This window comes from Bidens hawaiensis, unplaced genomic scaffold, assembly GCF_021521415.1.
Source record: "Bidens hawaiensis isolate Kalapana, Puna unplaced genomic scaffold, B.hawaiensis_p1.1 tig00005195_1, whole genome shotgun sequence".
Taxonomy (NCBI): Eukaryota; Viridiplantae; Streptophyta; class Magnoliopsida; order Asterales; family Asteraceae; genus Bidens; species Bidens hawaiensis.
Window position 1 is genome coordinate 1,380,195 of NW_027491335.1, and position 64,908 is coordinate 1,445,102.

General features: G+C 36.0%; 3 protein-coding genes and 4 pseudogenes across 3 annotated transcripts; 2 read left to right on the forward strand and 5 right to left on the reverse strand.

Moving 5' to 3' along the window:
- Positions 1-318: 318 nt before the first annotated feature.
- LOC143629430 (pathogenesis-related protein PR-1 type-like) lies at positions 319-1,653 on the reverse strand (annotated as a pseudogene).
- Positions 1,654-8,229: 6,576 nt separating this feature from the next.
- Positions 8,230-8,835, reverse strand: LOC143629381 (pathogenesis-related protein PR-1 type pseudogene; annotated as a pseudogene).
- A 2,407-nt stretch (positions 8,836-11,242) lies between these two features.
- LOC143629382 (pathogenesis-related protein PR-1 type-like) lies at positions 11,243-11,659 on the reverse strand. The gene has a single exon (XM_077098673.1). It carries the CDS (start codon positions 11,657-11,659, stop codon positions 11,243-11,245), a length of 417 nt encoding a protein of 138 aa, XP_076954788.1.
- Positions 11,660-20,451: 8,792 nt separating this feature from the next.
- On the reverse strand, positions 20,452-21,605 carry LOC143629431 (basic form of pathogenesis-related protein 1-like). Its single transcript, XM_077098706.1, has one exon. The coding sequence runs from the start codon at positions 21,065-21,067 to the stop codon at positions 20,555-20,557; it is 513 nt and encodes a 170-aa protein (XP_076954821.1). The 5' UTR covers positions 21,068-21,605; the 3' UTR covers positions 20,452-20,554.
- A 7,212-nt stretch (positions 21,606-28,817) lies between these two features.
- On the reverse strand, positions 28,818-29,408 carry LOC143629383 (pathogenesis-related protein PR-1 type pseudogene; annotated as a pseudogene).
- A 2,338-nt stretch (positions 29,409-31,746) lies between these two features.
- On the forward strand, positions 31,747-32,346 carry LOC143629384 (pathogenesis-related protein PR-1 type pseudogene; annotated as a pseudogene).
- A 6,388-nt stretch (positions 32,347-38,734) lies between these two features.
- LOC143629487 (DUF21 domain-containing protein At4g33700-like) lies at positions 38,735-46,828 on the forward strand. Its single transcript, XM_077098756.1, has 11 exons — positions 38,735-39,098; positions 40,606-40,682; positions 40,777-40,860; positions 40,941-41,054; positions 41,145-41,231; positions 41,568-41,707; positions 41,797-41,884; positions 43,512-43,585; positions 43,785-43,915; positions 46,271-46,539; positions 46,617-46,828. The coding sequence occupies exons 1-11, from the start codon at positions 38,921-38,923 to the stop codon at positions 46,659-46,661; spliced, it is 1,287 nt and encodes a 428-aa protein (XP_076954871.1). The 5' UTR covers positions 38,735-38,920; the 3' UTR covers positions 46,662-46,828.
- The last annotated feature ends 18,080 nt before the right edge of the window (positions 46,829-64,908 follow it).

Here is a 64,908-nt window from a genome sequence, read left to right on the forward strand (position 1 = left end):
CATTTGTCCTAGAAATCGTAATGACATCTTCCCATTTTTCGAATACCGCTCTAGTTAAGGTTTCTCATATGATGGTATGTTTGGAATCCAGTATTTTGTTCCTTTTGGTGAGTGATAAATGTAGTAAAATACACCTAAGTTTATGTAGACAACTATCAATTCAATTATATGAGCAAATCAACCAAATCGAATCTTTTAACCAGAAAACCAAAACTCCAAAAACATAATAAGAATATAAAAGACGACCTTTATAGAAAATGATTTAAGGACATAAATTCCAAAAACAAAAGAATATAAAAGATGATTTCTGTTATTAATTTAATTTAAGGATGAAAAGTAAAATTTACTATATGCTTACAATACAAGTAAAATGAAGAAAATATTCTTCACAAATATGCACACACAATTTGATGTCACTAGCAAACATCATTACAATATATACATCTATCTGTATATATTTTTGATCAGCAACATTCATCTGTCCTAATAAGGTTTCGTATCAATATAGTTTCCCGGAGGCCAATAATTGCAAATCACAAAATATGCAATATTATTCGCGCACTTAAACCTTGCACACCCAATCTGGGTCGAATTTTTCCAAACCACTTGAGTATAATGCCCACAACATTTTGAAGGCGCGCATGTGTTTGATGCATAATCGTAATCAGCTTTCTCATTGACCCACATCGTTACTGCATCCTTACCCGAACCACCTATTGCAAGATTCTCGCCATATTGTTGGTCATTGCAATCCGAGTGTTCAAGGGCACAATCAGCTATTCTTTGATTGGCGTAAGACTGTGCAAATTTAGCGACGGTTTAATTCCACGTCATAGGATCCAGACCAACCTCTTTTCGTGCGACATTGTGGGCCTTTACATTCGAGCCGGGGGTCTCACCGGAAGCAGCCTCTCTATCCCTATGGGATAGAGGTAAGACTGTCTACATCTTACCCTCCTCAGACCTTACCATAGCATTGCTATTGGTGGGATATACTGAGTACGATGATGATGATGATGATGTATTGTGGGCCTTTACATAATCGTCTGGTTTACTATTGGCATCGCAGTTATTGGCTGCAGGCGCATTATCGGAACACCCTGTTCAGCATTTTCTGATATTACCGGCCTCATTTCGAACAACATCGTGGATGTTCACATAATCTTCTGGTGCGTTTTCTTGGGTATAAATGAAAGGTATAACCGATATGAATACAACGTAAACAAGTGGCCAGTAATGGTGGAATTCCATATTGCTAGATAATCGGTTCATGAATGTTTGAAAATTATCTATAAGAAGGATATTTATAGGGAGAAACAAGCCAAGTAGAGGTGAAAATCCAAGCAAATATATGCCATTTATTCCACTCAAAAATTAGGTAGAATGATTAACCACCACACATAAATCATATAAACGTACGTACGTAGCAAACAAGTGAAATTTTTATTAGTTGAAGTGCGGTTTTGTTTTCTAATTCAATTTTTCATTATACTCAAACGATATAGTGACAGGAAAATCGGCAAGATGCAATGCGGTTTTATTTTTGTTTGAGAGCATATTGGTCTATGTTGAAAAAGTTCAAAGAAACACTAATAAACACGGGTTTATAACCAAATAAAACACCTACTCTACCACAACCAAGATTTGCATTGTTACAAAAATGTGTTTTTGCTTAAGTAGCCTAATTAAGAAGGATTACGATTAAAGGACATTTAGGACCTAAAACCCAAACTTCCACTACTTGTTTTCTCAAAGTTTAACAAAAAAAATAAAATCAGTACATACAAACAATAAAGCACAATAAATATAGTACAAAATATTTAATACAAAAAATCTAGTACAAAAAGATCAGCACAAAATATTTTACTACATATTAGCTAGCATAAAAATTTAACCAAGCACATCTAGTACAAAAGTGTTAATACAACATAAAAAAACCCCACTTTTCTGTATTTTTTTTAGCTATTATCTTTGATATAGCAATATGTTACTCAAATTAAAGATAAAAAATGTTATGATTTGATTTTATGATGAAATTATTTTTTAACAATAATATTGTATGAGAAAATTATTAGACGTTTAAAAAACGGAGGAATTCTAAGCATCATTTTTTCGTTTGATCCCCCTGTATAAAAAGGGTGTTTAGAACTTACCGCCTGAGTAGTTAAGCGACTTGACAAATTTTGATGATATATTTAACATGCTTATATTAAGAGACAACATGCCTGATTCAGATGTTTCATTTTAGTGGTCCGATCATATTTTGGTGCTGACTGATTTAGACTACCCGTAGTGGAAGAGAAGAATGACAAGAAGAGGGGGAGAATGAGGAGGAACCCCCCCCCCCCCCCTCCTTTGAAAAGTGACCGAGAAATATTTCTCGGCCAAACATGTAGATCCCACCTGACTTTTATTAATTTATTAACTTTTTATTCACATAGCCGTTACCAACCACTAAAATTATGACACTAATTCCTCTCATCTCTCCCCCACCACCACACACCTAAAATTCAATACATCTTGACTGATCAACGCCACGTGACATAAGTGAATTAGAACCGGAGAACATTCCATCCAAAATTTTGGTTGGCCAAAAGAGAATTTTTGGAATTGGAAAACATTCTTGATGGATTTCAACTTTCCTTCCTATGAAATTCAAAACATTCCATTGGAAAGTTTAAACGTGACCAAAACACACTACCTTATCGTATTAAAAAATGGTGAAACTCGATTCTAAACTAAAACATAGTACATGAAACCCAACTAAACCAAACAGAAACAAATATGTGGGAAAAAGATCTTCGGCCATTAATTCTTAATTTTTTCGTACCTAAATTTATTATTTTTCATAAACAGTATACATTGGTAAAATTTACCTAATAATCTTCATATAATGTGTTTTAAGACTCCATGGAGTCCAATTCGACGGTCGGCTATCAATCATTTTCATTATTTGTTCCAGTTTGTGTGAAGGAATCTCGGTGACGAAATCTACAAATCGACCATTTCTTGATGTTTGTTTGAAATCCAAATTTGTCATATGTTGCATATAAAATCGATGATGATGCGAACATAAGATGTAATTCTTACATCAATACCAAACGTAGAACACAAATCAAACCAAAAATTGTCGAATAAGAAGAACTGTCATTCCATCTTTTTAACATTTCAACTGTGTTTATAATTTTACAAACCAACACACAATAAAAAAAAATTATTCCTTCCAATGAAACATTCCAATTTTTTTTAAAACAATCTACGATCGCCACAGGAAGGTTTCTTTTCAGCTTTATCTTTATTATCTTTCGGGGGAGCGAAATAATTGCAAGTCACAAAATATGCATACTTTTCAGTTGTGCACTTAACCCTTGCACACCCTATTTGGGTCGAGTCTGGAGCAATCACTTGAGTATAATGCCCACACACTTTTCCAGGTGCGCATGTTTGTGTCGCAGCATCCCAATCAGGCTTCTCACCAACCCACATATTTATTGCATCCTGAGCTACACCGCCCCAGCACAAATTCTCACCATATTCTGTTTCCGAGTGTATAAGTTTGCAATCTTTTCTTTGATTAGCGTAGCTTTGTGCATATTCAGCAAGAGTCGTATTCCACTCTACAGGACCCACACCAACCTCTTTTCGAGCAACGTTGTGGCCTTTCACATAATCTTCTGGTTTACTAGTGACATTGCCATCATCCGGTTCTATATCGTCTTTTTTGCTGGTGCATTATTTTTGCCACCCCCTCCTGTTGGTGCGCACTGGGTAAAGAAACCGGCCTCTTTTCGAGCAACATTCTGGATATCCACATGATCTTCTTGTGCATTTTGGGTGTAAATGAAAGGTAAAATCGATATGAATACAACATAAACAATAGGCCAGTAATGGTGGATTAATTCCATATTGCTAGAATATATATTATTGGTTCATGAATGTTTGAAAATGAACCATAAATATTTATAGGAAAAAACATGCTAAACATATAGAGGTGGAAACCCTGGCAAAAGTATGCAATTTTTTTGTCCACTCAAATCATTTAGGTATTAACCACCATACATCTATACTACACAATGTTTTAACAGATTCACATCTAAATTAAGTAATAACAACCATAACCGGTAAATTTCCATGAATAGCTAAATTATTAATAGGGTATGAGAAAATGGAATGCTAGTAAATCGTAGAAATATGTATTATAAATTTATTAATAATAATAAGAAACGTTATAATCAAAAACGGTTTCCACTCATAAATTTAATTGATATCAAATGTCAATGATCTCTAGAGTGAGGTAGCTAAAGACTTCAAATAATGGAGAGGTCTTAGGTTCAAATCTCATTTGAGACAACAAATAGAGGACTCAAGTTGGGTCAGAGGGTATTCTAATATATCGATGGGTTTCCTCCTGAGGGTGAATTTGGAGATAATCGGGTGAGTCAGTGATCCAAATTGAATGTTCAAAAAATATATATATATTGATACTAAATTGAGCGACTAACGGATGGTTAACTTCGTTAGTCATGTGGCACGCCTAGCGAATCGTCAGAAAAAAATTGCCTTATTTTGGGAGTGTTATTTGCCAATTAGGCATAGTTGACATCCAAAACAATTTTTTTTAAAGAAACAAATGATTATTGCCACGTAATGTTGTCATATAGATGTTTATTGACAACTAGGCGTGCCACGTAAGCATTTACTAACGGATGGTTAACTCTGTTAGACACATACACTTCTAGTTAGGACCATCATTGGCAAAGAGTGAAGTTGAGATTGCAATTTGCCAAACATAGTTGAAATTATTTGAAACCAGTATTCTAAAATATTTTTGTTTGGATTGGGTTATATTTGTTTGCTCACTTCAATAATTTGGTTTAAGGTAGTTTTTCGTATTCTAACTAGTTGATTTATAAAAAGAAAAAGAAAAAGAAAAAGAAAAAGAAAAAAAAAACATTTAACAAAACCCAATGTTGCGACAACGAAGCTCCGCAAATTTAATCGTAACTGTTTGCCAGACGGATCAAACAATCGAATCAAACGAACTTATCAAACAAACTAACACGATATATTGGGGGTAACAACCCGCGACTCTTTTCATATAATCAAACGAACTTCTCAAACGAATTTCACGAACTTCTCAAACGTACATGGAGATGAGACTCCTTGACTCTCTCTTAACTCTCTCGACTCTCACAAATAAAACTAATAATCTAGACCCTATTTATAGATTTATTAAACTTGCTCTCCAAGACATACCTTTGCTAAACCTACTATAATTCAAATAACTAAATTATAACTTAACAAAATAAATCCTTAACTTTACTAGTATTCAAGATTAATCCTTCATTCACCCTCTTAATCTTGAATTGTATTTCTTCTTGTATTTGTTCCTCCTTTTCAACTGACTATAGCATACTTGTTTTACCGATTCTTCAAATTTAGCATTCGTTCCTTCCGTACTTAACTTTGAAACCATGTTGCAATTTTCTTTCTCAACTTGCTTCTTCTCATCGACTCGTTCTTGACCAATACTTTCACGAACTCCAAAGAAATCATTCGGTATCGTTCCAAACCGAATTTCCTTCACTTTCATAATCGGTTTCACATCATAACTTTCTTTCTTTTAATCTTCAAAGTTGTTAGAATTACAACATACCTGAAGCTTGATGTTGTATGTCATATTTGAACCTTCATCAACAATCTCTCTTTCTAATCATATAGCCTCAATATCCCATTGGCTATTTCAATCTTACATCCTTCTTCATCCAACTTTCCCAAGCTAAGAAGATTGGTCTTCAACTTAGGGATATAGAAAACATCACAAAACGTTTTCTTTTCACCAGTCTTACTTACCACAGTCACATTACCTTTACCTTTGATTTCGATCTCGGATTCATCACCAAAATTCACTTGACCCGAAACTCTTTCATCTAAGGTTGTAAAAAACTCTTTCTTTCCTGGCATATGATGACTTGCACCATTGTCTAAGTACCATGTACTTTCATTCTTTTCATCCTTTTCAAACACACCAGGGATAACCCTTACTTCATTCAAACTTACTTTCTTTATTGAACAAACTGCCATGAGCAAAGAAGGATCAACATCATCTTCTTTCTTTGTCAAATTCACTTCATCATTCCATTTACTCGGTTCCTTACATTCATTCGAGTAGTGCCCAATCTTATCACAGTTGTAGCACGTTATATACTTCCTTCTATCTTCCCATTCTCCAGGGTTCTTTGTCACTTTTCTTTTCATTCTTTGCTCATCAAAACTTGCATATGGGTTATTCATTCCTTTTTTATCAGACCCTACTATGCCTTCCATTCTGACAATTCTTCTCAACCTTTCATTCGGTTCTAACTTTTCATCAACAAATGCTCGATTGTTGACTTTTACACACGATTCTAAATCTGCAGACTTGTTAGCTGCATCATTCCTTTCATTCAGTACAATATCCTCCCTCTCATCATCATCAGCAACAGATTTTTTGCTTCCTTTCTGCTCACTTATCTTATCAATTTCCTCATCTTCAAGGTTGTTTGAGTCACAAAAACATACCTTAAGATTCTCCATCTTCTCTTCTTCTTCTTCTGAAGAAATTATTTCTTTTTCTTCATTCAACATTTCTTTTCCTTCACTTCTCAAAACATCTTGCAAAGCTTCTTCATTCTCTGTAGCTTCCTGAGCTTCATTATTATGTTCTTGTTCTTCTTGAACAATAGCATCCAACCTTTACTTCTCAACGATCTTATCCAATCTTTCATTCTCAGCGGCTTCTTGAGCTGCTTTTTCATCTTCCTCCTTTCGTACATAATCAAATCCAAGATATCGAATCTTCAAAGCACGCCATGCTTCCTTAGCATTCATGAGTATGCCAACTTGTACCAAGATGTCTTCCGGTAGGGTTTGACATATGAACCCTAGCGCTGTATACATCTTCCTTTCATCTACAGCTACGCCGACTGTAGGTTCAATAACGTCCCAAAAGCCATACTCTTTCAAAAATCCCTCCATCTTGGTCGACCATACTTCGTAGTTCAATTTCGTCAATACTGGAAGTCCTCCACTCACCATCTTGTCTTTCCTATCTTTACTTTCTTCTTTGGTTTACTCTTTCAGTTGGAATTAATTCCCGATCCGAAATCAATCTCCAATAAATAACCAAACACCACAAACTCTTCGATCTCGATCAACAAAAACAATAACACCACCAAACTAATAACATTAACAATCTTGCAAGTTTAATGATACAAAGACAACGTGAAAAATATTTTATTCTTTTGTGATATTCACGAGCAGCTACAAATATAATTCTTTTCTTTACTTAGAATGGCACAAATATCTAGAGCACTTAACCTCCCAAAAATTAAACTTCACAAACGACTTGCTTCGACGGCTTGTATATAATAAAAATACTTCACCTTTTTTAATAAATATGGTGCACAGACTTCAAGATAATAAAATCTTTTTTATACTCGCAAACATCAAACGTCAACGGAATTAACTCGACGATCGAATGAGAAAAACATATATTCAAACTCTCTTATGTGAACGAGCCTAAGCTCTGATACCAATTGTTGGCCCAGACGGATCAAACAATCGAATCAAACGAACTTATCAAACAAACTAACACGATATATTGGGGGTAACAACCCGCGACTCTTTTCATATAATCAAACGAACTTCTCAAACGAACTTCACGAACTTCTCAAACGTACATGGAGATGAGACTCCTTGACTCTCTCTTAACTCTCTCGACTCTCACAAATAAAACTAATAATCTAGACCCTATTTATAGATTTATTAAACTTGCTCTCCAAGACATACCTTTCATAAACCTACCACAATTCAAATAACTAAATTATAACTTAACAAAATAAACCCTTAACTTTACTAGTATTCAAGATTAATCCTTCAGTAACTAATTAATTTCGTTACTGTACCGATAGTAAACTTCAAAAAAATAATAAATGCACGACAAAATAACATATTAACAAAAAAGCAACACGGGAAACAAACATAAATAAACTTCCAACACTCAGATATATGATACAACATATAAATGACCTAAGTGGTATCGACACTTATATGGTTTTCGATTAAAAACATTTAAAAGATTTAATTTGATATCACTAGCAAAAACATCATCATCATTATATATATAAATATCGATGATACATATTCGATTGGTACCATTTGCCAATTCTAATAAGGTTTCATTTAAACTTAATTATCATAGCTAGGTGGTTGCCAATAATCGCAAATCACATAATATGCAAGTTCAATATTCGCGCACTTAACCCTTCCACACCCAATTTGGATGCCCTCTTTAGCAACCACTTGACAATAATGTCCGCACTCTTTTCCAGGCGCACACGTCTGTGACACGGGATCCCAATCAGGCTCCTCAGAGACCCACATATTCACCGCATCCTGAGCCGTACCACCCATTGCAACATTCTCGGCATATCCTTGATCACCCATCGAGTGAACCATGGCACAATCAGGTCTTCTTTTCTCAGCAAAGTTTTGTGCATATTCAGCAATAGTAGCATTCCATGTTACAGGACCTAAACCATGCTCTTTTCGAACAGCATTGTGGGCATTCTCAAAATCTTCTGGTCTACTAGTGGCATTGCCGTCATCTACTGGTGCATCATCTGCTTGTGCAATATTGTCACCCCCTTGTTCGTAGTTCGTATAGAAACCAACCTCTTTTCGAGCAACATTGTGGACATTCACATGATCTTCTGGTGCATTTTGGGTATAAATGAATGGTAAAGTCGATATGAAGACGACGTAAACAAGTGGCTGGTAATGGTGGAAATTCATATTACTTGATTGATAATTATTGGTTAATGAATGTTTGAGAATGAACCATTAGAAAGATATTTATAGGGAAATTGTATAATATCAGTAAAATAAAATAAAATAAAATTCAGAAACGGTTACAAATCATGAATTTAATATTGATACCAAATTGCGCATAAGCATTTAAATTGTAATTGAATATGCGTCATTACATGTAATCATTGTCTTTACTAATTAAATTGTTAACAAATATATAGTTTAAAATTTGGAAGAAATACATATATGTAATTAATTAAACAACCATTTCCTTATTTATGTGATCTTGTTTCCATATTTTTACACTGATTGACCACCAATACATATTTCTTCACACATTCTGTTATGCTGACTGATTAGAATACAACCATTTTAAAATTTAAATATATATATCTTTGATTAGAGTGAAATCTTGAAAGATTAAAAAATGTAGCAGTTTGTTAAGAAACTTTCGATTTGGTTCGAGTGAAAAAAATTTCAACTTTTAACTAAAGTAAGTTCGGGTCAAAACAAAAATGTCAAAAAATTTTGATTTGAGGTTAAAGTGAATTCTTTTTGAAAAAATACCAACTTCATTCAAGTCAAAAACGTTTTGCGGTAATTACGGCTTTAAGCAAAATAAATTAGAAACAATGGGAGTCATTTTTAAAAGGATAAATGGTTTTAAATTTTGAAAAAAATACCAACTTCATTCAAGTCAAAACGTTTTGCGGAAAGTACGGCTTTTAAGCAAAATAAATTAGAAACAAAGGGAGTCATTTATGCATTATTGGTAAATAACAGTTGAAACTTAACACTTGATTGGTGGCTATGTATGTATTTGTTTACAACGGTCCGCGACTAACAGAAGTACGGAACCCTGACTCCATTAGTTGCAATTTGTCGGGAAAAATTGTTTTTGACCGAAAAACTCACATTTTTCATTGGATACAAATATAAACGTCCAAAATAGTATCAGCATTTGTATAGATTATGACAATAAAAACATATTTAAAAATATTGATGACGTGGCACATCCTAAGTTTGCCATGTGGCACACGACATTGATGTTTAATATTAAGAGTATGTTTGGTTAGGGTTATGAAATGAAGGGGAAAAGAATGGGAGATAAAATGGAATGGACAATGGAATGAAATGAACCATTAACATTTATTTGTCTTGTTTGGTAAACATATGAGAATGAAATAAATTAAAACTTTATGTTTGGTTCCAAAAAAATTTTAGGAATGAAATAGATATAATAAAAACACTCCGATCTCAAAATAAATTTTTACCAAAAAATAAAATAAAAATAGCGACGGTGTTGGTAGCTCCGACGACGAAAATGGTGGTGGCGACGACGATGGTGGTTGTGGTGGTGGGTCAATTGGTGGTAGCGTTGGTAGTGATGGCAATGGTAGGGTGGCGGCGTAATAGTGATGGTCAGGCAACAACACTGGTGGTGTCAATGATGGTTAGGTGGCGACGGAGGTGGTGGTCAAGCAGCAACACTGGTGGTGTCGGTGATGGTCAGGTGGCGACGGAGGTGGTGGTCAAGCAGCAACACTGGTGGTGTCGGTGATGGTCAGGTGGTGACGGCGACAGTGGCGGTGACTGTTAGTTGGTGGTGGTGACGATGGTGGTGATGTAGTTGGAAAAGTAGGGTGAAAAAGGAATGAAGTGAAAAACAGGAGGAGTGAGAATGAATGGTTTTGATGTAATGAGATTACATGTGTAATGAATGAATTCATTCCATTAAGCAACCAAACACCATTTTTTCATTCACACGCAATGAATTATTCCATTCACCATGTCATTTCTGTATACAAAACGCTACCTAAGTATTTAAGTATAATATATATAATATGACTTGAGCTAGTGGTGGAGTGGTAAGAGAGAGACTTGGTGGTGGAGTGGCAAGGGAGAGACTTGGTGTTCCATGTGACCCAAGTTCGATTAATGCCCGTAACATTTAGTTTGAAAGACATCAGGGTGATGACGGGAGATTAGGCGAATAGGTGGCTTTCACTAGTTGGATCCTTAAACTGAACGGATTTTATCTTACCGCAATGTCAAGCCTTCAGGCGAGTATTTACGAGCGTTGGCCTTAGGTTAGGGTTTATCCGGATCAAAAGACGAGTATATCATGATGTGGTGAATTTAGCTACTAGCTCATATGAAGGATTCGTTTTTGGTTAAAAAAATATGGCTTGAAAACCATTAAGCATGTTTTATTTATTTGTTAATTTATTAATTCTAATCATATTCATTTCGTATTTTAGAATTTCTACACAAACAATTTAATTTAACTAGTATAACATCATCATAACAATATATTCAGTTGGTACCAGTTGTACTAGAACCTAATAAGGTTTATCGCCATCATAGTTTCCCGGAGGATGATAATTGCAAGTCACAAAATATTATTCACGCACTTGACCCTCGCACACCCAATGTGGATGGATGTTTTCCAAACCACTTGAGTATAATGCAAGCACATCTTAAAAGGTGGGCATGAGTTTAACCCGTAATTGTAATCAGCCTTTTCATCAACCCACAACTTTATTGCATCCAAACCTGAGAACTCCTCATACCCTATTGCGATATTCTCGCCATATTGTTCACTATTCGAGTGTACAAGGGCCCAATCGACCTTTCTTTTATTGGCATAGCTTTCTGCAAATTGAGCGACGGTAGCATTCCAGGACATAGGCCCCAGACCAACCTCTTTTCTAACCGCATTGTGGGCATTCACAAAATCTTGTGGTGCATTTTTGGTATAAATGAAATGTAATATCAATATGAACACAGCAAACAAGTGGCCAGACATGTTGGAATCCCATATTATCGGTTCATAAAAAGTTTAAAATGCTTTAGGTCTATTGGAATCAAATGAACTGCAAGAATGATATTTATAGGCATAATGGGTGAGAAGTTTCCAAACTTAAGGTGTAAACCCTAGCAAAAATAATGAAAGTTTTATCTTCAGCTAAAAATTTAGGTAGATTAACTACCATTCCTAAAAATTTAGGTAGAACAACTAGCGAAAAGATGAAAGTTTTATTTTTGTCTATTGGTTTATGTTGTAACTGCAAGAGAAATAAGATGTACAAATGAGTTTCATCGGTCCGGCAAAAGAAGGTGACAACCGCCCAGATCTTAGTGGTTGACGAGTTTTGTCGGGTGACAGGACATTATTACTTGGACGGCACTTGTTGAACAACTGGATGACGTGGAAAGTAAGTTGACGTGTACCGGTAATCCACTATCTCAGATAACAAATTATCTAAAACAACTTAATTCTAGTCAACCACCTAAAACCATTTTTTTAAAATCACCATATCCACCAAAAAAAATTCCCAGGGATTTTTTTTTCTAGTAAAAAAAAAATTCTAGTCAACCATCTAGGTTTGTATTGAGCCTAGGTACAATTTTTCCCCCAAATTTTTATAATTGAAATTTATTATATAATGGTTTAGTGTATATAACTATTATAGGTTATAAAGTCACAGGTTAATATGCGCATTACACGGTACATGTGACATTGAATTTGACAATAAAGTTATATCTAATAGTTTTTAATGTTGTTAATTAATATAATAGGTTACAGAAGAGTGAAATTTGATATGAGCCGTCCGATAAGATTTAAGATTGAATATTGACCGTTTGATAAGGATGGATTAAAAAGCGGTTGCTTTTCCTCACATGTAACTACCACACTACACATTTTCTCCTCACATGTAACTACCCCACTACACATTTTTCCTCACATGTAACCACCTCACTACACCTATTTATATGGGTAACCACCCACTACTAGATATATTTATATAAACTTTGAAGCATTCTTTATGCATACATCAACAATTGCACACAAGATGGAAGAAAACCAAAGTGATAAATATGTCCAAGTAAGGTGCAATACATACGTAAATTGCTTTTGTCTTACCTTCATCATTTAATCATATTATATGTAGATGATTATGTTGTATTTTTAGTTGCAATGATAATGTACTCTTAATGTTTTCTTTTGTTGCTTTGTAGTCTTGCTTATTTTTAGACACGATGCGAGGGTGTTGAAGTTGTGTCATCTGGTCCGTACAAATCATAGCTTTCTCGTGAGTTCAACGACGATGTAGTTTGCATGAAGTTCTTCTATTCGACTTTTAATATATTTATGTCTTATTGAGTTTATGAACTTCCAACAAACAAATTATTTATGTTTTGTAGATCCGTGGTATAGAGAAGAAAAGAAAAGGAACCAGATCCTTGCTAGAATGGAAATGGAATGACATTGTCGAAATCAGCAGTTTAACGGGTGTAATTATTAGTGATATATAAATAGATTTGTGATAGTCGAGTTGCTAGAATTTGGTTTTGTTTCTCAATGCAAGTTTTAATCACATGTTTTTGTATTTGTAATGTAACCGAATTGAATAGTGGTTGTGTTAGTGGAGAGTTACTAGATATTTTAGCTTTTTATTATTTAGATACATTCGGCCCATTTACTAACTTAGTTTTTCGATTACTTATACACACACACACATTGATAAAACTTCCAATTTGCTAGGAATTTGGTTAACAATATATGAAACGTCAATTAAATCCATTGTACTATTAATTATGCTAACAAACACTGTTATATGTAGCAGTTAACTTTTCTGGATTTTAAAGTAATTCACTAATCACAAGTTATTATTTGCATTGATATTTATGTAAGCATGCATACCAAGTGACGGTTATAGATATATATACTCAACATTCAAAGTAATAAATCTTTCTATTATCCTAACACCCACTAACCCCATTTTACATATAACCCATGATCTCTCACAAAATGGGGGTTGTAGTTTATGAGAGGGAACATGTTTTTAAACAACATTTTTAAAAATGTATACCACTTTACAACTGCTATATTTTCATTTATATTATACGTATATATTATATGGTAAACTATTCAATTAAACATACTTTCACACACAAACAGAAAATCATGGAAGATAGCTTAATCTCAAGAGATTTTCTTCATATCAATGTAAATGTGTGAATGTTTCATTTTCTCTTATATTTTTTATACTACCATTCTTATTAAGAGATTTCAATATTTTTAATTATATGACATATTGTGCCGAAAATTATGCCAACTACTAATAAAACATAGGTTTTTTCATCTATTACATTATCCTAAATTTTTTACTACAAACTTTTATTTGTAATTCTAATGAATCATAGCTAAGATTATAATTTCGTACTTACAACTTAAATGGTGAACTTAAATACCAAACATGATGAAGTTGAGTATGAGAAAACACCACCTTCTCCTAATGACACCAAGGTATTTATAACTTAAGTCAATTTCAATCAAATTAATTGTTTATTAATTTAAAATACACTAATCTTATTACATTGTTAATATCATGTAATAGTAATAGTGACAGTGTTCAGATTATTGACTTCAGTCCACACTTTAGTCCGTACAAAACTCAACTTCAACGTGAATTCAACGAAGAGGTACGTTCGTATTTTTGTCTTAAATTTAATGTTCTTCATTAGACTAACTTAATTTTTAATAGGATCGCGAACTTGAAAAACAAAGCAAAAAAGGGAAGAGCACTTATTCATTGGAAATGAGATGAGGTAACTGACGTTTCGAGTTCCGAGGATGAAAACCGACACGAGGTAGTTGAAGTTTATATCGATGACGAGGAGAATAAAAAGGTGATACTGGAGACTCATATTCAAGTTCTCCGCCAAATTCCAAGATTCAAAGAATTAGGATCCTGAGCTGCAATTGGGTTGTTCGATTTTGACTGGTTTTTATAAGTCTATGTTATGCTTTTTAAGTTTGTTATTTCAAGTCTATGTTACGGTTTTTAAGTTTGTTATTTCAAGTTTTTATCTAAATGAGTGTTACAATTGTTTTGATATATATATACACACACACACACCTATATAGGGGATGGATCTTGCAAGAAGTAATATTTACAAGTAGTTAAATGACTATGTTAATTTCGTGTCATATATTAATGTAAAATACATTTATGAGTATTTAAATGAATCTCTTAATCTAAAACATAGCTTGACAAACCGTCACATGTGTTATTGGCTTAATGTTAGTATCACAATACGGCGCTGATATTCCCGTTCACAGGACGGGTAGACGGCTAGTTTTGAAGAGGTTAATGATTGGTAATAGTAATATGAAGTAGAAAAAAAAAGGTTCACATGTCTAATGCTTCCATCTCGCACCAAACAGGGATTTCAACATCATCTCATATAAAAAGATAAGAACGAAAATATAAAAATTGAGGGCACTTCATCTTTTTAAATCTTATTTTGTCACTAAAGATCATACATAAATGACAAGTTAAAAATATATTATTTACTGTAAATTCATTTTGTAATAGTAACGATGGCAACAAATTAACAATAATAGTAATAACAATTACTTTTTTAACGGCCAACGAACATATAATTGCCTAAATACTCTGTACGGGGTGGCTCAATGATAAAATGCAACTGCCAGCTAGCTCAACCCAACCGTATAGAGCCCTTAAGCATCTCCAAGTTATCTATGGTTCAGGGGAAAACCCGTCCGCCCGAAATGCTCACTGGTGGTAAAACCCGGGCGCCTTAGATATATCGAACTGGAGATCACAAAAATCCGATACTTCCTTCAGTATTGAGCCACCCATATCCTCTCTAAAGTGTTGCCATTGAGGTTTGAATATGGGTCTCCGTTAAGAAACTCAGGTTTCCTACCACTACACCACATAAAAAAGGATTGGTAATAACAATTATGATATTATAATATAATGATATAATAGTTATTATAGCAGCGCATCTTGTTGCCTTTTTGTATTCTATTTTGATGTAACACTAACTGAATCAATAGTAATAGAAATAAAAATTATAATATAATAATAACATTAATTACACAGATAGGAGAAGTAACAATTATAATAACAGTTAAGAAATAAAAAATCATATAATGGCAATATTATAATTATAATAAGGAATATTGGATTTAAATAATCTCATCTTTTTGCAGTTGGTCGATAACAATCTCATCTTGAAAAATATAGTTTTCACCGGTCCCGACTTTCACACTAATTGTATTCAATGGATATCCGTTAAAAAAACTTAACTCCGTTATATTTTTTCAGAATTTCAAACTGATTTTTTAGGACTTTTGATCGAAAGGAGAATATGAATGGATTGATATTACACTTGCATCGAAGCAGTGCTCTAGATGACTTGATTGTTATATGATGATAGGATTGACATAGGACTTTCTGTAACAGGAATGCTATATGATGATTGTGATGTGGTATAATTGTTTGTTTATGTATTAGATAATTAGCGTTGTCGTTAATATAACTGTTTCTCGGGTTTTGCTGAAGTCATAATTATGACAGATTTGTACTCGCTTGTTGATTTGAATGCGGCTTGATTATACATGATTAGTTTTCATCGATTCTTGTTGCTAGGTTATACTAATTAGAGCCTAGTTTATAAAAAACTAGGTTTTGTAATTTTTAAACATGTGCTTGATAGTTTTTCTGATTTTACAAGATTGTATGTCAAATCTGATTCGGGAATGTTGTTTATGGTTTAGATGCCCAACATCGTAACTTGTTAATGACAAAACCAAATGAGTTGGTTTTACTTATGAAACTTAATGTTATGAGTTAGGAAGATAATCCAATTTGCTTTGCTTTATTTGGATTAGTATTTTGGAATGACCAAGTTAATACTTTTTGTTACACATTGTAATGAACTACATGTACCTATATGTAATGATTGAATTTTTTTAATTATTGTGAGCACGGGAAATATATAACAAAAATGTTTTGGTAAACCTAACATGTGTATGCGACTGTGATAAACATTGTAGAATTTATTTCCATTTTATGCTTAGCTAATGAAATATGTTTGCACATGCTAAATTTGTCTCATAAACTGCATGATCAGAATTGAGTTATGGGATAATGCTTGTTTGTTTGATCGTTGTGTTATGTAGGATGCGTGTTAGAACAACCAGCAAAATCGTAGTGGTTGACGAGTTTTGTTGTATGACAGGACCAAGACCATCGGCAGCTGGACGGTTTGAATGGCTATTTTAGGGATTTTCTGAAAGAGATGGCTAAAATTGAAAGTAAATTGGTCATAGTAGCTATTTTGATCATTTTCCCTTAATATAACCCGATTAAAATAAACCTAATATTACTTGGTTTTAGCGTGTGTTTCTCAACTAATATAACTAGGCTTCTTAGATGAAACAAGACATTATTACTCTTACCTGAATATACCCAACTTACGCAACAGAATTCAAACTGTTTTATGAAGGATAAAGGTCTTTTTTTTTTCGCTAACACATGCCCTCTATAATTTTATTTTTGAGTATACACTATTGTCAACTACACATTAATTCACTCTTAATTTCGTGAGAAGAAGCCCCGTTTTACACACCTTAATATACACCGCTAGGACAAAGCACTTTGATAGGAAAAGGGTGCTACTTGATATTTTTCTTGATACACCTTAATATACACCGCTAGGACAAAGCACTTTGATAGGAAAAGAGTGCTACTTGATATTTTTCTTGATAGTTGATGGAAAATTTTCCTTCCTCACTATAACAACTCGGACCTTTTTATATTAACAATTTATATAAATTCCTGACCCGTTTGGATGTCCGGGTTATTTTATTAAAATATATATATATATATATATATATCACGTTTATCGGGAAGATTTATTAATATTATTATTGTTTATATAAATTTTATATATGATATGTTATAACTTTCCTACTTTGACAAAACTCACCCAAACCTGAACTTTTAACCTTATATGTTTCCATCTCCAAACTCCAAGGTCTAAAGTGAAACATTTATGATATAACCCATTTACAAAGCTGGTATCCAAACCCGTGTTCTAATCCAAACCTGGTTAACTCGTTTACCCGACCCAAATCTATACCTGGTTGTTTGAACCCGATTGCAATTTATGAGTCTTGGACCTCAATTCTCGCGTTTAATATAGCAAGTGAATCATCAAATGTATTATACTTGCCATTTACGGCCTGACCGACATTCTAATTGCGTCCAATCAATCAATTTGATTCACTTTACCATATTATTTTAGCTGACCCTGTCACGAGCCCTTTATACATGTAATAGTTTATATAAACGCAATTAAACTGGTACGATCGATCATTATCACGGCTACATCAAAACCCCTAAATTTAATTATATTAAAACAGCCTCGACATCACTGTTCGTGTTCTTCTTGGCCGTCAGCCTCAGCGACCACTTAAGCCATCATCGGAGCATCGTGTTAGGTAATTAATAGTGTTACTTTGGTCGTCTGACTTCGTTCATCGTTTCCCCTAAGGTTAATCGGCCAATCGATTAACGATTTGGCCGATTGATCTTATTAGGATTCATATTTGAATAATGGATCTGTGTTGTTATATTTTTAAAGTTTCAATATCAGTGTTTAATAAAATATGCATCTAGATCAGTTGGTATGTGTGTTTGTTGGTTGTCTGCAGGGCTTAATGGCCGGGGGCGCGGGTTTGAACCACCCCCCCCAGCCCGTTTGTTTTGTTTTGTTTTGTTTTGTTTTGTTTTTTATATAATTATCTTATTTAAACATATATAGTAATATAATTAATCAAATAAATCATATTAATGTTTAACAACTTATAATTTATTTGTGTTAACCGACATCCTAACTAAATTCAGTTCCAAATCTTGGTTTAAAATTATATATATATATATATATATATATATATATATATATATATATAGTATTCGAATTTATAAAGATTTTAATATTTAGAAAGTGTTTTACATTAAAATGCATAATATAATCTCGTTAATTTATATATTACGATAAGTTCAAGCATTTTTATTTAAAAGATCATATTTTATATAAATATTATTATTTATTATTTACAACATTAATTTAATAAGAAATCTTATTTAATAATAAATGTATATATTAAAGTAAGGTACTTTAAAGTAAAATAGTTAGTTTTTAAAACAATCTGTTTATAAACTATAAAATTATTATAGTTATTCATTTAAATATTTTTGGGTATTTTATATAATTAAAGTCATATTTATTATGATAAAACTTTGATAATAAGATTTATAAAACTTTCGTTAGTTACACTCGATATCAAATCCGGAACCTCCATCTAGTCTTAGTTTCGTTATTCCATCAATATTTATTTCCGCAATTATTGTAATTAGGATTCTTGTCGGTATATCTCGAAGAGCTTCCTTACCTTTATCTCTTGCTTAATCGCTAAGGTGAGTATTTCACTCCCCTCTTTTACTTATTTTAACCGTTTTGGAGACATATGCGTTTATAGATATTTTTATATTATACACGTATTACTCAACCGCAACTGTTTATCCTTGTGTGTTTATTATTTTGCCTAACTTGCTATTTGCTTACTTGCTTTATTTGTATGCTATTGCTTACTTCGGAAACCGATGTCCATTTTTATGGCAACGGTTTAGTCCTTGCTTGGTAACCAATGTCCATTTATATGGATTGATTGAGCCCTTTCTTTATGGTTTGCTTTCTTTATAGTTGTTTGATTGTTATGTGCTATGACTTATCTGTATATCTCACAGGAACAGTTGCACTTTTACTTATTATTATATAGCGTCTCAATTCTGGTGTTATACTCACTCAACATTGTGTTGACAAAACTATTCTATTTTTAACGCATATGCAGGTTATCGTGTGATGTGATTCTCAAGCTTGTATTTGAAGAAAACTTAGGTTGCATGCTAGAGAAGAAGACACAAGAATTAGAATATTAAATTTTTATTTGATTTAATTTTAATTTACATACTTGGTTAATTTGATGTAAATGATTATTTAATTAAATCTAATAGATATTGTTACATTTAATATTGCATGATAGTACATTTGAAAAGCTGTGACCAATAGTTCACTCCCCGGCATTTCCGCCGTAGGTTGGGGTGTGACACTCACAAGTTTATGCGCGGTTCAAATAACAAGTATTTTACATGAGATCAAGTGCAACGTAGATTTTTTACTAAGTTCAAAGAAAAACATATAGCTTGTTAAGATTATTACGACTTATATTAATTAAACTTATAATATGTTAAATACAATATTTTCCTTTTCATAAGGAATTGTGTCGCATGAAAAAACTAATTCTCTTCTATCCACGGAATTTTGTTGTTGCGAAGAGAGAACTTAGTTTCTTTGCAAAATAGACTTTTGTCCCAATGGTATGTATATTAGGATGTTATATGGTGTCCTATCCCGTGGTGGTGAAGGTTTGAAACGCTCGATCAACTGTTACGTAGATTTTAGAAGCATATTAGATAGATGTGTTGCCCATCGTAAAAAAATGTTAAAAGGTTTACAAATAAAGCGTTGAGAAGAATAATACAAAACACTAAACAGCATATAGCCGGCCAGATCGACAATATTCATTAGCCTATATTATACTTTTGAAAATATATAATGACAAAAATATAAATGACCACAAAAGAGGTACAAGACGATCATTCAACATTAAATCCATTTTGTCTTTTTAACATCAAAACAACAAGGGCTACAACATATTTAGCCGTTTGAAATGCATGGATTACTTATGTTACACAAATATTATTATTAATCATTGCCTTAAATAACATTGTTATAGGCCGCGCATTGATCTATACGCTTAATAAGGGCGTTGGCCTTCATAATTCCCTGGAGGATCGTAACTACATATAACAAACCACCAACTATTCCGACACTTAACTTTAGCACAACCTAGGTAAACAGAATCACGCCAAACCACTTGCGTGTAGTGACGGCACTCATCACCGACACAAGAATTTGATTGATACTCGTAGTATTGTTTCTCTCCGACCCACATGTTGACAGCGTCACTTGTAGTAAATTGGTCGCCATAACCTTCTGCTAGGTTTTCCCCAAAAGGGCCTTGAGAGTGCTCCATGTCACAATCACCGAGCCTATGGTATGCATACCCACGAGCATAGGCCGCTACCGTCGTGTTCCATGTGAGTGGTTGCACCCCGACTTGGGCTCGTGCTTTGTTGTGGGGAACAAGGAAGTCTGAGCCCAAATCTTGGTTGTGAGGAACAGGCCGAATAACAGCATACGAGAAGTGTGCGAAGCATGAGATTATTGTAAGAAGAGTGGCTAGTGACTCGGTCACTTTCAGCACCATTTGTATTGGTGGAATGAAGCATAACACAAGGGCAATACTTGTTTCTATTTATGTACAAGTTTTTACTCCGTATATTTAAACTTTTGGTGTTTCATACTTTCATTACCCTTTTTTTCATTAACATGATGGGAGCCACTTGTACACCAAAGTAAATCTCGGGTTAATTATAAAATATGGCATTCCCTTATAAGTCATAATTTGTGGGTATTTAAACATTTTAGGTAATGATCACATTGTTCCTTAACTTTTGGTCATGATTGTGATTACTGATTATCCTACCCCACAACAAGAAAACTATTGTAGGTTATAAAGTCACAGGTTAATATGCGCATTACAAGGTACATGTGACAATGAATTTGGCAATAAAGTTATATCCAATAGTTTTTAAGTTATTAATCTTGAAGAGATTAACGATTGGTAACATGGAGTAGAAAACAAAAAAAGAAAGTTCACATGTCTAATGCTTCCATCCCGTTCCAAACTCGGATTTCAACATCATCTCATACAAAAAGATAAGAACGAAAAAGTAAAAATTGAGTGCACTTCATTTTTTTAAATCTTAGTTTGCCACTAAAGATCACACATAAATGACAAGTTAAAAATATATTATTTACTTTAAATTCATTTTGTAATAGTAATAACGATAATTAATTAACAATAATAGTAATAACAATTATTATTTTTTTGGACCAGAGAATCACATAGGTATTTCATATGGGGTGATCCAATGGTAAAATGCTACCGTCTGCTGGCCCAACCCGGTCATACAGAACCCTTAAGCGCCTCCTAGTTATCTAAAGTTTCAGGGAAAGCACACCCTTCCGAAGGCCCACTGGTGGTAAAATCCAGAGGCCCTCAAGATCGAACTGGAGATCACAGACTTCCTTCATTGAACCACTCATGCCCTATCCAACGTGTTGTCAGCGAGGTTTGAGCCTGGGCCTCCATTGAAAAACCCAGGCTTCCTTCCACACACCACATTAGAAAGGACTATTAATAACAATTATGATATATAATAGTAGTGATTATTATTATAGCGGCGCAACTTGTTGCCTAATAACGGTTATTTTCTAAGATAAAATTATTATCGGCTAATTGCATAAAAATTAAATTATTAAAACCCAATCTTCCTAATAATAACTAACTAACAATCTGATAAATCGCCTATTGTGTCCAAATTTTATAATTCCAAGTAAGTTTTCATATTGTGTTAGTTCCACACTCCACATTCCAACATTAAAAATTAGTATATTAGTTGTTATTAGTAAAACCGAAGATGGTTAAGACTATTGTTTGTCATAGCTTTCTCATGGCAACGTAATGAGACAAACATGCCAATAAATAAATAAACATATCTAAAGTAAATTACGAAAACAAGCTTTTTGAAAATTTCAAAGGCATTGTTCGCCACCAAGTAATTCTCTTCGGCCTTCGCAACCCTTGTTTCATGGCGTTGATTAGTACGTACATGCAAGTCAAACCAAATACAATAATTTCTATCCCGTGAATGATGTTAAATCAACACCTTTTAATATTGGAGTATTTTTTTTGAAAGGCATGCTCCTAAATTACACTTATTAAATCCATCTAACACTTTATCGTGGAGATCGAGCCCTCGGAATGGATGAGGGCACCTACTGCGCGCTAGGCCAAATTAAGCCCTTTGGTTTTTTAACATTTATTTACCATCTTTACATTTAAAATATACCTTCTTTATATAAGTTAAGAAAATAATATGAAAAAGTTTTATGTACAATTCAAACTTTTCACAACTAGTTAAATAGTTTGATTTCAATATAATGGTGACATTACAAAATAAAGGATTTTCAACTATAAACAAATCTGTTGGTAACTCGTCATTGAAAGCTTTTTGAAAATATTGGCACGAATAATAATTTTTCCAATGAATATTTAGCAACGAATAATTTCCAAAAATTTGTAAAAAACAATAAAAATGTGTTTTACTATTTTAGGGTGCTTGGTATATGTAGATAAAAAATTCTTTAAATTTGTATATAAACTATCTCACAACATTTAAATTTATTTATTTTTGTTATGTGGGATCTATATCGATATTTCATCGATAATTACTTTGATATTTTGTTATGTGATTTTCGGTTGGTAAACGTGATTTTTGTCCCTCTTCAGATTATATGACCAACATATATCATGTGGAAATCTTAGTCAGTTTGACGAAATTAAAAAAACCTTTGGGATCGAAACTCGAACAAAGGAATCAAATTTGTTGTTCATACAGGGTTTGGGGCAAGTGAAATGAGATTTGGGGAAAATCTTTTGAAAACAAAAGGGGGTATGTTATTCACCAGACTTGAATAAAAATGTTTCTATCCTTATTAAGACTACAAGGCTTTGATGTAAAATTTAATGGTGATAAACGTTCAATTGAACCTATGTTCATGAAGATTTTCAAAACCGGGGTCCATACTCCAAATATGGGGAAACATTTAGATGATCTTGGTGACCCACGCATATTTGCATGAAGATTACAAGAATAATCATCTTAACAGTTACTTTGAATCCCTTGAATAAGCCAAGATCATAGCAGATATGATAAGATTAATTCTTTATTAAATGATCTTGAGCTTAATTCAATGGAAGATTGTGTTGGTTTATTCGATATGATTGAGATAACCACATAAATTTGGGTCTTTCGTGACATATTCAAAACAAAGTTCCTTCAAATGGTGGATTGGTTCTTAAACTTGTATCTAAGAGTCCCTAATCGACCAGTACCTCCACCACATGATACAGGCAAGAAAGTGGAACTCTTTGATTTGTACATTGCAGTAAAAAATGAAGGTGGGCATGCAACGGTCACGGAATACAATTTGTGAGTACTTATTGCCAAGGATGTCGGATTAGACTATGAAGACAATGATCTTGTTTAGATTCTATATGCAAAATACTTGGTTGTCTTGGAATGGACAAAAAAGTACAAAGAAACTCAACAACGGGAAGCATTGGGAATGCAACCTTTCAACAAGAAACCGTACGTGCATCAAATTGAAGAAACCAACAACACGCCCAGTCACATGAATGAAGATGACTACTCTTTATATTTAGGGGGTTGCTGGAATGCTGCTAAAAGATTAATGAAGATGTGGAAATTTGATTTCGATCAAGCCATTCATGCAGCGGAGGAAGCAGTCAAAAGCCAACCGAAGAACTCCTCAACATAATAAAGTTTAGGAGAGTATATTAGTTAATGTTTACATATATTATGTTGTAAATATGTACTTTAGTATTATGTGACATTATATCTAGTATTAGGATTATTTGTATTTTGGCTGGGTACCGTAGTAAAAAAGGGCGGCAACACGACATCATAAAACAGTTTTTTGTTGGCGCCAAACCGTTTTGACGATTAACAAGACGGTTACCTGCCAATTTCCTGTATTTAGTGATGAGTACCGACACCATTGTTCGCTACAAAGATTGATTATTATTATTATAATAATTTTAATCCTTATCTTTCTTCTTTGTTTTCACTACAATCCTGTTACCACTTGGTTCTAATTGCCAATAGGTGGGAAAAGAAAGTTATCTCAGCCGAAAATTTTTATAGTTATTTACATTATTATATTTATTTGTTTATGTTTTTTTTCATTTTATTACTATCCCGTGTATTATATGGGTTCTAACCTAGTCATCAAATATAACCAAAATCTTAACTATCATAATGATGATTAAGCCATCTTATCAAAAGTAAACCCAGCCAACAAGTTCTTTCATCATTAGTAGCATTTCCTGTGCAATATCATACAATGGCGGACCCATAATTCTTTTTCATGAATTTGGAAATTTTCAGAGTTCGATTGTTAAATAAAAGTAAATTTCACTTTCCTATTTTTTTGTAATAAAATGTCAAGTTTACATAGTTACTTTTCTCACTTCATTGTATATTTCTAAAGTTCGTATACAAAACTAAAAACATATTACTTGTTCGATGACATTTTCAACCTTACTCATCTTCTCAATTCTCTGTCTTTTACATGAAAACAACAAATGCAACACCAATCGATCATCTTCTCAATTATCTGTCTTTGACATGAAAACAACATTATGAAACACCAAATCAACCATCCGTCTAGAGGAATAAAAGAACAAAATAAGGAATGATAATAGTACAACTAACAACTGAAATATCTGAACAAGAAACTACAACCAACAACCGTCAAACTCCACCATGAAGTCCTGACCATCCCAACCGATGTAATATCAGTTTTTTCTTCACATCAGCAAGCTGCACTACCAACCTTCTCGCCATGAAAATTTCATGGGGTCAGTATCAAAATTTCTTAGGAGTTGAATTGTATCAAAAGTTCATGGGGGGTCATTGTCGAAACTAGAGTTTTTAAGCATAATAATTTGGAGAAATTAGGCGTACACAAAGGGAGTTAATTGATAATATTATTATTATGGCAGTGGAGTGTCGATGGGGCGAGTCTGAGTTTTTTATACACACTGTGACAGTGGTGAAGCTGGTTTTGTTTATTGGATTGATACTTGGGTTAACTTTAGGGCTTATGTTGTTGAGCCTTGTTGATCTTGAAGTTCTTGCGAAATCGGGGACTCTAAAGTCAAGTCCCGTATCGATAATCAACACACGAATATTAAACGAATAACTCTCGTTTATATTAATCAGAAAATATCACTCTAAAAACTGATTACAAACCCTCAAACCCTAACTCGGTTTGACTGTTGATGAACCCTAACTCGGTTACACCAAACTCACCACTTTCTAATGTCTAACCATAACTCGGTTTTTATAGGACTAACCTAACTTGTTAGCCAAGACATTACCAAATATAATAAAATCTAATTATTGGGTTGGGCCTTACACTTGAGCCAAACAACAATTGACCCAACAATCACCCCCGCAATTGTTGTACCCGAGTCACCCGACTCACCCCCTAATTTCCTACTCGAAATTGGTGAGTCTTAAACTTCACGCTTGTCATCATTCTCTTGATTCTCCCGAGGCTTTTCATGATCTCTTGCAATGTTCTTTCGGCTCCACTTGGCTAGAAGACACACTTGCTTCGTTTGATCATTAGACGCCTTCCCTTGGGCTTGAATCACTTCCTTGACTGCGCATTTAGTTTCTTGGACACTCTTCTTTGGACTTTGAATTTTGGAACTTGGATTTTTGATTGGAATCTGACTCGTAACCGGCTCGTCTTCTTTCAGTCCAATACTTTGAAGATCTCTACCTGCAAAATTCTTCATTCCACTTATAGCACGTTTACCGGGACTTGTTATCTTGAGATTAATCTTGTACAATCGATTCTTGGTCCTTGTCACCTTCATCAAAAGCTTACCTGTATCATCTTTCATGGTTAGCAAATCATGTTTCATGTGAATCTCGCATCCACCTTCCGTTGCTTGACCAAGACTTATGATATTGCACTGTAGGCTCGGAATGTAGTAGACATCGGTCAACAAACGTTACTCCCCCGTTTTTCCTTCAATTAACACCGACCCTTTTCCCCGAATATCAATACAAGAATCATCTCCGAACTTCACCGTTCCCGTGACTTGTTCATTCAATTCATAAAAATACTCCTTATTACCCGTCATGTGATTCGATGCACCGTTGTCGAGATACCAAACATCTTTTTCCATCGGTTCGGTTTCGAAACGCTTTGGAATCACACCATCTTCATTTAGAAAAACCGTTTTCTAATTACCTTTAATCATAAATAAGCTTGGATCAAAATCATCTATTTTGTTCAGGTTAGATTCTTCCTTTTTCTTCATACGTTCCGGACACGTAGACGCAAAATGATCGAACTCATCACAACGGAAACACTGAACCTGTGACATATCCTTCATTCTCCATTGACGATCCTTTCTTTGACCCGTATACCTTGACCCACGATGTTGACCATCTCGGTTGTCACAACCATCTTGATCCTCATCCTCTCGGTCTTGACCTCCGGTTTCCCGGCCTCTTCCACGTCCCTGTGAACTCAGCCAACCCTTACCTCGGCTACCGGACTGATCATACGACTTCCCTTTGTAATTACTTTCCGACCGATTGAAAAGTAACTGACCTTGTGAATTTGAGGCGCGTTCTCTTCCTCGTAGACGTTCCTCAAACGCCTTAAGTCTTCCAACAACATCTTCAAACCTCATACTATCAATATCAACCGTTTGCTCGATTGAGGCTACCAAGTTGAAGTATTTGTCCGGAACCGCGTCAAGTAACTTTTTCACCAATACATCTTGCTCGAATACGTGACCAAGACCCATTGCCTTTGAAACCATACCGGTTATTTTTCCCGCAAACTGATCAACAGTCTCGTTTTCCGCCATCTTGAGTTTCTCAAATTCATTTTTCAAAGTTAGTAGTCGAGCCTTTTGGACTCACTCGGCCCCAACAAACTGTGCTTTCAAAGCCGCCCGTATTTCTTGAGCATTCTTGTATTGAAAAACCTGAAGAAGAATATTACCTTCCATAACTTGGAACAAAAACGACCTTGCCGTTTTATTTTTCTTCGCATCAATAACAGCACCCTCATTCGGTTGAACAACTTCCCATAACTCTTGATCATCTAAGATCGCTTCCACCACAATCGCCCATGTGATGTAATTAGTTCCGTTCAACTTTGGAACCTGCAACGATACCCCCCCACTCGCTTTGGGTTGGATTATCGACTCTTCTTTGTCACCTGCCATTGACGGAGTCAAACCCCCTTGCTCCACTTCGTTGACAAATACAAATTAACCAAAAAATCTGAACAACTTTTCAGAACTAAACCCGTGTATTCACGAAACCCGGTTACGACTACCTCTCGAAAACCGAAACACGAACAAAATAAACTCAACTTGATTTTTTTCCCTTTTTCTTACTGTTACGTTCGAAAAAAAAATCAAGAAACAAACCCCTGGTGCTTTGTGCTTGTAATTAAAATAATATTTGCTATTGATTTTTGTGACACTTAAATCACAAAACAAATAAATCACAAACAAATACTTTTGACTTTACGAGCTTTCTTCTTTCTTTAACACGTATAGAATCAGAAGCAAAATACTACCGTAAAATCGAAACTCTCACGCGATAACTAAAATCCCTTCTCTGCTTATCCACTGCCGACAAGTCCCGTGACCTGCCGCTGCTCGTAGATACCGGTTTCAGAACTCCGACTTGGAAACCCAACTTTGTTCCTATATGCGCCGATGATAGCTCCTCCTCAAGCCACCGCTCGCCGCCGACCGATTATCGATTTCTTGAACTTGGCTCTGATACCAATTCAAGTCCCGTATCGATAATCAACACACGAATTAAACGAATAACTCTCGTTTATATTAATCAGAAAATCTCACTCAAAAAACTGATTACAAACCCTCAAACCCTAACTCGGTTTGACCCTTGATGAACCCTAACTCGGTTACACCAAACTCACCTACATCTGATGTCTAACCATAACTCGGTTTATATAGACTAACCTAACTTGTTAGTCAAGACATTACCAAATATAATAAAACCTAATTATTGGGTTGGGCCTTACACTTGGGCCAAACAACAATTGACCCAACACAAAGGATCGTAAATACCGGTTCGTGTTTTGATTCGATGATTTTGGGCAATTGTATAGTTTGTGATTAAAAAAATTAAAATATAATTTGATTTCACTAGCAAAACATCATTATTATATATCGATCATACATATTCGATTGGTACCATTTGTTAATCCTAATAACGTTTTCGTTTAAAATTAATTATCTAGCTCGGTGGTTGCCAATAATCGCAAATCACAAAATATGCAGGTGCAACATTCGCGCACTTAGCCCTTCCACACCCAATTTGGATGCCTTCTTTAGCGATCACTTCAAGATAATGCCCACACTCTTTTCCAGGCTGGCATGTTTTTGTCGCGGCATTGTAAAATTCCTTCTCGGAGCACCACATATTTAAAGCATCCTGAGCCGTACCGCCCATTGCAACATTCTCAGCATATCCTTTATCACCCATCGAATGAATAATGGCGCAATCAGGTCTTCTTTTCTCAGCGAAGTTTTGTGCAAATTCAGCAATAGTGTCGTTCCATGTTACAGGACCTAAACCGTGTTCTTTTCTAACAACATTGTGGGCCCTCTCAAAATCTTCTCGTTTACTAGTGACATTGTTATCATCTACACCAGGTGTTGGTGCATTATTGGCACCCCCTGGTCCGCTGCTCGTATAGAAGCCGACCTCCTTTCGAGCAACATTGTGGACATTCACATTATCTTCTGGTGCATTTTGGGTATAAATGAAAGGCAAAATTGATATGACTACAACAAAGATAAATGGCCAGTAATTGTGGAATTCCATATTGCTAGATAGATTATTGGTTCATAAATGTTTGAAAATGAACCATAACAAAGATATTTATAGGAAAAAAAAAACAAGCTAAATATATAGAGGTGGAAACCCTAGCAAAGATATGCAATTTCTTGTCCACTCAAATTTAGGTACGATGATTAACCACCATACACACACACATATATATATATAAGCGCACACACAATGTTTTGACGGATTCATAAACCAATTTTAACCTTTGTTTCAAAATATGTTACCATATTGCCTTTTGTTGATCAAACTGAATCATTTTTAACCCGGACTGGCTAAGGGTTTAAATCCGGTTTGTGCACCTCTCCGCAAATCATTTTCTTTACTAAGAGCATTCCCAGCTTATTCCCTACCGTATATCGATATATATATATCATATAAGAGCACGCCCAAGTTTGGTCGATTATGGAGCAATCACTCGACTATAATGCCCGCACACTTTTGAAGGTGTGCATGTGTCTGTTGCATAGTCATAATCATGCTTTTCAGCAACCCACATCATCACTGCATCATTAGCCGTGTAGCCTATTAAAAAAATTCTCGCCATATATACCACCATCGACATTCGAGTGTGTAAGAGTGAAGTCAGCTATTATTTGATTAGCATAGCTTTGTGCAAATTTAGCTACAATAGTATTCCACGTTATAGGATACACTCCGACCTCTTGTCGAGCAACATTGTGGGCATTCACATAATCTTCTGGTTTACTTTTGGCATCACCATTATCTGCTTCTCTGCTAGCACTAGTGCTGGTGCATTATCGGCCATAAATTCTTATGTTTTTTTACCCTAAAATTCGTTTTTCATAAATGGTAACTTTGATAAAACTCGCCTAATAAACTTCATATAATGTTTACGGCTCAAAACAAAAATTCATGAAGTCCAAGTCGACGTTCGGTTATTGATCATTTTGGTTGTTCCTTCCAGTTTGTTTGAAGGAATCTCCAGAGGTCGGATGAAGAAATCTAGGATCAACAATTCTTCATTTTTATTTGAAATTCAAATTTGTTTTGTGTTCCATATCAAATCGATGATGATGTGAACATACATCAATACCAAACATAGATCAGTAATCTATTGGTTGCATTTTTGGCATGTTTATTAACACTTTAAATGCTCAAGTTATGCATTTATCATTCGTATGTCACATTATTTTGTGAAACGCTTGTTTGAAGGAATGGGATCTATTTGGATCGTTTTTGTTGATTTTGTAGGTTTGGAGCCGTCGGGAGTGACAACAACGGATCTTAGAAAAAATTGAAAGATCTCAAGAAGAAAGAGTCAATGAACGATTATAAGAGAACGAGCTAAAATACTAAGAGCATTCTCAACCTATCACTCATCCACATCTCTATAATAAACACTACATTTCTCTCGTTTGTTCAATTAAATAATATTTTTTTATGCTTTTATCAGTACAGTTTTTTCTCTCATCTACTCACAACCAATCCAACAAATATTAAAAAATAAATGTGGGCAAACAAAGTTTCCCCAAATTTACAAAAAAAACACTACATTTTCTCTCTCAACCCTATAATTTACACTAACAGCCACCTAAAACTCCATCTTTTAATTTGCAAACTATCATCACATAATTTTAGATGATTGGATGAGAATGATTGAATGATACTTGTGGAGTTAAATGCTAATTTATTTATCAACTAAAGTGATGGACCTGAATTTTAAAGCAACGTTTAAAGATCAATTATGTAGATGTTGGGAACTTACGTAGGCTAAATACTTACAATTTCATGTTCTCATATAATTGCATATCTAGTTCTTTCTCTATTTGATAAAAAAAACATAAACAGACTTGTTATAATTCAAAAGGTTGTTTCATATAATTACATATTCAACAATTTATCTATACATACTACTATGTAGTACACAACTTTGACATGTTTATCCAAATACTACTCCTTTTTATTCTTTTTTTATCCGCTTACTTGTTTTACATGAATATGATTAAGATTACTCAAATTATATAAATATCAAAACAATAAAGACGAACTCGAGTTTAAGACTTCAACTTTAATTTTGAGCTAACATGAGTCAGCTCGGTGTGAAGTTTGAGTTGAGCTCAAGCAACCGTTGACTCACTAACAATCTTTAAGTGTTGCTCCCCGCTGCATGAAACTTGCCTAATATAGTAATATAGATGTACGATGGTTAATTACTGTACCAAATTTGAGTGGACAAAAAAATTGCAAATCTTTGTCGGGGTTCCACCTCTATATATTTAACTTGTTTTTCTCTATAAATATCTTTCTTATGGTTCATTTTCATTCATTTATGAACCAATAATCTACTAGCAATATGGAATTCCACAATTACTGGCCATTTATCTTTGTTGTAGTCATATCAATTTTGCCTTTCATTTATACCAAAAATGCACCAGAAGATCACGTGAATGTCCACAATGTTGCTCGAAAGGAGGTCGGCTTCTATACGAGCAGCGGACCAGGGGGCTCCAATAATGCACCAACAGATGGTGTAGATGATGGGAATGCCACCAGTAAACGAGAAGATTATGAGAATGCCCACAATGCTGTTCGAAAAGAGCATGGTTTGGGTCCTGTAACGTGGAATGCTACCATTGCTGAATATGCACAAAACTTCGCTAATAAAAGAAAAGCTGATTGCGCCATGGTTCACTCGATGGGTGATCAAGGATATGCCGAGAATATTGCAATGGGCGGTACGGCTAAGGATGCAGTAACAATGTGGGAATCTGAGAAGCCTGATTGGGATCCTGTGACAAAAACATGCGCGCCTGGCAAAGAGTGCGGGCATTATCTTCAAGTGGTAGCTAAAGAAGGCATCCAGATTGGGTGTGGAAGGGTTAAGTGCGCGAATATTAAACCTGCATATTTTGTGATTTGTGATTATTGGCAACCACCCGAGCTAGATAATTAACTTTAGACAAAATTATAGATAGCGTCCTTTATGTTTGTATCAAATTTCAATCATTGTCCTTTATCTTCAAAATTGAACTATTTTATCTTTTACGTCTACAAATTCAACGGCGTTTGTCCTTGACCTTAACTAGTTAGTTTTTCTACTAAATAATCAAAGCAAATCTCTGCCCATGTTTGATCAGTCTCTGCCCCCAACCAGAGTTCTTGCATGCCCCATCACCCAAGAAATTCTCTGCAATCTAATCCTCTTCCTAACATACCATCTTTTATCAGCATCAAATCCGTTTGCGAACCTTCATCAGAATTCTCTTTGCTCCCTCTCTGTTAGAGAACGAACTAGCCGGCCGTGAACCAAACCAATAAACTTTGTAAATATTTCCAGAATATGCAGAAAATATTACTGGTTGGGAACTTTTAAAATTTCAAAATATGCAGCCCCAAAACCGTGCCCAAACAAACTCGTTTAAGGGTAAACTAGCTTGAAAATAAACCGGATATGTGACCATATTAACTTCTGGATATTTAACTTAACTTCTAGAAATTAAACCTGATTGTTTAAGCCAATAAGCCATTAAACCTGGAAAAGACCAGCACCAAATTATAATATAGAATCGAGAATTAAAAGCTATTAAACCGACACTTTGGTAACCCGTTTAGCTAAGAAACGAAACCTGCAGCCTACATGATATTATGACATATTATTGCAGCATTAAATATACTATTTTGATGATATATAATCTGACCCAAAACTGCTTTAACTGAAACATCGCTTTAAAACCAAACTAGAGCCCAAACGGGCCAAAACCGGGGCCGCACTCGCAAGAGCAGCCCTGAACACATTTTTAAAACCTATAAAATATTAAAAAAAAACTTATTTTAATGTATTACAACATGTACTAAAATGTTTGATAACCAAAATTGAGTTTTGCTAAAAATATAGCATAAAGGTGCTAACGGGCCAAAAACGAACCAAAGCCACTATTTAGAATCTGAGCACCTAATACCAATATGAAACTTTAAACAAGTCATTCTTGTGTATTAAAACAGGTCTCGACATGTTTCGCTAACTAAAAACAAGTTCTAAATAAATATAAGAACGAAAGGGCATTTTCAGTAATAAAGTGAGCTGGGTATAAACTTATAAATTTATAACAGAAAACCTTGACCATGAATCCCTAAAAGTTACACAAATTTCAGACCTTAAAACCGTAGACAATTTATAGTCATTCGGTGACTCGTTTAAGTGGAAACTAGCTCGAAAACCAACCCGACATGTGGCCTTGTTAACTTCTGTACATTTAACAAATTTTCCAGAAGTTAAATGTGCATATTTAAGTCCTTGAAATTGTATAAATCGGCCCCAAGGGATAATATTGAAATCGGGATATAAAATCCATTTAAACCGACACTTTTGTAACTTGCTTAACTAAGAAATACGCTCTGTAACCTAACTGATACTTTAACATCTTTTTACAGCCCTAAGCATATTATTATGATGAGTTATAACCTGACCCAGAACTGTTTTACATGAATCATCGTTATTAAAACTGTACTAAGACTCGAAAGAGCCAAAACCGGGCCCGTTAGCGAAAATTCAGCAATGAACATCTTTTAAAACTCACGAGATGTCAAAACAACCTATTTTATTTATTCTAACAGGCCCTAACTCGTTAGGTGACGAAAAGTGAGTTTTTGTTAAAAAGATAACGAAAGGGCATTTTTGGAAACGGGTTATTTCTCAAAAACGGAAAGTATAAGAATGTGTTTTTGAAACAAAGGCTTATGAGTTTAAACGGCTAGATAAAATCTAAGAAATGATTAAGGGAAAATGTATTTACAAAATCGGCCCGTTTGCAAGCTTAAACTCATTGTTTCGTTTAAAACCGACAACGAGCCGACTTTAAAAGACTAAAATGCTACAAATATAAAAAATGGATATTTTTCCACAAGCGATATGTAAAATACTTTGTTATAATTGTATAAACCATTTTTCCACAATAAATGCAACCATACGACCAATTGCATGACCAATATGACCGGGTCTAAGTCAAATCAATAAAAATTAAGATATCATTTGGTTATGAAATATATAGATGATGTATCTATATCAGACCGATTGCGTGACCTAATATGACTGGTTCAAGTCAAATCATTAAAAATCACTCACTGACATCAATTGGTTTATGCAGTTAGACTATATTTGAGTTTTTTCCTTTTTTTTATATGCCAAAATAAATTAAAAACGAAAGGAATATTCACAAGAAGCAAGAGCCTCATCAAACATGAAGCACAATTACCATTCAAGAAAAAAGTATAGAGCACAATTTGCTTTCATTCTAGGCATATGACCTGAACCGATCATATTAAATCATGTGATGGGTCATATGAATGCATTTAAAAGGCATGTAATTTTACTAAGTGGCTAAACTCACATTATCACTATATGTGAGTTTCAAGTACTTAATTTGCTTTTTAAACTTGATCGACCCTTTTTTTTAAAGAAAAATGAGTTTCGCCTTTCAAACAAATTTTAAGTTTAGAAAATATTTATAAAGACATTAATATCATTTAAGACTTTCTTTCTTTTTTTACAAAAATGGCCGACCAATACATCAATCATATCATGATTTTTGGGTTATTTTAATGTCAAATACATAGCTTGGAAATAAATGTTCACGGGCCAGACTCAATATGTATATAAAATTTCATAAAGTAGAGGGGTCGGTCTCAAATTTTCGGCTGAAAACGGGTAGTTTACACAACGTATAAATACTTTCGTCCGAAAAAGGATAAATTTACACTAACAAGGAAAAAAACGGAGGGGGTCGGGGCCACCCCTGGCCCAACTAAACTACGTCCCTGGTAGTATCGAATTTTCTTTTCCTATCAGCACGACTACCCTTATCGTCATGAAAAGTTCACGGGATCATTTTCAATATTTCTTAAGGCTCGGTCGGTAAATGATCATATGTCTACTAAAACATTTTTTATTCATATCGACATTGTAAGTTTCATTTGAACCGGGTAGAATAGCTTAGAAACCCTATGCTCTATATGTAATTTTTTTTATCCTTTGGGTTAGGCTTTTCTAACCCAGAGGGATGTTATTTGAAGTTGGTTTTCAAAAAAATAAATAAAATTCACCTCTAATAATTAATAATAATAGTGACATCATTTTGATCATAAAAGTATGCAATAAATGCAACCATACGACCAATTACATGACCAATATAAGTCTAATCAATAAAGATCATGACATCATTTGGTTATGAAATATGCAAAAAATGCATCTATATCAGATTGATTGTGTGACTTAATATCACTGGTTTAAGTCAAATCATGAAAAGTCACTCATCGAAATCAATTGGTTTATGAAGTTATATTATATTTGAGTTTTTTTTTTCCTTTTTTTATATGCCAAAACAAGCCCACAAGAAGCAAGAATCTCATCAAACACAAAACACAACTGTTATTACAAGAAAAGCTACAAAGCACGATTTGCTTTCATTCTTTTTTTTGAACGACTAACAAAACATATATTAAACACTAGCCAGTAGCTAGAAAAGAGTGTACAACGCCAGCAACAAAAGAAACACGAAGACGTGTTTTGGTCATAAAGACGTGTTTTTACCGAGTATCTAACCTCACATTATCACTATATGTAAGCTTTAAATACTCCTCAATTTGCTTTTTGAACTTGATCGACCCTTTTTCTTTAAAACAAAAAAAAAGTGAGTTTATCACCTTTCAAACAAGTTTTAAGTTAGAAAATATTTATAAAGACATTTATATCATTTAAGACCCTTTTTTTTGACAAATATGGCCGACCAATACATCATATCATGTTTTTTGGGTTATTTCAATGCCAAAGTCATAGCTTCATTATAACTATAACTTTTGTAATTAAAACTTGAAGTTTTCATTCAAATAATTTCAAAATCCGAGTATAATTAATTTCACTCAATGATTGATGTTAATAATGCAATATTTTATAAAATTCCAATATGTCATAATCATCAAATACAATAAAAATCTCTAACTACCATAATGATGATTAGGGGTGGGTTAACGTACAATAAGGGTTTATCGTACATTAGGTACGCGACATTCCAGAACGTTTGATTAAAAAACGCGCAATGGCAATTTCGTAAATAACCCAACAGTAGTTCGCGATCAAAATTCGTCAATTAAAAAGCAACTCTGATCCAAATTCGGAACTTGTCGCTCAATCTAATCCAATTTCTAAACGCTAATCACAGCTTACAGTATGAAATCTCAAAAGTCAAAAACCAAAATTGAAATAGAACGTCACTGAACATTAAAAATCTTCAAATTGATCAAAAATTGATGATTTAATCAATCGAATTGATGTGTAAGAGGCTTTAGAATCATCAATCGATTATGAAAATACAGATTAACACACTTAATTGAGCTATGATTATGGTTCATGTTTAAACGTTCTACTCAAAGTTTATACGTTCTGATCAAAATAAACACCAAAATGATGATTTTAATCAATCGAATTGATGTGTAGAAGTATTTAAAATCATCAATTGATTATGGGATTGCAGAAATAACGCACTCAATCGAGCTCTTATTAGGGTTCAAAATGTTATGTTTAAACGTTCTGAAATAAAACTGAAGACCTATAAACGTTCTGATACGTTCAATGAAGTTCTGGGTGTTAAAAAAATGAACATCTTTAAACGTTCTAATACTTTCAATGAAATTCTGGGTGTTCAAAAATCATGAACATCTTTAAACGTTCTAAGAAGTTCTGGGTGTTCAAAAAAGTTTAGAAGTTCTGAACTTCTACACAGAACTTCTAAACTAACCAAAAAAATTAAACACCTGAAGTTCAGAACTTCTAAACAGAACTTCTAAACTAACAAATGTTAAATTTTGTTTTTTTTCAAATGTTAAACCTTTAAACGTTCAGGCAAAAAAGTTTAAACGTTCAGGCAAGAGAGTTTAAACGTTCAGGCAAAAAAGTTTAAACGTTCAGGCATAACCCACTAAAAATTGAAAAAATTAATCGACCGAATCTTCAAATTGATGATTAATTAGATCAATTTAAAGGTTAATTGATGAATTAGGTTCATCAATTTCAATTTCAATTTCAGTTTTATCAAAATATTAACAAACCTATGAACAAATAATAGACGATGATGTATGATGATTGTGGATGGTGGCTTCGACAATGGACGAAATCGTTGTACGATGAAGATTGTTAAATGGTGACGATGAAGGTGGACGGAATCGATGGGAGCAGTGGATCAGATTTGACGAAAATTACAAAACTGCCATCGCGTTAAATTAAAGATCGACGGGTATACGAGTCGCGTACGTATTGTATGATAAACCATTATTGTATTGGATCCATCTTATCAAAAGTAAATTTGACCAACAAATTATTTCCTCATTAGTAATGTTTCCAATACAATATCACATGGACTCTGGGAAAATTTTTTGAAGGGTTCATAAATTTCCATTAGTCAATTATAAAAGAAAACAAATTTTACTTTCTAATTTACAGTGATAAAAAAAATACAAGGTTGCAAGTTACTTTTCTCGCTTCAATGTATGCTTTTAAAACTCATACACAGAACTAAAAAAAAGACGTATTACTCATCCAATGACATTTCCAACCTTTCTCATCCTCTCCATACTCCGTCTTATACCATAAAAAGAGAAAATCAACACCAATCAATCGTCTAAAGGAACATAAGAGCAAAACAAGGATCAAGAACAACTGAGAGATCCGAAAGAGGAACCACAAGTCTACAACCAGTGAGCGTTAAACTCCACCATGAAGTACCCAACCATCCCCATCGGTGTAGTATCGAATTTTCTTTTCCGATCAGCACGACCACCCTTATCGTCATGAATAGTTCATGGGGTCAGACTCAACATTTCTCAAGGTTCAGTCAGTATATAATCATACGTCTACTAAAACAATGTCTTTCATATATTACAACCATACAGACGACCCATGCATAGCTACTAGTTCCGTCATTATATCATATAATTATTTACTTGTCACTTTAACTTTTTTTTTACCATAATTTTAAATATCCACTTAAAACCCAAAGTATAACAATCAAAAAGAGTGTCTACCTGACTACTTATCAAATCTCTTAATTATGTTATTTAGTTGCTCTTTTGATGATAGTTCACATCACTACCTAAGTATAATAAATTAAATAGTAATTATTTTTATCAATAACAATATACGATCTTAATATTAAAAAAAAATATAAAATAGATTTTGATGTCTTATCACTTATTGGTACATCTTTGACTGAAAGTACAGATAATCCTAAACTAATAATAAAATATGCAACAAAAGGACAAGTCCTGTGTCTGTCTGTGTCACTATCCAATAGCCACCCGAATCCCCTATATGCCACACGATTCATCCATCCTCTGCCGTCACGCTGTCACTATATCATTCTTATCGTTTTCTCTCATTTCTTTCTCATTTTACCTGAACTAAATTAGGGGGGTTTTTTTATTTCAAGCATAATAATGAGTAGAAATTAGTTGGTAATAATAACAATAATATTGTTATTATGGCGGTGGAGTATCGATGGGGTGAGACTGAGTTCTTTATACACATTGGGATAGTGGTGATGCTGGTTTTGTTTGCTGGGTTGATGTCTGGGCTTACGTTAGGGCTTATGTCGTTGAGTCTTGTTGATCTTGAAGTGCTTGCCAAATCGGGCACTCCGAAAGACCGTAAATACGCAGGTAACTGTTTTGATTCGATGGGTTTGTGGGTTTGATGTTAGTTTGGTGATTAGGGTTTGAGATTAATGGGGGTTTTGAGGGATTGGGTGTTAATTGTTACGGGAATTGTTCGAATCGGTTCGGTGATGTGAATTGGGGATGAAGTTTATGTTTTTAAGAAAGATATGATTTTTTAGAAGTTACAAATAATCTTGATGTTTGATTAAAATTATAAGTTGTTGTTTGAGATAAGTCGATAATGATGAGATGGTTCTCGCATTTTGTGTTATCGGTAGTTTAGTGTTATTATATTTTGTCACATACTTTATATTATCTCAACCAGTGTTGTAGAAATCGTTAGGCGCTAGTCGAACGATGGGGTAGAGACTGGTGATACCAAATTTTTATATGTAAAATTTTCAATTTTGACCATATAGAGATTAATCAGGGGTTAATCGGTGCCTAAACGGGATTTTTACAATTGTGATCTCAACCGTATGTGTTGTTGGTTGAGATAAAGAGGTTGGTGTTCAAGAAAATATGTTATAAGTAGGTATTGAGTTTTGACTATGAATGGTGTTTGGTATGGTGGTACAGCCGACTTTTAACAAAAGTAGCATTCACCAGAATTTCTGTTACATTTCTTGTGGATATTGTTAGATAGCACATTTTTGATAACTCTTCAATCCTATGGAAGACAATGGTAGCATTTGTTAATAATACCTTAGGACGGCAACGCCAAAATAAGATACAAACGTCACAACGTGCACTTGAATTATTCACGTCGTTCATATATGGTAACAGATTAACATCATTAGTTAAATAAAATTTGACGTCGAATCCGAAAACTACCTGAACAGGAATATCGTGTCCTGCACGTGAACCCAAATATGGCACACATATTAACGGGCAACGGGTGGACCCAACATGACGCCAACACCTATATCGCATGTGAACCCGAACACGACACACATAATCGCGGATTGGCCCGTTTGACCGAAAAGTTTTTATTTTCGGGTGGACCCAACATGACGCCAACACCTATATCGCATGTGAACCCGAACACGACACACATAATCGCGGATTGGCCCGTTTGACCGAAAAGTTTTTATTTTTATTTTATTTTTTATCGTTTTCGCATATTAATACTTTTAATTTACATTTTTACAACAAAAGATACCAATTTAGTTTAAATTTTGGCAAAAGATAATCAACACGACCCATTTTAGCTGAATGGGGTTGCGGGTTAGACCCAAAGCCGTTTATACCAAAATTCTTTGTTAGAATTTTAATACCAAAGTAGAAAAAAAAGTGTTATATGATAAGCCTAATTATTAACACGACCCATTTTAGCTGAATGGGGTTGCGGGTTAGACCCAAAGCTGTTTATACCAAAATTCTTTGTTAGAATTTTAATACCAAAATAGAAAAAAAAGTGTTATATGATAAGCCTAATTATACCTGAGCTTAATTTGGTAAACTAATTTGGGCAATTTATGTCACTAATCCGAATTCTTTGACTCAACAGAGAAGATACTACCGGTGGTCAAAAGACAGCATCTACTACTTTGCACACTTCTTATATGCAATGCTGCTGCAATGGAGGTATTTTCATAAATGTTTTGATTTGTATTATTAAAACAAGTTGTTATAACTTAAAATAGCAGTTAAAATTTGTAACGTTTATTATCTTTCACAGGCTCTCCCAATTTTCCTGGACAGTCTGGTCACAGCTTGGGGCGCTATTCTTATTTCAGTCACATTAATACTTCTGTTTGGTGAGGTGAGTAACAACTAACAACCTATATTATATATTAAAATTTAGATCAAAGTCAAACCAGCATTGTGTGTGTTCATGAACAGATCATACCACAATCTGTTTGTACTCGACATGGACTCGCGATCGGTGCAACTGTGTCTCCGTTTGTGCGTGTTCTCGTTTGCGTCTGTTTTCCTGTTGCCTATCCTATAAGCAAGGTGATTCAATTTGTTAACGTCGTGTTGACTTTTTCATATATAGTCAAACAGTGTTGGAACTTATGATGTTTGACTTTTCATATTTTACAGTTACTAGACTATTTGTTGGGCCATGAACATGTTGCTCTGTTTCGCAGAGCTGAGTTGAAAACGCTCGTTAATTTTCATGGTAACGAGGTATGTGTGTTGCAATCAGTGGTTTATTCAGATTTGTTGAAATTGCAATTTAATAAATGACCATTTACTACTATTTTTTTAAAACTGTAATATTTCATATATGCCCATCTTTAACTACAAAATAAAAAAATATATATATATAATGGAGAAAGGGGTAGAATGGTCATTAAGTAAAAATTTATTAAAGTTGGGTATATAACTATATATGATATTTTTAGTTTATACATGAAAATTTTCAAGTTTGTAAGGGTATACATGAAATCAATCATTTTCGATATTTTAATTTAATTTTTTTTCTCTCAAAGTTTTTTATTTTTTTTGTATTATTGAAAACAGGCTGGAAAAGGTGGCGAATTAACACATGATGAGACAACAATAATAGCAGGAGCACTGGAACTCACCGAAAAAACAGCCAGTGATGCAATGACGCCAATATCGGAAACGTTCACGATTGATATTAATGCCAAACTTGACAGGTGGCGAATGCTTACAATAAGTTCAACAAAATCTTTACTTTTTCGACATATAGAATCTTTGTGATTACATTTGTGTTCTTGTGCTACAGGGAGTTAATGAATATTATTTTGGAGAAAGGGCACAGCAGGATACCTGTCTACTATGAGCAACCCACAAATATAATTGGACTTATTCTGGTAAGTACCATATAAACATGCTCATTATATCAATCAATCAATCAATCATACCCAGTGGAATCCCACCAATAGCAAAGCTATAAGTAGGGTCTGGGGAGGGTGGGATGTAGGCACACCATACCTCTATCCGATGGGATAGAGAGGTGGCTTCCAGGGAGACCCTCAGCTCAAGATAACATTGTATGGGAGAAAATAAGGGGCATCAAAGTACAATAGTGATAAAATTGATAATAGCACGTAGTAAAATTAATAATACTAATACATGTATAGATAACCATATAGAACTATATGAGAAGAGAAAACATAATGGTGTGTGACCAAAAACATGTAAAGAAAAACCGCTAAGGTATTCTTTTCTCCCTAAAAATCCTTAGCCTTAATTCTAAGTCTCCAAGAATTCCTATCCTCAACCATGTCCTCTGAGAGGCTTAGGTGTAGCAAATCATGTCTAATCCTCTCATCCCAAGTCAATTTTGGCCGGCCTCTACCCCTCCTCCCCCCTATAGTTATGTTTTCTACGGATCTAACAGGGTTCGTCATCTGTCTTCTCTTCATATGTCCGAACCATCTCAATCTCCACTCTCTTATCTTGTCGGATATGTTAGCTACCCCTAATCTCTCCCTAAACACCTTGTTTGTTATTCGGTCTAACCTTGTGTGCCCACACATCCAGCGTAACATTCTCATCTCTGCTATCTCCAATTTCCGCTCTTGTGCCTTCTTGATAGCCCAACAATCTGTTCCATATAACATTGCAGGTCTTACTGCAACCCTATAAAATTTTCCCTTTAGTTTAGTTGGGAAACTCTTGTCGCACAATATACCTGTGGCTGCTCTCCATCTACACCATCCTACCTGAACTCGATGTGCCACATCGCTGTCTAATTCCCCATCGCTCTGAACAAATGATCCTAGGTACTTGAACTTCGTTACCTGCGTAACCACATGCCCTTCAATGGTGATCTGAACATCCTCATTGTCATTTACCCCGCTAAAATCACAGTGTAGGTACTCCGTCTTAGAGCGATTAATCATTTTGTCTCTAAGGCTGTTCGCCACTCCTCTAGCCTCCCATTTAGTTCTTGTTTACTCTCAGCAACTAACACAATGTCCTCTGCGAACATCATGCACCACGGGAGTGTCTCTTGAATTGACTTTGATAACTCATCCAAGACTACTGCAAAAAGAAACGGACTCAACGCTGACCCTTGGTGAAGGCCTACCTCCATAGGGAAGAAATCGGTGTCTCCCACGGGCGCACAAACACTTATTGCACTCCTGGTATACATATCCATAATTACCTCTATATATTTCCTTGGAAACCTTCTACCCTGTAGGCACTTCCAAAGAACTTTGCGTGGCACACTGTCGTACGCTTTTTCTAGGTCAATAAACACCATATGGAGGTCGCGCTTCTTCTCCCTATACTTTTCCATCAATCTTCTTATAATGTGTATTGCCTCAGTGGTGGAACGCCCCGGCATGAATCCAAATTGGTTCATCGTAACCTGAGTTTCCCGTCTAAGTCTGGCCTCCATCACTCTTTCCCAAACATGCTCATTATACCAACATTAATTCATGATTTTTATGTATTAAATGTTTTATTGGACCTTTTTTTTTAATTTAGGTGAAAAATCTGCTAACCATCCATGCCGATGAGGAACTTCCCGTCAAGAATGTCACCATTCGCAGGATTCCCAAGTATGATATTAAATTTATGTGATTTAAATATATTTTAGTCATATTGGTTTTACTTGATTCACGAAAATGTCATATAACGTCTTTTTTCATATTGTTTTCGTATTGACATAAAATGTGAGATATAAACATTTGCATAACCGATTAATTTGATGATTGTTGAATTTGGATTATACTAATTTAAATGATAATATTGTTATAGGGTTGCAGAATCTCTTCCATTATATGATATCTTGAACGAATTTCAAAAAGGTCACAGCCATATGGCTGTTGTTGTGAGACAATGTATTAATACAAAAACCGAGCAGCCTGCCACCAAGACTCAATTATCAGGTACTCCCCTCATGCTGAAAACTATATGTGCCCAAATGGGATATTTTGGTAACGGGTCAAACCGGATTGGGTTGACCCGAAACCTCTATTTTTCCCTCAGCTAAGTTTTTCGTATTGTTTTGTCTTTGAGCTGGTTTTCTTAATTTACCTATTTGACCTGTTAAGGATTATTTTTAAAACTATTGTAATTTTAAAACCGATGCAAATTGCTTATTTTTCTTTTTTAAAACTTAAGTAGCCGACTGATTCTCTCTCATGGAAACTATCAAATTTGGAATAATTATATTTTTCTTTCTCAATTTTCATTTAAGATATCATTTAGTTTTCTCTAATAGTTTGTGAAATCTAATAAAAATGGTTTTTATTGGTCCCAACTTTTTCATTTTTGCCGGCGCTGGTCCCAACTTTCATTTTGGCTGGCAACGGTCCCAACTTCAACATTCGTTGCTTCCACCAGTCCGCGACTGACGGAGCACTAACTCCGTTATGTTTTTGCTTACGTGTCAATCTGAGTTGTCAAAAACATATTACGTGGCAGCCACCGTGGATTATTGGTTTAGGAAAAATGGTTTTTATTGGTCCCAACTTTTTCATTTTTGCCGGCGCTGGTCCCAACTTTCATTTTGGCTGGCAACGGTCCCAACTTCAACATTCGTTGCTTCCACCAGTCCGCGACTGACGGAGCACTAACTCCGTTATGTTTTTGCTTACGTGTCAATATGAGTTGTCAAAAACATATTACGTAGCAGCCACCATGGATTATTGGTTTATTACGTGGCAGCCACCAGAACCCTAACTCTTCAACGCTCACTCAAAATCACCGGATCTGCCCACTCCGTCTTCGCTTCCGGCGAACCCCTCGCTGTCGCCGACCAAACTCCCGCCGTCCTCCTCCCCACCTCTTCCTCCACCTCCACCAAACCCCCTTCACACACAAACACCACTGAGTCGCCACACAACACACAGAGAGAGAGAATGACGAAGTTCGATCCATGGCCCGTATTCTTCAAGCGAGAGTTCAACCGGAATTGGCCGTTCCTCGTTGGATTCGCCATCACCGGCACCATCATCACCAAATTCTCCCTTGGTCTTACCGGTATGCATCCAATTCCTCTTCAAATCAGATTCGATTTAAAACAGGTTCATTGATGGAGGTTAACGGCGGCTGCCGGAACCGATCTGGGTTTTGAGCTAGCAACAGATGGAGACCGGGTCGACGGCGCCGGCGGTGGTGGTGGGGGTTGGTGGCGGTGGAATGAAGGGGGTTTGGTGGAGGTGGAGGAAGGGGTGGGGAGGAGGACGGCGGGAGTTTGGTCGGCGACAGCGAGGGGTTCACCGGAAGCGAAGATGGAGAGGGCGGATCCGGTGGTTTTGAGTGAGCGTTGAAGAGTTAGGGTTCTGGTGGCTGCCACGTAATAAACCAATAATCCACGGTGGCTGCCACGTAATATGTTTTTGACAACTCAGATTGACACGTAAGCAAAAACATAACGGAGTTAGTGCTCCGTCAGTCGCGGACTGGTGGAAGCAACGAATGTTGAAGTTGGGACCGTTGCCAGCCAAAATGAAAGTTGGGACCAGCGCCGGCAAAAATGAAAAAGTTGGGACCAATAAAAACCATTTTTCCTAAACCAATAATCCACGGTGGCTGCCACGTAATATGTTTTTGACAACTCAGATTGACACGTAAGCAAAAACATAACGGAGTTAGTGCTCCGACTGATGGAAGCAACGAATGTTGAAGTTGGGACCGTTGCCAGCCAAAATGAAAGTTGGGACCAGCGCCGGCAAAAATGAAAAAGTTGGGACCAATAAAAACCATTTTTCCTATTCTAAATAAACAGTCTTGTAATCTTTTTTTTAATGAGTTTTATTCATCATGGAATATTCTCTGGAATATTGATATTACAAGATCAAAAGATACTGTACGTTGGATGCAAATCAGTCTCCACTAAAACTCATATTGATTTGTAGACAAAAAGTATCACATTGTTCTTAAAAATATTGTATATTTAGATTTGTATTATTATATATAATATTACAAATTATTAGACAAAAACTCGATCATACCTTAAACAAGATCAGAAAAGTATTATTTTCCAAAATTGTGTTGTGCCAGGAGAGATAACTTGGGGTTTATAACCGTCGTTGCTATAGTTTTATAAAAGAAAAAAATATCACATTATTCTTAAAAATTAAAAATTGTTATAGTAAGTATATTAGTTTTTAAAAAATCACCTGAATTGAAATAATAAAATAAAAATATAAGCGGAATCGAGTTCATTACTAGAAAATGACTTTTTCAACTAAATTATACCTAACATTTATAATCACTTGGTCATGTGAACGTTATAGCGAATGGGGTGAAAGAAGTGCGCGTGGACGTTGATGGAGATCTTAAAACTCCTCTAGAAAAGAGTTTAAAGACGAAACGATCATTTAAGCAGTGGAAAAGTTTCCCGGGCAAAGGAAACAATTCGTTTAAAGGAAACTTCAGTAGTAAAAAATGGAATAAAGAAATGTATTCAGACATCTTAGAAATAGATGGAAAGCCACTTCCGGTCCCAGATGAGGAAGCAGTTGGTGTAATAACAATGGAAGACGTAATCGAAGAGCTTTTACAGGTAAATGCTTTTAAAAAATTCTCTCATTTTTATTTAAAAAGTTATGCATTTTGATGATGGATTTTTCTTTCATTTAGGAGGAAATTTTCGACGAGACGGATCACCATTTTGATGATTCGTGACGAAGGCTGGTTTGAACATGATTTTGGTGCTTCTTGGATGATGGTGAGGATATATTGTTAGTATTTGGTAATTTAAACTCAGATGTCCAAGTCATTTTGTTTAAAAGTATGTAGTGAATATTTATATGTTACCGTATGTGTTTATGTAACTCTTTGATATTGCAGTTTCCTAAATTGCGTATATTTGTAAAGTCCTCTTTAGTTATATTAAACAGTCTTTCCATTTAATTTTTTGTTTCTTGGAAAAGAAAACACTATTATTGTAGATATCTAAATGTAAGACAATGTTTTCATAACTCAACTAGCAACCTTAGAGTTATAATATTATTGTAGATATCTAAATGTAAGACAATTTTTGTATTAAGGTCATGGCATGCATTTACGCTTCATAACTTCATGTAGGCATCACATACCTACCTTACCCCATTTCACTCCACATCACGTTAAAAAAATTGTTTAACCTCACTTTAACTTTACCTTTCTTTATTTCATGTAAAATTGATACTTAGGGGGTGTTTGGGATTCCTGATTTTCATTAAAACTTATTAAGTTTTTGAAAAGTTAATAAGGGCTATAAGGTGTTTGGCAAACCATAAGACTTTATGGATTTAACTTATGGACAAGGCAAAATAAATGGTTTTGAAAAGTTAGGAATATGTAACTTATTTACTTAATGGGTTTGAATTACATATTACACTCATCTAACCCTCAAAACCCATTACACTCTTTTTTTAAAAAAAGTGTCATTTTGGTTTCCTCCAACACATAAGCTAATCTAAACATTTTTTTTAAACTTCTTTAAAAAAATTCATGTTTATAAGTTCTTTTAGCAAAAAGTCATTTTTCAGTTAAATAAGCAATCCCAAACACACCCTTAAATAATTTTGTGTGTAAAAGATTTTAAAGTCCGTTAATATTTTAACTCATCTTACACTTAACGCCTCTTAACCCATAAAGAGAGTGGTATGCCACTTGTTAATCCTTATCAACTCAATTTTAACGTCATGAACGTTAAAGTATACCTCTAAGCCTAACAATTAAATTTTTGCATTTAGTAAGATTTGAACCTATGCCTTTTATTTCACACTTTAACCTTTAATTGTTGGAATCGATATGCCCAAAACACATATTTGAGTTGATGTGGCTAGTACGTTATGATCCAAGTCGGGTCATACCCAATAACAAGCTAGACAAACACCACGATATTTATTATTATATATGATCTAACTAATAATTATCAACACTTATAATATTTGGAAAATGAGTTTACTAAATATTTGCACTCGTGTGATAAATAAATTATATAGATAATTTATATTTTGAGAGATTTTATTTATTTAGATAAATAACAAATATGTATAAAAGGAAAAATATAAACAAAATGGGTTTTTGGGTTTGGGGATTGGGGGGTGGGGGATCCCCAAGGGGGCCGCCGGCCGGCCCCTCCTCTCTCTCTCTCTCCCCTCTTTTGTATTATATCAATCACATGCAAATGTGGGTATTGGTGGATCATAATTTTGAACAATTCACAATACACTCTCTCTTACACACACAAACTCTCTCTCTTCTCTCTCTTTTTCGGCCGAACAAAAAGAAGAACACAAGAGAGATCAAGCAAGTGTTAATTCCTAGCAACTTGGTGTTTGTTGGAAAGCTTAAACGGGTATACAAGCGTGAGGTCTTCTCCTTTGAAAATAAATTATATAGATAATTTATATTTTGAGAGATTTTATTTATTTAGATAAATAACAAATATGTATAAAAGGAAAAATATAAACAAAATGGGTTTTTGGGTTTGGGGATTGGGGGGTGGGGGATCCCCAAGGGGGCCGCCGGCCGGCCCCTCCTCTCTCTCTCTCTCCCCTCTTTTGTATTATATCAATCACATGCAAATGTGGGTATTGGTGGATCATAATTTTGAACAATTCACAATACACTCTCTCTTACACACACAAACTCTCTCTCTTCTCTCTCTTTTTCAGCCGAACAAAAAGAAGAACACAAGAGAGATCAAGCAAGTGTTAATTCCTAGCAACTTGGTGTTTGTTGGAAAGCTTAAACGGGTATACAAGCGTGAGGTCTTCTCCTTTGAAAATTCGTCATTCTCAATATCATCCCTTTCAATTTCTGGAAATTAAAAGGTATGCAATCTAACATCCTATGGCTGTTTTGATAGCATGCAAATCATATCTGGATCCTGGATTGTGTTTAACATAAAACGTGTTTTATGTGTATTCGGTAAACAAGATTTAAAACTAATTTCCGCTGCGTTTTTCACATATAATGAGTTATATGGACTTTGATAATCTTGTTAAAACCCAACATTAATCACCACATCGAGATAGTAGGAATGACATCAACGTAATAACTTAAAATAATGAAATAACGTAACTTTTTCTGGAAAAAAGAAAAAAAATATACAATAATTTATATGCATTATTACCGTATTTGCTCCTGTTTAAGAAAAGTACTAAATTTATTTTATTTTTAAAAAAAGTACTACATTCATTTCCAACGTTGTACTGTTATTTATTCTGTCGAGTCCGCATATGCGGATCTCATTTCTTTACATGCCATATAGTAATAGTGCCATACCTCGGGCAGTTAAACTTATCATCCCACGTTCATTTGTCTCCTCAAAACTTTATTGTTATAAAAATACTTGCAGTTAGTTAGTTGACCAACAAATTTTAGTACACTATGTTTAACGTACTATAAATCACACATTAAGTTGATAAAAAGACTTTTATTGCTTCCACTCGAAAATATAAAATGATAATTAAGAAATATAAACAGGATAGCCCACTTCCCCCCCCCCCCCCACCCCCATTTTTTTTGAACGGTATTACACTTGATACAGGCATTAGCTTCTTAAGTGTGAGGTCACATGTTTAAACCTAAACAAAGGAGTATAATTATTAGTGTAAAATGTAATATGAGTAGTATTTGCGTTAGAATAAACAAGTGCATCTAGTTTTTCTAGTGATACAAGCTACAACCAGTTTCTTTATGTCCTAAAAATTCACGAAAAAGGTACATAAAAGGTGGATCAAGCATGTATTATCATATGTAATTGGATTATTTGTAGAATTAAAGTGAACTCACGTATCTTCAAATATAAAATCTTGTTAGGGACTTAGGGGTAACTATACTTTATATATGTAGACGCACTTATGATTTTCACCACTCAAAAATCATATTTGATGGTACAAATTTTTGCACAACTCTTTTAAAGAAAACAAAACAAAACAACCATGATTATACATCTAGTTATGTTTTATAAATCGATCGTATATACATGCACAACGCAAAACATATCGTCTGAGGTGTTAATGTGTTGTAATGTATCTACAACACTAAATATGATGTTCGAGATGTTATAATGATCCATGAATTGTAGAGTTTTATGGTTCGTCACACACGGATATATTCTTTATAAAATTATTAGTCTAATCTAATGTTATTAGATTTAAATAATTAGTTATACGAGTGATAATTGTTAAACAACCATGTGATTTAACCACATCCGTAACCTCATAATTATAAAGTTTGGCAGTTTTTTTTATGTTTATATATTGTTTGTGGCTAATATTTATGACTTTATATGTGTGCTTTTGTTAGGGCCATTCGGGTTTAACTACACCTGCTACGCGACCAATAATCCTAACCTAAGCCAACCCGTCAACCTCCATGCTAACCATACCAAAAGTCCCATTGATATTATTTCTTTGTTTTATCTCCTATAGAAAATAATTTAAACGCTTTCAACATCAAATCATTTTTAAACGCATATAAGAGTGTTCATAGTTCATTCTCCATTCATGTCTCTATAATTTAACTAAAAGACATTATTTTATAAAGGAAAATTGGTTTTAAATACTCAAAACTATGCACTATTGGCAAATAACAGGCCCAACTTTGCACTTGGCTGGTAGCGGTCCTAACTAAAGGGGTATTTGTTTTTAACGGTTTGTGACTAACGGATGACTAACTCCGTTAGTCTGTTGCTGAGTTGGCACGCCTAGTTGTCAAATATTGCATATGTGGCAGCTTACGTGGCACAGTCTCTTCATTTCCCCTCTCTCTCTCTCTCTCTCTCTCTCTCTCTATATATATATATATATATATATATATATATATATACTAAAGGGGTATTTGTTTTTAACGGTTTGTGACTAACGGATGACTAACTCCGTTAGTCTGTTGCTGAGTTGGCACGCCTAGTTGTCAAATATTGCATATGTGGCAGCTTACGTGGCACAGTCTCTTCATTTCCCCTCTCTCTCTCTCTCTCTCTCTCTCTCTATATATATATATATATATATATATATATATATATATATATATATATATCAGGTACTAACGTGTTCATATACACCGCCCACTAATCTATCATCACCATGTCTTCACGATGAAATTCGGGTCAATTTTAGTTCTAGGTTTCCAATGGTGGGTTTTTTCATTAGAACTCTAGAAACGGATTCCAAATTGAACCCAAAATTCGTGTTAGTTGATTACATATTGCAATTAAAATCTTAGGGCTGTTATTTGGCTGATAAAAACGAGTTGAATTATATATTTTATACCTCGAATGGTGTTCGAATTGATAGCTCTAAGAGCCTTGCCGGAATTCTAACAACCCACCGGAAAAACGATTTTGATTTTTTGGATTCAAACTACCCACTGGTGGTGGTGATTCATTTATTCGCCGGAAAAACGTGGGTGCAGGTAGGTATATGCAGTGGGAGGGAGGAGCCAGAAAAACGTGGTGCAGCGGTGATTCGATGATGGTTGCTGGTAATGGCAATGGCGGTGGCTGCTAGTGGCAATGGATTCATGGTGCATTGGTGACTCTTAGAGAATAAACAGGGAGGACGAAGACAACACATGTATACATACATATATATATATATATAGGGAGAGGATCATGAGAGAACTCCTTTTTTATGGAGAGAACTAGAGAACTAATAATCAAATATTTTTAATTTAATTAAAAAAATATTTTTAAATTTTTTTTTCTTTCATCCTTCTTATATGTTGTTATTCTTCACCACAAAAAAATATAAAAATAAAAAAAATAAAAAAAATTAACGAGTAATGCATATATACAATACACCGACTTTTTTTATAATGCATATGTGCAATAGTGTGCATTTTAATATTTGAAATAGTGTTGAATAGCATATTGTTTTGGACGAAAATCTGCAAAGGATCAAGTATCCAAATCTATTATGTGAGGTAAGGTGCTAACTCGATAATGACAAGCGTATAAGCGTAATGTCGGTGAACACAATGGTTTGATCACGAGGGAAAAAGCCCTTAATCACGATAGTCTTACTTTGGTCAAAACTTATCGAGGTAATCGTTGGTAAAATAACTATGGTCAAGGATTAATAGAATAATCTTTGGTCGTAGCACTTTAGTCAATGATCAACAAGGTAACCTTTGGTCGATGAGTATGTGGTTATCGTGGTCTCTGACACAAAAAACCCCCGGAGGGTGAAAACTATCACAGTCAAGTTTATTAATGAATAAAAATGCGATTACAAGTATTTGTGGAGTATATGATCGAGATTACAAAGAAAGCTAGTGTATAGAGAGAGTATTTGCTTCTGCTCTAGTGTGTGTGTCAGTACATGTGTTTTCCTACTCGATCAAACCTCGTTTAAATAAGATAATAACAATAACAATATTTCCTATCTATCCGGAAGTCCTCCACTTAGCCGCTCCACGACCTTTGACCACGTGCCAATAGCCACCCAGTAGCGAAATAATCGGAAGAATGAGTCACATAGTCGTTGTTGATATTTGCACGTTTATCTTCATATGAATTCTCTATTAATAGCTTCATTGAGGTAGGATCCTGGATCCATATTCCAGCTATAGGATGTTCCGTGAGGATAACTCGTACAAGTACATCTTTAAAGTTGTTATACCTGTCTAACACATCACCATACTAAATGCAATCATTAGTAAATAAGTAATACTGAGGATCGTCGATCCTTTATATCCTGATGTACATTTCAAGGATAAACTATCTATAAGACAGTCAAGGATAAAGGATCCTTAGTATAAAAATCAAGACCTAACAATTGCCCCCAAAATAGCGGGTGATTGTGGAAAACAGCTGTCATTTTGAAATTCAAAATCACTGTGAAAACTGATAGATGGGACGGTTTTGCCAGAATATTTACCATTTAGCCCCCAAGGTTAATTATAACAGTCTATATATGCCGCCCTATATCTTTGATTATACACACACCTTCATCCGACGCATCAGGTATTCTTCCAACCTTTCTATCTTATTTTCTTTAATCATGTATGCTGCTTCTTCTTCTTCTCCGGCCCCTTCTAAACCTTCTGAAGAGTCCTCCGGTGGTTCCGAACTAGTCGAAATGGAACCCCAATGTCTGCTCGTCAACCCATCTTCTGAAATTTGTAAGCTTACGGATCCCGAGGTCGACAATTTTCATACATTGTTTCCTTCAGAAACCCTGTTCCGACCCTATGAATCTAGCATTAGATGCGATGTTTACTCCAAGGTTTGGGTCTGCTTTCCGGCAACTCCCTTTCTTATCGGCTACAAATACCCTTTTCCACCTTTTACCCAAAGTTTTTTCGATTCTACCGGCATATCTTACATACAAGCTATGCCGATGATCTGGAGGGTTCTTAGCACTATCGAAAGAATCATCAAGGAGGAAAAAATCGATTTTGGCCTTCCGGAGTTGTCATATTTGTATACCCTCACTACCTTCGGTTCTGCCCGTTTCATCTTCAAATCCAAGCCCCGACAGCCCCATCCGATCTCCAAAGCCACGCTAAATGATTCTGTGTGGAGGAATCAATTTTTCTTCATTAAACGCGACTCAATACCAGGGGGAACTGATCTTCATTCAACGTGGGTCACGAAGGGTAGGATCCTGGATCCTTAAGGAATAGCAGGATCCTTTATTCTTCAGTTTTAAGCCTTATTCTTTTCTGTTGTCTGCAGTTGAGAACTTCACCTCATTGAGCAAGCTACCTGGAACAGAAGAAAAGGCAAAACGGTTCCTAGCACTGGATACCGAAGTTAGGACCTTTCAAGCTCGTTTTGTTGAAGGTTTTTGTGATATCTCCTCAAGTTCAAATATGTCAAGTAAGTTAATCATTTTAAAGTAAATAAAATAGAATACTTATCTGTCGATTTCTCTTCTACAGGCACCAAGAAATCTGAAAAGTCCGCTCTCAAGTTCTCCCTTGACGACATCGACTATATGGTTACTTCTCCTGCTGTCAAGAAGGAGACTTCAAAGGCAGGCACCAGCTCCGAGCCCAAGACTGCCACGACCAGGGCCAAATCTGCAACTTCCAAGAGGAAAAGATCCTCTGATCCCGAGACTCACTGTGACATTGTCTGCTCTGTAAGTATACCGTATTTTCCCCTTTAGTGATTTAGGATCCAGTATTGTCCCAATCTTGATATGAAATTTATTGATAGGCTGTGATCGCTATGAGGGACCACTATGAAAAGACTATCCTTCAGATGAGCGAGAAAATGTCCGGGTTGGGGAAGGCTGCGGTTGTTAAGGACAAGGCGATGGTCCAGCTTTCCAAGGAGAAGAAGCAACTGGAGGATCAGCTATCCTTAGGCGAAGCCCAACGTCAAGAGGTAGTGGAGCAGGCAACTGATGAAGCCAAGGTGTGGGCTGCTAGGTCGATCTTCTAAGCGCGGATCAAGATGGCGATGGAGGCAGGTGATCCCGCTTTTGACAAGTCGGCCTGGGATGTGGAGAAATGGAAGGCTGCTCTTGACGACCTTGGTGGTGAGGACGACGAGGAGATGGTTGAGAACACCGAGGCTGAGACCAGTGGCGTTAAGGAGGCGGTTGAAGCTGGCAAGGGGGAAGGTGATGCTGCGGTTGAAGATGCAGCTTAAGTGGGCTATGAAGGATATTACAGACAAGGCCCGAGCCCACTTTTTATTTGGTGTTAGATGTTTTTATGAACAATTTCTATGGTCTGTATTAAACAATAGTAATTAGGATAAAGGATCTATGATCCTTAAGACAATCTGCGGGGGTGACAGAGGTGGAGGGATCCTCTGTTTGTGGGGATGAAGCCTTTGTTGCCCCTGTTTTTAATTTTCCTGCACTTTTAAACTGTTAGTAACTCTTACTTAACCCGGATGGATGGTCCATCCTTTCGTATGGTGAAATCCGGGTTAAGGATTTTGGATAAGTCCTTGGGGCTTATTTTAATTAATATAAATCTTTTAACTATTTGCTTGTTATTTATTTTCAAAAACTTGTTGCATATAAGTTTAGCATTGTTAATAATTTGATAAATAATCTTGAGTAAAAGATTTTTAGGATAAAAGATCCTTAAAAATTGTTTAGAATAGAATATCCTTAAGAAAAAAAATTATTTAGAAAAGAATATCCTTAAATCATAAATTTTTTGACAAGACATCTTTATTAGTTAATAAAATTTATATATGAAAAATTTTCTCAAATGACAAGTTTTAGGATAAAGTATCCCGAAAATAGCTAAAGACTTTAGTAATTAAACAACTTTAAAAGAATAGCCTTTTCAACTGGAATATCCAAATTTATTGCAACAAATATCAAACTTAAGTTAATCAATAAAGATCACACCAGAAGGTCTAGATAGACTAAGTTACTAGAAGTATTGAACTCTTAATGTTCCTTATAAGAGTAGCTTTAGGATCCGGGATCCTTAGTTTCTTGATCTTCAGTAAGAACTTAGAAAATTCACTACAAATAATTCATATTATTAACTGGGATCAAACCCATTAGACTGGGGACAAGCCCAACAAATACTCTGGGGACAAGCCCGTGCAACTGGGGACAAGCTCGTGTAATCTGGGGACTAGACCGTGTAATCTGGGGACAAGCCCGTGTAATCTGGGGACAAGCCCAACAAACTGGGGAGAAGCCCAAAAAATAAACTGGGGACAAGCCCAATAAACTAGGGACAAGCCCAAACTGGGGACTGGCCCAAAGATGCAGATGTTAACTGGGGACTCTCCCAAACCGGGATTTAGCCCAAACGTGAGATAACGTGAAAACGTTATAAACCGGAGGTATGGCACGGCTACCATAATTCGTAGGATCCTCTATATAGCCGGAGACAACGAAATTGTAAGCCACTAAGCGTGCACTGGTCCCGTTGCCCCGAACTACATGTTGGATAGCGTGCGCAACTGGCGATTGTGAGAAAGGTGAAAACCTTTAAACCTTAGGGGATATGACCATCGGGGGTCATATCCAAACGTGGGCAAGGCCAAGGGAAATAGTAAAGTACCTTATATGCAAAGGAGAGGTGGCCAACCTCTTGAACATCAAATGAATCATTACAATCCTGCATGGTTACTCAAAACTTGGAAAATACATAGTGTTAAGAATATATTATCCTTAAATTAATAATAATAATTCAAAAAGAATAACAGATCAGAAAGATGTTACCTATTTAAGGATCATATATCCTTTTTCTGGATAATATGTCCTTTCAGGATAGTGGATCCTGATCAGAAAAAATATTTCTTGAGGTGGATGGCATTCCATGCTCTTGGTAACCTGTTGCCTTCCATTGTGAGCAAATGATATGCCCCATTTCCTGCTTCCGAATCAATTTGATAAGGTCCTTCCCATTTGGGCGCTAGTTTCCCATCAGCCGGATTTGTTGTGTTTTGGAAGGCTTTCCTCAATACTAGATATCCTTCTTGAAATCTTCTGATTATGATATTTTTTTTATATGCCCCAGCTGCCCTTTGTTGGTAAGCTGCCATTCTGATTTTTGCTAGATCTCTAAGTTCTTCTATAGTATCCAAGTCTTCAAGAAGGATTTCTTCATTGGCTTTAGGATCACGGATGCTGGTTCTCGCAGTAGGAACCATCATTTCTGTGGGAATTACTGCTTCTGATCCAAACACCAAAGAAAAGGGTGTCTGGCTTGTCGCATTTTTGGGTGTAGTTCTATCTGCCCAAAGAACATAAGGAAGTTCTTCAGCCCATTTTCCCTTCTTGGATCCTAGCTTCTTCTTTAGATTATTGATGATGATCTTGTTGCTAGACTCTGCTTGGCCATTGGCTTGAGGATGAACCGGAGTCGAAGTAATCATTTTGATGCCCCAACTGTCACAAAAGTTAGTGGTTCTCTTCCCGATAAACTGGGAACCATTGTCACAAACAATTTCGGCGGGAATACCAAATCTAGTTATAATATTTCGTTTAATAAAAGATATTACTTCCCTTTCTCGGACTTTTACAAATGCTTCTGCCTCAATCCATTTGGAGAAGTAGTCAGTCATAGCAAGCATAAAGACCTTTCCACCTGGTGCTTTTGGCAGCTTGCCTACAATATCCTTACCCCATTTCATGAAAGGCCATGAGAAGGATATAGGATATAGGGGCTCTGCTGGTTGATGAAGGATATTCGCGTGTCTTTGGCAAGCATCACATTTCTTTGAATACTCCACTGCATCCTTCTTCATTGTTGGCCAGAAGTATCCAGTTCTAAGTATTCTGGAAAATAATGCTTTTCCGCCTGTGTGATTTCCGCAATCTCCTTCATGAAAATCCTAGAGTACTTCTTGGATCTCAGGATCCTCAATGCATCTCAAATATGGACCTGCAAGAGATTTTCTATATACCATATCATTTAACAAAATATATTGGGATACCTTGAGCTTGAAGGACTTGGGATTTTCTGTGGCTGGAATCTCTCAAGTCTGAATATAGTTCTTGATAGGATTGATCCATGATCCTTTATTATTTGAGGATAAAGGATCCCAGAGCACGATTTCTTTATCATTCGTTATCTCTCCAACTTCCTGTTCTCCTATTGCTGGCGAGAGAATGTGGATTATTGGGATTTTCAAATCTTCAGGAATCTTCAGAGATGAGGCTAAGTTTGCTAAGGCATCTGCCCCAGCGTTTTCTTCCCTCGGTACCTGTGTAATACTAAATATTTCGAAGGATTTCGATAATTCCTTCACAACGTCTAAATATTTCATTAGTTTCTCACCTTTAACAACATACGAGCCGTTAAAGTGGTTAGTTATCAATAAAGAATCTATGTAAACTTGAAGATACCTGATTCTCATGCTTTTGGCTAATTGCAAACCTGCGATCAAAGCCTCGTACTCTGCTTCATTGTTTGTTGCCTGGAACTCGCAAGCTATGGATTGGGGTAATATGTCCCCGGAGATTTCAGTAGGATCCCTAATCTTGTTCCTCTCATGTTGGATGCTCCATCTGTGAAGAGTATCCAAGGATCCTTGATCTTTTCCAGTTGTTGGACTTCCAAGTCAGCTTCTTTTTGTAGATCACCAGTGAAATCAGCCACAAATTCCGCTAGTGCTTGACACTTGATTGCTGTTCTCGGCTCGTATTGGATATCATATGCACTTAAATTTACAGCCCACTTAGCCATTCTACCTGAGAACTCTGGTTTTCTAAGAACATTCTTTACAGGATAGTTAGTTCTCAAAATAATAGGGTGAGTTTCAAAATAATGTCTCAGTTTAGTGGAAGCCATAATAAGTGCAAGAATTAGCTTTTTTAAATGAGAATACCTGGACTCCACATCTAGAAGACTTTTACTTACATAGTAGACAGGATGTTGTTCACCTTCATGATCTTTTACCAAGACTACACTCACTGCATTTCCTGAGACAACAAGATATAGATACAAGGATTCTCCATCCACAGGCTTCATCAGGGCTGGAACTGAGGATAAGTAATCCTTCAGGGCTGTAAGCGCAACTTCATGCTTTTTAGTCCACTCAAACTTCTTGTTCTTTCTAAGGATATCATAGAAGTCTTTGCACTTCTCGGAGGATCTTGAGATGAATCTATTCAGGGCCGCTATTCTTCCGGTGAGTCTCTGGACGTCTTTGGCATTCCCAGGAGACTTGAGATTGACAATGGCTTCGATCTGCTCCGGGCTTGCTTCAATTCCTCTCTTTGTGACCATATATCCCAGAAACTTTCCAGCCTTAACACCGAAGTGGCATTTGGACGGGTTTAGTTTCATGTTATAATGGTCAAAGATATTGAATGCTTCCTCAAGGTCTCTGAGGTGATCCTCTGCCTTCTTCGATTTTACTACCATATCGTCTATGTATACCTCCATAGTCTTGCCCAATTGGTCCTTGAACATCATGTTGACTAGTCTTTGGTACGTCGCTCCTGCATTTCTTAGTCCAAACGGCATAACAGTATAACAATATATGCCGGTTGGAGTCATGAATGCTGTATCCTCTTGATTAGATGGTTTCATCTGAATTTGTTGGAATCCAGAGGAAGCATCCATAAAGGTGAGCATTTCATGTCCAGCCGTTACATCCACCATGCATCTATATGTGGTAATGGGAAAGGATCCTTGGGGCATGCCTTGTTTAAATCCGTGAAATCGACACACACCCTCCACTTTCCATTCTTTTTTGAAACTACGACCACATTAGCTAGCCATCGAGGATATTGAACCTCTCTGATCATACCGGCCTTAAGAAGTTTTTCAACTTCTTCTTGTATGATCTTGTTCCTCTCAGGAGCGAATTTCCTTCGCTTCTGATGGACGGGTTTTACAGACAAATCAAGGCCGAGTTTATGAGTGATTACCTCTTTTGAAATACCTGTCATGTCTGAGTGCTTGAAGGCAAAGGTAGATCTTCTTCGCCCTAAGAAGGATATTATATCCTCTTCGATCCTGCTGGGGATACTAGATCCTAGGAACACTTTTATTTCTGGGTCTTCGGGGTCCAATGACACTTCTTTGAGATCATTCTCCTGAGCTTCCAGCACGTCGCTAGGATGTTGCTGTAGTTTCTATGCTATAGTTTGCTTGGCTGATGGCTTCATTGATGATGAATAGTAATTCTTAGCCTCCGCTTGGTCACCCACTATCTTTACAACTCCCCAAGGAGTAGGTAACTTGATGCATTGGTGATAGGTTGAGGCTACAGCCTTCATTTCATGGAGCCAAGGCCTACCTAAAATAACATTGCAACAGGAAATGTTATCTATAACACAAAAGTTTTGGTATGAATTTAACCCTTCGATATAAATCGGGAGGTTGATGTCCCCCAATATCATCTTTTAGAGGACATTATGCTGGATAATGTTGACCGAGCTGCCCCCGTCCACCAGGATCCTGCGTACATAATGGTTAGAGATAAATAAAGTAATAATCAAACCGTCGTGAGGATCACGACGAGGATCCTGAATGTTCAGCTTGCTTCCTCATCGAAGAAGATTCTCTTGTCTGTTGTTAATGTGGTTGACACTATTGGATGATCTCCGTTATCCATCTTGATCTCTTTGGCGAATCTTTTTGCTGCAGAAAAAAAAGTTCCACATATGTCTGAACCTCCTGAGATGAAATTAACTGCTCGCACATCTGGATTGTCTTGTTTAGGATCCTGGATCCTTGAATTGAAAAAGATTCTCTGATCATTCACTCGAGTAGTGGGGATGAGTGGTCTTCTCTCATCATCCAACTCGAATTCTTCTATGGGACTTTCTTCTATGGCACAAGAATCTCTAAATAATCGTAGTCTCTAGAGACAAAGTTGATCACATGGGCATCCGGCGGTGGCGGTGTTGCTTTCTGTGGAAGATCTTCAGGATCCTGGATATTGGATTTCTTCCTTCCCAAGAGTTATTTAAAGTGACCCTTGCTCAAGAGGTATCCAATTTCTTTCCTTAAGCCGATGCACTCGTCTGTCGCGTGGCCAAAATCTTCGTGGAAGGCGCACCACTTAGACTTGTCCTTGAAGCCGACAACCTTCTCATTCTTTCGGGGCCACCTCGCTTTTTCTCCCAGGTCCTTCATGGCACAAATCAAGCCATGAGTATCTACAGAGAAACAATAGTCGGAGATGCAAGGATAGTCTTCATCGTCATCTCCTTCTTCAACTGCCCGTACGTTCTGATTGTTGAACTTGGCGTACGGCTTCGAATTGTTGTTCCTATTCCAGGATCCTTTATTCTTTTCGAGGGTTTCTTGCTTTGTTTGTCCCCCAAGACGATCCTGGATCTTTTTATCTTCTTCTAAGCGGATGTATCTTAATGCCCTGTTTCTGACTTCATCTAATGTCCTGCATGGAGTCATTACTAAATCATCATAAAAAGGGGAGCTCTTTGAATTCTCATCTTGAATGCTTCAACAGCTGTAGTCATATCAAGGTTTGGGATTTCTAGAGCTTCCTTTCCGAGCCTGGTAACGAAATCCCTAAGGGATTCGTCACTAGGTTGGATAACACGATATAAATCACTGGTTAACCTCTCAAATTTCCGACTACGGGAAAATTGAGTGTTAAACAAATTAACTAAATGAGAGAAAGATGCAACCGAGAAAGGGGGGAGGCTTAGCAGCCATTTTAGCGCAGCTCCCGTTAGCGTGGCTCCAAATCCTTTACAAAGGCAAGCCTCTTTGAGTCTTTCAGGAACAGGGTTAATTTTCATCCTTTCCCTATATTGGGCAACATGTTCCTCCGGATCGGTGCTCCCATCATACGTCTTCATGTTGGGAGTTTGGAACCGCTTTGGAATTTCAGCATCACATATGGGCGGAGCGAATCTGGATAATTTGTGACTTCCCTCCGGTATCTCAGGAATTGGGCGTATCACCCCCGGGACACTGGATATCATATCCTTTAGCTTCTGTAATTCCCTGGCCATGGCCTGGTTGATACCTGAATCCTGCATGAGAACATGGTTAGTATCTAAAGATATATGATCATACCAGTTACCTCTCTGCTGGGTGGAGTTTGGAATTCCAGACAAGTATCTGGGATAAGAGGAGTCAGCAATCGGAGTGGGTCCTCCGGAGGCTATGGTCTGCATGGGGATTATGTCCCCATCATGGACTTCAGAATATCGTATGTGCTGGATTCCTGAGGATCCTTGATCCTGAACAAAGGACCCTTGAGGTTGAGAATTATAGGACCCTTGAACATATAACCCAGAGGATCCCTGCAGAATGACTGATGACCCCTGCTGAAATTGCGAGTATCCTTGAGGCTGTTGACCCACATACCCTTGTTGAAGGATATGTGATCCTGACTGAAAGAGTGAGGATCCTTGAACCTGCTGACCCATGAACCCCTGTTGAAGGATGGATGTTCCTGGCTGAAAGAGTGAGGATCCTTGAGCCTGCTGACCCATGGACCATTGTTGAAGGATATGTGATCCTGACTGAAAGAGTGAGGATCCTTGAGCCTCCTGGCCCATGGACCCCTGTTGAAGGATGGATGATCCTGGCTGAAACATTGAGGATCCTTGAGCCTATTGACCCACGGATCCTTGTTGAAGGATGGATGATCCTGGCTGAAATAGTGAAAACCCTTGCGAAAGCTGAGCCATGGATCCTGGACTGGTGAAATCCAGCATCCTAGGCACTAGGGGAGTGAGATCTTCTGCTGGCCTCTTATTCTTCCTGAGATCTTCTATCTCACGAAGGATCCTCTGGTTAGTCTTGTTCTGTTGTTCCATATATGCATTAACCTGCGAAAACATAGATGAAACATCACTGTTAGTATTAACCACTGCGGCAGCAGCAGTGGTTTTCGAGCTCTGGAAGATTGGTAGTTGCGTTCTGCTTCCAGTAGCAGTAGTTCGTTGTGCTGCCGTGATTGGCGGAGGCATCGGTGGCAAAGTCCTCGATGAGAGAGGAATTGATGAGGGCATGGTTGACGAAGCAGAGGTGGATTGAGAAACCATTGAAAGTGATATAGGTATGAAAATTGTAAATTGATAGGAATAATTCAGATTATAGCACCAATTGCCCCACGGTGGGCGCCAAATTGTTTTGGGCAAAAATCTGCAAAGGATCAAGTATCCAAATCTATTATGTGAGGTAAGGTGCTAACTCGATAATAACAAGCGTATAAGCGTAATGTTGGTGAACACAATGGTTTGATCACGAGGGAAAAAGCCCTTAATCACGATAGTCTTACTTTGGTCAAAACTTATCGAGGTAATCGTTGGTAAAATAATTAACTACGGTCAAGGATTAATAGAATAATCTTTGGTCGTAGCACTTTAGTCAATGATTAACAAGGTAACCTTTTGTAAGGCCCCATTACCGGTAGCCCTACTTTAGCGTCGGATTTACTCATAAACACAGTTCTTACAAATCAGAGTTCATTAAAACTTTCGCGGAATATAAAAACTTTCATGAAACGTTACAACAATCCAAAACTTGCCTTAATTAAACATTCTTGTCTTTCAAAATAAACGTCAATTACATTAAAACATCTTGAGTCTTCAAATGCCAGTCTCCTATTCGCCCACCATGTGCCCGCTCAAGCTAGTTGTCTCATTCTACTCACCTGCGTGCATACTAAAAGTCAGCTATGCTGAGTGAGTTCTAGTTAATCGGACGCCATACAATACATACACATACTTACATATCCGAAGATACATATTCATACTTAACTAGTTACCCTTCTGTTCTACATACATACTTACTACCATACATACATACATATCTACAATCACTAACCTCAGTCTACCGGGAGTACGTTCATAGTCCGCCGTCTATACCTGTACTCAAGGTCGTGAACACGTAAAAGGTCCGCAGTCCTTACCTATGTTCACCATTTATGGTACGTGCAAGGTCCGCAGTCCTTCCCTATACCATCCTACATCCACAACACGTACAAGGTCCACAGTCCTTCCCTATGTTGCAACCTAAACCATAGCACGTACGAGGTCCGCAGTCCTCCCCTATGCTACCACAATACAAATACAGCACGTATAAGGTCCACAGTCCTTTCCTATGCCATCCTACTTCTACAACACGTACAAGGTCCACAGTCCTTCCCTATGTTGCAACCTAAACCATAGCACGTACGAGGTCCGCAGTCCTCCCCTATGCTACCACAATACAAATACAGCACGTATAAGGTCCACAGTCCTTTCCTATGCTGATGCCTATCTATAATACGTATAAGGTCCGCAGTCCTTAACTACGTTGTCGTCTATTATCTGTAACACGTATAAGGCCCACCGTCCCTATCTACGTTTACATCTATCATCTACTTTACGTATAAGGCCCGCAGTCCTTAACTACGCCATCACCAGCCGAGTCTATGTCCGACAAAAGCTAGAGGGATTTGCCATCCTAACTTACTATGTCGAACGTGGAACTCACATACCATTCGTGTACCTGTATACACATACCTCACATATACAATAATTACATTATAGCATAAGAACACTCTAGGCGTTCTTTACATCATTCATTTAACAACCAAACCTCTTGTCGATACGTGCAATATCCAAAGATTGTTCACGCCCCGACAAGTATTCATTTGTAATGTTCATACATCTTCGATATATAATATTCGTACCTTTATTTTTAACCTGATAGTACGCGCAATATCCGAAGATCGTTCGCGTACCGACAAGCAATCATTCATATCCATCACATATATCACATATGGCATACACTTATCACTTAGGATAAATGTATTAACAACACATCGAGTATGCACACAGCCCCGAAAACATAACAAGGAATGGGGCTAGAAACTCACCTGAACTCTGCTTCTTCCTCCGATAGTTGTAAATCCCTTCTTTAACTGAGCTCGGCTGACTGTATAAGTTACACGTATCAATTAACTACTACTACTCATGTTGTAATTCTATCTTTATATGACCCACAACGAACGGGGGTACGGGGGCAGCGCCCCTGGCAGCGGGGTCTAGGGGCGGCAGCCCCTAGCAGGGTCCAAGGGGCAGAGCCCTTGGTTGGGGTCGAGCTGCCAGGTCAGCTTGGAAAAATTTTATTTCCATTAACTGTCTTAACACATTTTTCATTAGGTTTTAATTTATTTTCTAATCGAACTTGACTTTAGGCGAAGTTAAACCTTAGGCGAACTTAGCTTTAGGCGAAGTTAAACCTTAGGCGAACTTAGCTTTAGGCGAAGTTAAACCTTAGGCGAACTTAGCTTTAGGCGAAGTTAAACCTTAGGCGAACTTAGCTTTAGGCGAAGTTAAACCTTAAGCGAACTTAGCTTTAGGCGAAGTTATCAGTTAGGCGAACTTGGCCGTAGGCGAAGTTATCAATTAGGCGAACTTGGCCGTAGGCGAAGTTATGCTTTGAAGGCGAAGTTAAGCTTTGAAGGCGAAGTTAAGCCTTGAAGGCGAAGTTACCCAGTTCGCAGGCGAAGTTGCCTAGTTCGCTACGGGTTTGGTTTTTATCACGCATTTTGGCGATTTTAATACCCTTGCTA

Excerpts from the sequence above, each read along its gene's own strand:
- LOC143629431 (XM_077098706.1), bottom strand. The coding sequence starts at position 21,067 with ATGGTGCTGAAAGTGACCGAGTCACTAGCCACTCTTCTTACAATAATC.
- LOC143629382 (XM_077098673.1), bottom strand. The coding sequence starts at position 11,659 with ATGTCTGGCCACTTGTTTGCTGTGTTCATATTGATATTACATTTCATT.
- LOC143629487 (XM_077098756.1), top strand. The coding sequence starts at position 38,921 with ATGGCGGTGGAGTATCGATGGGGTGAGACTGAGTTCTTTATACACATT. Across the intron at positions 43,586-43,784 it reads ACCATTCGCAGGATTCCCAA|GGTTGCAGAATCTCTTCCAT; the intron begins GTATGATATTAA and ends ATATTGTTATAG. Across the intron at positions 43,916-46,270 it reads CACCAAGACTCAATTATCAG|CGAATGGGGTGAAAGAAGTG; the intron begins GTACTCCCCTCA and ends TGAACGTTATAG.